Source organism: Paramormyrops kingsleyae, chromosome 4 (assembly GCF_048594095.1).
Source record: "Paramormyrops kingsleyae isolate MSU_618 chromosome 4, PKINGS_0.4, whole genome shotgun sequence".
Taxonomy (NCBI): Eukaryota; Metazoa; Chordata; class Actinopteri; order Osteoglossiformes; family Mormyridae; genus Paramormyrops; species Paramormyrops kingsleyae.
This window is the reverse complement of record NC_132800.1, coordinates 39,226,227-39,298,315: the sequence shown is the minus strand read 5'-3', so window position 1 is coordinate 39,298,315 and position 72,089 is coordinate 39,226,227. Positions and strand designations below refer to the sequence as shown.

General features: G+C 43.7%; 2 long non-coding RNA genes across 3 annotated transcripts; one reads left to right on the top strand and one right to left on the bottom strand.

The window, feature by feature from the left end:
- Positions 1–39,514: 39,514 nt before the first annotated feature.
- On the bottom strand, positions 39,515–53,529 carry LOC111859539 (uncharacterized). Its single transcript, XR_002841844.2, has 4 exons — positions 53,150–53,529; positions 42,388–42,686; positions 39,766–39,880; positions 39,515–39,644 (listed from the first exon to the last, which is right to left on the bottom strand). It is a non-coding gene; the product is annotated as an uncharacterized lncRNA (long non-coding RNA).
- Positions 52,963–57,808, top strand: LOC111859540 (uncharacterized). 2 transcript variants are annotated; one of them, XR_002841845.2, is made up of 4 exons: positions 52,963–53,012; positions 54,845–54,984; positions 55,380–55,561; positions 57,499–57,808. It is a non-coding gene; the product is annotated as an uncharacterized lncRNA (long non-coding RNA). The 2 variants fall into 2 exon arrangements; XR_002841846.2 differs by lacking the exon at positions 52,963–53,012 and adding an exon at positions 53,864–53,964.
- The last annotated feature ends 14,281 nt before the right edge of the window (positions 57,809–72,089 follow it).

The window sequence follows — 72,089 nt, the reverse complement described above, 5'->3', positions numbered from 1 at the left end:
CATTACCATTCTATCGTTACTATGCTATGCCATCATTACTATGCAATGCTACTGTTACTGCCGGCGATGCATTAAGTGGGCCAATTACACGCGATAAGCCAGTAGCCAAATAAAGCGCCAAGCGCCCAGAAAGCGCATCTCAAGCTGAAGACCTCGTATCTCTGCAGCACCTGAACACGCTCCCCTGTACCTCCTCAGGTCTGAAAAATGACTCTCTCCTTTTATCTCATCTCAATCTGCCAAGATACCTGATAGAAAAAATGGCACCTGAAAGACAGAGTAATTTATTGATATTAATATTAGTTTCTGGGGGGTATTTTCATACTACGTGCCAAAGGCCGAAAGGTAATTTGACTTCAGTAATAACCAGAATCGTCTTTGAGCAATTTGTTTGAAAACTTTTTTTCCCTGCCTTTTGAGTAGTACAGGTGTCCGACCTTTATGTATTTCCTTTATTTGGCTCCTTATTCATTATTATTATTATTATCATCATCATCATTATTATTATTGTTGTTGTTATTATTGTTATAATTATTATTCCCCTATTATTGTCCTTTTGGTCTTGTTTCTGTCCGTCTTAGTTGCATTTTGGTGGATCTTTTTTGGTTTAATTGTGCTCTGCAATTAAATGTTGATTTACTCTGTAATGGAATGACTGAAATAATGGCTTCACGCTCCCAGGTTGGGGGTTTGGTTCCTGCCTCCACTCAGCTGTATTTCAGTCCAGGGTGTGCTGTAGTTGTTGGGCAACAAGGCAGGCTGCTTTCCTTACCACCAACCCCCACAGTATCATGCCACGTTTCAAGTTCAGCACCTGGATTCATTTCTGTTGGGCAAATGTCACCTGCTTTCTGACCAACTTTTAATCCCGAGTTGTTCTGAAAGCTTGTAGCTCTGCTCCCATGTGGCCATCTTTCGTTTTTGTGCCGTTTCCCTTTTGCGTTTAGCTGTTTTTACCCTTTTCATTATTTCATGTCGAAAGCGTGACACCAAATTAATTCGATTATCATCGCAGGCATCATCCTGCTAGTGTAGTTAATTAACCCCTTTAATTAATCTGGTTTTGCTTATAACGAACATGTTCACGGCCTCCTCCTCCTAAGCTGTTCTTGTCAGATTGCTGTGCCTCGCAGTTTTGTTAAAGGCCTTTCGCTTTCCAGAAATATCCCATAAATTCCCCGTGAAACATTCCGCACGGCATCCAAGCCAAGCCCAAGTCCTCTCGCAACCCTGAACAGGATAATCGTCCGCAAGCCATATGGATGGAATCCTGCATGACAACATCCTTTTATAGCTGTTCTTCACAGTGCCGTCTTTAATACCTTTTCAGTTATACTGATTGTAATAACTCCTAAATGATGTGTTTAATGCTCTGCTGAATCCTCTCCCTAACTCCGTTCCCCACATTCTGCCAGAGAGAAACTCAAAGAGATGAACAGGCCCTTAAGAAACGCGGTACCATCTACTCAAGATAAATGTATTTAATATTCCTTCACACCGAAGCTCCAAGCCTCCTTCTGTGAGACATCGGGGGGTGGGGGGGGTCATTATATGCATTGTGTCAGCTGATCAGTAAACTGCTGATGCCCCTCATTAAACTGTTCACCAGTTACTGGTGTGAAAACTGGCTGAAATGAAAATACAAATCTTTATATGAGCATTTGTGTTTCTGGAGGAAAAGACTTCACCCTTCATTTCTGTTTCTCTTAGGCGCCCGGTCAGTGGTCAGCTGACGGTGAGTTTCCACGTTCAGAGTCTGCAGAGCTCTGTCTGTCTGATGTTATGCGAAGTCTCATGGTCCATAAAAGATCAGAGAATCGTTTCACTGCTATGCCACTTTGCCCTGTTTCTCAAACATCCAAATAGAACGTAACTATGCAAATATGCTGTACTGAAGTATGAAAAAAGATTCATCATCCATTTCTGGGATGTCACTTTAGATTGAGGTAAGGCAAAACAGTTAATTACGATATTTTTGTGAGGAGACTGATCTTGTGATCTGCAGGACAGCTTCAAACAGCCCCAGCTGGTGCAGACCATTGAACGCAACCGGAACCAGTAATCAGACTGATCTGAATTCTCAGCTATAAAACAAAGACCATAGGAAACATATTGCATATTGCCTTCAATAGATAGTCACTAATTCTGTTAAGATAAACATGCTGGAAAGGATCCTTCTGCTGTCAAGCGGTGTTTAGAGCTGACAATAAATACTGTGAATATGTAAATGTAAATATATCACTTAGAGTTTGCACTAAATATTATAAATATACAGATGTAAATAACATATGCAGAGCTATCAGTCAATACTATGAAAATGTAAACATTGCTTACAGTTTACAGTGGAAATTGTGTAAGTGCAGTACTTAGAAATAACAGTATGAATATCCTGCAGACACCAGTTCATGACCAGGCAAACGCTCACACTCATGCACATGCTAACAGGCACTCGCCCACCCCCCACACACTAAGAAACACACATACACAACACACATGCTAACACACACTCACAAATGCCTACACATACACACACTAATACAGACACACTCTGATGGCCGTATAGAGCTGCCAGTTCAGCTAGCCGCATGTCCCTGGACTGTGGGAGGAAAAGTGTGAGACACTCACAACACTAGAGTGTCATCTGAACCCAAACCTGGAGGAAAGAGCGCCACCAACAGGCCCCTGGAAATAGTACGGATATGCTGACAGCAAATATCATAAAAATGTTAATGAGAATACGTCTGAGTGAAACTACTTTGTTATATTCTTGGCATTAATTTACTGATGAGAAACTGTCCCAGGCTTGCTTCCTATTGTGATAAATATGACGCATCATGCAATAGTGACTTCCTTAGCAACTCTGCCAAATAATAACAACGTATCTGTTGTAAGACATGCGCTGGTTGTAAGGTTAAACTACATAGATATGCTTGACTAGTGAATGGCCTGATACCCAGCTCGGTTCAGAGTATTTTGTCGCGAACTGGGAAGTGACTGTACTTGCTTGATGTCAGATGAAATCAGAGACGATCGGTCGCACTCTCTGCCAAATACGGGCCGCGGGGGGGATGCGAGTTTTGGCCGTTTATGCATTTCGCGTGAATAGGTGTCACACGTGCATTATTTATACCCACTGCGCAGTGTGGGCGTCTGAAGCTGTAAATAGCCTCATTAAAGCCTGTCAGCTCAGACCTGGCTTTTATTGCCAGCGGGGGGTAAACAAATGCCCAGCTAACGCAACTCTGAGCATGTTTAACATCACCAAAGAGTTTTTGAAATGTGAGGGGCTGTTGCAGAGGCCTGTGATCAGGTGCAGAGGCTGAACAGGAGGTGGCAAAATGGAGGCAAGTACATTCCCAAGGGCAACCAGGACAAGTCACATGCTAAAAAACATGCGGTATACTCAGTGGTGTAGATCTGATTATGGTTAATAGGAATATGTCACTACCAATATTGTGGGGCTACTGTGTTTTTTTAGGTGGGGAATGCGGTTGATTTAATTCCTACTAATGCTGAAACCAAACCTACACTCTTGAGTATATTTCATCTACATGTCCATCCAGGGTTTCATGTGTGGTTAAAGAGATCTTCTCAGGGTGGACTGACCTTCAGGGAGTTTCCTGAACACTTCCTCTCCTCCTGGATTTCCTTGAAGTTCCGTTTATGTTGGATTTGAGTGAGTCGTCCCTCAAGTTCATGTCGTGAAATGTGACAGGAGTGATCAAGTCTGCTGGATGGCTTCTTGTGTGTGTGTGAATCCTTAAAGCAGCATATATCCCGCTGCAGGACCTGAACCCCAATCTTTCCAGGGAAAGAGAACTTGTTTGGTTTCTTATAATCTCCCCAGAAATGGAGACCATAACTCTAGAATCAAAAATGCTAAGTAGTTGGGGATCGACAGGGTTTTATGTTTTTAATCTCAATATTTGCTAACAGCATTATAAGGAGATGTTATAATGGAATCTCACATTGAGGGGTCTTACAGAAACAGAAGTACAATGTGTTGTGTTTTATCAAGAGGGGGAAGCTTTGACGCTCCAGCTGGGGGTTCACGTCTTCTCTCTGCCCGTTTGAATGATGCCTTTTCATATTTTGGGTTGAACAGCTATTACAGTGATGGGCGTTGATGGTTTTAAGGTGCTGCGTGAGAATGAGCCCACTTAAATGGGCTGATTTTATCAGGCCAATCGTTTAAATGGATTTTGTCAGACATTCATTTCATTTCAGGGTGTTAAAAATGAGCAGGGCCCTGTTATGGTGTTGAATTAACCTAAATCATCATTAAAATATTATCAAGCATGTTTTTTGTTTTTATTACTAATACTTCAGCGCATGATCGCAATGTTAAAACACACCTGCAGTTCCCCTGCGTCTTAACACACCGACTAACGTGCATTGTATTATTTTTCTTTTTTCTAATTTGTATTCTTAACATGGAGTGGAAGTGACTCCTGAGTCTCTGTTGGCTAGACCCCTGTGGACAGTTGGGGGAGGGGGGGGGGCATCACCTGGTTGCATGGAGCCGGGCCTTAGTGTTAGCATCATCGCAGCTCTGCTCTTAGCCGTCAGAAACATCACAGCTTCACCTGGACTTCAGCCCACCGACAATGTGCAGCTGAGCTGTTCTCTTTAGCCTCAGGCTGGTCCAGAGAGAAAAGGAAAATGAGACAAAGTTAAGGATTTTAATTCAGGATTCAGTTCTTTGCAAATGACAGTACGGTGCCTCCCTGAACTGTGCAAACAGTGAGACAAGACATGTAATACAAGGCGCATTCGGGTTCTAAGGCCTCCTAATTCTTTTCTGATAATGTACATACCTCAAAACATGAAACCACTGTTAATTCTCAACAAAGTCACCCTCTAGATGTATATTTTTTCACATCGCTTACGCCACGATTGCATGGCCACTGCAAATGCTTCTTAAGGGGTCTGTTGTGACCATTGGAAGATCGTTGATGCAAGAGTGGTACGACTGGAAAATTGTACGACCACGGAGTCCTTCGGTGTTTAAGAAAGCCAAAAACCACTAGGTGCAAGGTCAGGTGAGTAGGGAGTATGAGGAACCACTTGCTGTCGAAGAGACACCTCTGAACAAGAGCCACCCAATGAGCAGGAGCGTTGTCTTAACGGAAGACTGCACCTGGAACCCTTTCCATACGTTTTTTCTTGCAATGCTTGAAGAAACTTTTTTTTCAAAAAATCTTCATGGGATGCAGCTGTCACTGCGGTGCCCTTGGGAATGCAATGAGTGAGGACTCTGCCTTCACTATCAAGACAACGCTCCTGCTCACTGGGTGGTCCTTGTTCAGAGGATTCTTCTCGGCTACAACTTTAAAGTGGTTCCTCATGCTGCCTACTCACCTGACTCTCCGTGGTCACACATTTTGCAGTCGTGCTGCTCTTGCATCAGCGATTTTCCAGTGGACAAAACAGACCCCTAAAGAAGCATTTGCAGTGGCCATATTTAACGTTGTGAAGAATGTGTGGGTTTCTAGAGGGCGACTATCTTGAGACATGACAGTGGTTTCAGCTTTCTGGGGTATGTATTGTCTCCAAAAAAAATTAGGAGACCTTAGAATCTGAATGCACCTCGTATTTAACAATATATACAAAATAATGACCATGAGCCACAAAACAGCCCGGTTGATGGTTTATCCTGCCCCAAGCGGAATGTGAGGGCCATCATTGCAGTCTGATTTTTTAAGTACTATTTCACAGTTAGTCATTGAAGTTAACCTTCTGTACTTTGTATAAGGGTTTATAATCACTAAACATCTGTCCTTTTGATGACTCAAACTATTTATAAAATATTCCTTTTTCTGAGGTCTGTATTTTTCATCTTTCAGTTTGTGCAGCCTAATAACCAGCAACAGTCCAAACAAATCACAGCTTTATTCAGTGTTCGGCTTATTACTGAGGAGACGCAAGATTCCAAGGGCAGTGATAATAGCACACACTAAACACAGAAGGCTTATAGCAAATTGATCTTACATAAATAATCAAAAAGTGTTTTCCCAGTGCCAAACATGACAAAAGATTTCATAAACTTTGAAACACATTCGGGTACGAGTATTACCTTGTTTCCCAAAGAGAAAATCTCATCTAATGCTTGACACAGTTTCCCTCCAAGCCTTGGAAATGGTACATTCTAGGTGCAGATGATTTCCTGTTAATTATGCCTTAATTAAATGGACAAATATTGCTGAAATGAAAAGAGCCACACCGGCAACTCTGTCCACACATGCAGCACATTAGCATGTTAGCGCTAAGCCTCCGTGGCTCTTACAAGCGACAGGCATAGTTGTAGACCGGAGGATTGTCACCTGCACACATTTGTACCTGCTGCACATTGCAGGCCAGGCCCAGCTGGACATCAGCTGACTACCCAGCACACCGGGAGGTTCAGGTGTCCACAACCCCCCAACCCGTCTTTAGGGTTGAGTACTATATTTTATTAATGATGTTGGTCCACCAGCAGCAAAACGCAACATATGCTGATATAACCAGCATGCATTATACTGGTCATGCTGGTAACCAGCTATGCTGGTCTGTGTTGGTATTTTTAGTTGGGTTTTCCCATTATTTCATTTCTACAATTCTACACTACTTTGAACACGGGCCAATCTTACCCAGAAAGGGCCGCTGTGTATGCAGGTTTTCGTTGCAACTCCCTAATTAGATTACTAATTAGAGGACTGATTGGCTGAAGAGTCCTCATATCCTGTGGATAAAGAACGATAATGGATTTTGATCACTGGACAGACTGCACCTGCAACCCTTTCCAGACGTGTTTTCTTGCAATGCTGGAAGAAATTTCTTTTTCAAAAAATCTTCATCACTGGACAGACACCGATGTCAGCATATTTTAAGAGGTGGGTGCTTTGCTATGCATGTAAATAAACTGGAAGGCCGGGACAAAACACGCTCTTTATTATAGTCCTGAACAGGACTGTAGCAGGCACCCAACGGGCACCAAACCCCCAAATACTAGCAGAAACACAAGGTGGTCTGACGCCAAACTGTAAGATGTACACACGGTGGGAGAGTTATACAAGCTATATACATGAGCGCTAGCGAGGCATGCTGGGATGCAGAGATCTCACTGGCTTGACACTATTATTATTTGTACATTATTTTGATAGGAATTTTTTTTTATGGATATAATTTATTGCATTTTTTATATATTATTATTATTATTATTATTATTAATAATAATAATAATAATAATAATAATGAAATTATTTTACAATTATGTAAAAAGTTCAAGAAACAGATACCCAGTGTTTTGTTATGTTCCTTTTTGAGTTTCCTGTTCCAGGGTTGCGCTCCTTGTATTCTGTTCTGGTTTTATTTTGTACTTTGTTTCCTTGTTTATTTTCCTAGTCAAATATTTCCCAGCATAGCCTTAGTTCTGTGTTCATTTAGTGTTACTACTTCCACTGTGATGACATTGTGACTGCAATCAAAAAACAATGCCAAAAGTCAAATGAATGTCAAATGAGTGGACAAAGATATGAATGCAAACACGTGTGTCTTATATGTGCTAAAGACCCAAAGTATGTAATAGAGTTTCCTGAAAGTTCCATCTACACAAAGGTTTGGGTGGTAGTGTTCATTTATTGTAGTTGGTTTAGGTTTTATTTATGTAAATTTGTTAAGTGTTTTGTATCTACCTTTTTATATTTAAGGTGTTATTCAATTTTAAGTTTAAAAATACTGGCACCGTTATAAAAGACCCAAACTCACGTTACCACCTATCCAACACACACATTCTTAGCTTGCTGCTAACAGAGCTTCCATGGTGCTAAACCTGCTAAAAGGCTGCCATGCTAATGGAGGCTGCCGGCTCCAGAATGTTCCGTGCAGTGTGGGTGGGACAGCACTACAGCAATTCCTCCATTTCCTCAGAGTGATCTGAGATTATCTCTACAGCTCCCAAGCCCAGAGGCTTTGCCTACCTTTTTCATTAGTGTATTTAATTAACATGCTGGAACAAAACATCAGTACCTACCCCAAAGAAGAAAATGAATAAGATAATTTGGACTGAGATGTTCCCATTAGCTGATAAGTCCTATTTGCATAGAGTTAGGACCTTTTCCTTTACAGAGTGTGGCAGATGGACTCCAGAGCTCTTCAAACTGAGGGCAAAATTGTACTGGACTTTTCTGATGTGCTTCAGATCAAACGACTCAGTCATGATCCTTCACACTATGGTCTTCTACATGAACTACGGTTCATGAGAACCTTTGATTAATGAGCTACCAGCATCCAGCTGAGTCCGGTGATGGTCAACCGTTTTTATTGTCCCTTGTGTTTAATACTCAGCCTGGGAATAATGCAATCAACTAATTAAACAAACAAAAAAAAAGATTAAAAAAATAGCACTAAATGAACACATACCGTGTAAAGGAATGCAAGCTAACATGCTAATGTGCTAACATGATGAAATGACAATATATAGAGACCTTTAAACTGTAAATTATCCCTCATTACAAGCTCATAATCGCTCATCATTATTAATTATTCATTATTTGATAAATGTGTTATAAATAGTAAAATAATTTAATAATTTAGCCATTTAATAATTTAGGCACTCGAAACGTGCATGCTTTTTTAAACTACTTGCAACTGATTTACATGACTTGTTCACAAAAAAAGGAAACAAGATGAAAATATTAGAAAAGTATATAAACTGTAGCTAAAAACATAAAGCGAGAACAAAATGATAGATAGATAGATAGATAGATATATAGATAGATAGATAGATAGATAGATAGATAGCTAGATCATTCACTCATTATGTGACGTTCTGAAAGCAGATTGCATTTCTGAAAGTTTCCCCCTTCAGCCAAGTTCAATGGGGAGTTTGCTTGGGAACGCAGGGTGTCGGGTCTCCATTAGCTTTCACAGTATGTATATGCACTGTCCCTCTGCGTCTCTGAATGAATAATCAGCATCAGGATAAATATCACTCCCTGGCCTCTGTGATCATTATTATACATTAGCGCTGAGCAAACAAGCAGCTCAAGCTCAAAACACTGAATGGTAAAGGATCAGCTCTGCATCCTGCGGCTGAACGGGCAGCCATTTACATGCCGATGCATTCCGTCAAACCCTGTACTTCCACTTCCGCTTTGAAACGGACCAGATTACACACTGGGCGCCTGTGTTGTCCCGGTGTGATTCAAATCCCACATTCTTCATAAAGAGGAGCTGCTCTGGCTTGGTATCCAGTGGTGTAGTCCAGTTTGAAGTAGTGGGTATAGTGTCATGACCCCCCCCCCCCACCCCACCACCACAGGCACACACACATCACAGCACAATGACCCACAACTCCATTTTAAAATACCAGTCAAGGCTGCACTCGCATGTGTACGCACTCTAGTTTCGTTGGTGCTCATTGGTGCGGTGAGTGAGGTGGGGGGGACAAAGTAGGGCTTTCTGATTGGACGATATGATTTTTTTTTCTTTTTCTTTTTTGGAAATTGCACTTGCCGTCTCCAAATCCAGTGTTTGTGAAAACAGTTTCTGTCACGATTCCTGATTGATTCCTTGCACATTTTTAAGATATCCTGAGCTTTCTTAGTGGGTCCCATTGCATATTTTGAGCAGGTGTACAAAAATCCTGGAGTATTTTTTAGCAGTTGTGCAGCCTGGTCCTCCGTATCACACAGACTTCACTGCCATTTGTAACATTTATTCATTGACAAATATTTCTATACATTTTCCTTTGTTGATCTGAAAGCAGGAATAACCTGGAATGAACCCGTGCTGTGTTTTGCTCTGTCTAAATGTCACTTGATAAGCATCTCCGACAAATAACATTTACTTGGTATATAAAAGGAGGCCTAACATAGGAGACCTGCACTGCCCTTATGTCTGTTTAATCTCCACATGTTTTCATGTCACTCTAGATCTTATCAGACCGCAAGAACATAAGAGAAGGTCGGCCGCTTCCACAGAAACCCAAAGTGGGACAGAAATGAGAAAATGGCACTTGTTTCTATTTCTATTGTGTTCATGTTTGGTTTTGAAGCTATTTTCGTGCAGGTCACTGACATCGTGCGAGTGCAGAAGTTGGTAATTAGACTGCTGTCAAGGCATCCCTCCCTGCAGGAAGATCTAAAAACGGAGAGCGCCTTGGAAACATCTGCAGACGTGTTAACGTCTGCACCCCTACAGACCACTATCTCCAAGAAAGTGCTCCCTACAAACACGGCCAAAGTATTATGGCCGAACACCTCGCAGAACATGTCAGTTTCTGCCCCACCTTGCAGTTTTGTTCAGTTAATTTTGCTGGAAGTTAGTTAACTGTAGGGGAAGTGGTTTTCTAGCTTTTTTCGCTTTTATTCCGGTTTTAGTGCAAACACTTAAAAGTTTCAAAGGGCTGTGGGCAGCAACATAGTCTCCAAGGATCCAGCTGTGAGGAGAGGGAAATGGCACTGTGCCTCTCACATCTCTGATACGGTCAGAAAAACAACTCTACTGCTTCTTGCTGACCTCTCCTTTTCCTGAAAGCAATAACCGAACATATATATATGTTTTGATTTATTTTTAAAAATATATATTTCCATTGCCAGAAGCTTCTGGTTCCTCACTGCAACTTTTTTTATGATTTTCAAAGTTGAATGTCAGATGCACAGTGACCCTGTGTTGGAGGAGATGAATGGATGGATCCCAGATTGAAATGACAGAAACATCAATTAAAGACATCATGTATGATGTGGGCAGCAGGGGTCGAGTGGCATTTAGGCTAAGGAGTGAGGATGAGGTGATGCCCAATGTGGATGGGGCCCCTATCTGAGGATGAGGTTATGACCAATGTGGATGGGGCCTCTATCTGAGGATGAGGTGATGCCCAATGTGAATGGGGCCCCTATCTGAGGATGAGGTGATGACCAATGTGGATGGGGCCTCTATCTGAAGATGAGGTGATGACCAATATGGATGGGGCCCCTATCTGAGGATGACGTCATAACCAATGTGGATAGGGCCTCTATCTGAGGATGAGGTGATGACCAATGTGGATGGGGCCCCTATCTGAGGATGAGGTGATGACCAATGTGGATGGGGCCCCTATCTGAGGATGAGGTGATGACCAATGTGGATGGGGCATCTATCTGAGGATGAGGTAATGACCAATGTGGATGGGGCATCTATCTGAGGATGAGGTGATGACCAATGTGGATGGGGCCCCTATCTGAGGATGAGGTAATGACCAATGTGGATGGGGCCCCTATCTGAGGATGAGGTGATGACCAATGTGGATGGGGCATCTATCTGAGGATGAGGTAATGACCAATGTGGATGGGGCCCCTATCTGAGGATGAGATGATGACCAATGCGGATGGGGCATCTGTCTAGCATGAGGTGATAACCAATGTGGATGGGGCATCTATCTGAGGATGGAAGCCCATACAGGTCCCATCAGCTACAGGTATCCTTGCCAGCTGACTGCCTCTGACTCTCCCAGCACCTTCCCAATATAATCTTATCCAAAATACCGTAAAACACCCTGATACACAAACTGACTGAAGCACTTCCATAATAGTGCTGATCTTTGGAGACTCCCTGTCAGACCCTCACTCATCTTCAGGAAAGACCAGAAATACTGCCCAGTCATCTGTTCCAGTGACATGTGGGATGGACGGCCGGGAAAATAGAGGCAGCAGATCCCCTTTGGGGAGGATTCCCCAGCTCCTCGGAATGCAGAGCAAATGCTTGATCAGCCAGATCAAACAGCTACAGCCCCACAGGGCTGCATTCAACAGCTGGCGGCATCTCTGTCTTTCCTCTTTCTGCTTTCCCTGAGAGCTGGTAATACAGTGAGATCAGCGTTATATCTGCCTGAAAGGCTGATGGTTTGGGGTAAAAGGGCATATGCTGCTGAACCACACCTCCCACGATCAGCAAACATGCTCATTTTGCTGAGTTTGTTTACCAAGGCTTATAGTCAAACAGCATCAAAGGCAGGAACATCTACATAAGTTTCTCTTTGAGGAGACACTACATGCATCTCCTAGAACAGATGCCTGCATCTAAACAGCAGCGGGCCGAGCTAGCCAAGATTTCCACCTGCCGATATAGTTATGCTGCAGTTGCTGAGATAAGTGATCAGGTATTTTGTAGGGGATTAATAAACAAACTACTGTGTTTCTCACTGGTGCTCCTGTTTGTCAAACCAGCTGATATAATCTCCAGGTCAATATTCCAATTTTACAAGCTTAGCGTGTCCCCAAAGACTCAGTTACAGTCAATTACAGCAGTGTTTCCCAACCCAGTCCTCAGGTACCCACAGACGGTCCACATTTTTGCTCCCTCCCAGCTCCCGTTAGAGGGAGCAACAACGTGGACCGTCTTTGGGTCCCAGAGGACTGGGTTGGGAAACACTGAGTTACAGTGATTCAGCTCATATAAGAGGCTCAGGCCGATACTGTATACAGTTTGCACCCTGCTTCTGAGGGGACCTTAACTATTATCGTTGGTGTCAGAAAACTGCACAAAACATGACTATTTCTCTTTTTACTATGCGGGAAAACGGACTGGTTCTGCTAAGCCGCTACGTTGCTCCAAAAGGCAGCCAGAATTGTATGATAGCTCATCTGTCATCCCACCTTATCATAATATGATACCAGCGTTTTATCCATTAGACAGTGTGAAATACTGTGTGGATGCCGTCTCTCTTCTGCAGACCTGGTGATATTTACCCAGCTATGAGCTGTTAGCATTTGACTTTAACAATTCATGTCTCCCGGGCTGTTTCTGTACTTCTAAGGGATATCTAGCACTAATATTTATTCTCATTTGATTTCTGTTTATCTGTTTTTAATTTAATGAAACTCTCCACTGTACTGCCTGATGTTTGCCTATTTTAATGAGGTGTGTTTACCTCTCTAGGTCTTTATGCGCTGTTTTTCTTATATATTTGTTTTTGATTTTTCATGGCACCCTGGGGAATATTTTGGCTTCTTATCGCTGACCCACTTTTCTTTTCACATACAGAGACCTGCAGACTCTGGGAGAGGCGAGTGGTTTCAGACGGAGGACAGCACTGCCGCGCAAGCTTTGTTCCCCGATGCAGGAAAGGAGGGAGCTGATTGGCGTTCATTAAAAGTAAGGAAACAGTAAAGCGTGCAAAATAAAGAGGAGCATTACAGCTTTGTTATGCTGCTTTTCTGGAAGTGATATTAATGTGTGTGTGACTCACCCTCAACACATCAAAGCAAAGAAGAAAATCTGCAGTTTTTGGCTAGAATTTTATCTCAAAAACCTAACTGTAGAAATACAAACCAAGTGAAGGCAAACTTTATTTTTTAAAATAGTCATTTTGCAGTTAATAAATGTCATACAATTGTAATTCTTTTAATAATGACATTACAAATAATCGCAAGGACATCCTGAATTAAAGAACACCCCTTTAAATATCATGTGTCCTTCTAGCAAATGCTTAATTGAAAAAATAACTTAATAATTTAATTATTTTCATAATATAGGAATGAATGCTGCCAGTGGAATGGTGGACAAAGTTCCCACAGTTTTCAAATGTAAATCACACCTTACCCTCTTTGGTTCCTTCTGACCAGCTGAAGACCTTACAATGATTAACTGGTGAGAAAAAAAACACAAGATTTCAGGGTGTTCCAGTGGATTTATTCACGCCTGTCCCTGGTTTCCCCGTAAGTAACTATACTCTGCTAAAATCGCCGGGTCTGACTCCTCCACCTCTTGACTGCAGCTTTCTGTCAAAATCGATAATTGCAGAGCTTGCTCGCAAAAGACAATCTATTTTCATCCAGCTCTTTCTATCCACTCTCACTGACTTGCTTCTCCTGGTAGCCGCGATCCCTTCATTTGGCAGGCTGCCATTTTTTTTCCCCTTTTCATCAGACTTTGTGACTTTTTTAAGAGTCAATGCCCCAGAGAATCCCAGCAAAGCGAAAGCACACAGTGCCACTTGACGCAATTACTCTGCCGACTTCTAAATCGTCGGGAGTCGCCGGTGAGAGACACAGGCAGTCACAGTACGGGCTTTCGTCTGAAGGGTAAGTCCAGGCTGAATGGATGCCCAGCTTTGGGCTCCTGGCTCCCATTCAGCTCTCGAAGGCTTCCTGTGCTGATCAAAGCTGCCTCATTCTTCCAGGCTCCAAACAAAACAGTTTTCCAGACACCCAGTTAATTTCTCAGGGTTTCAACGGTTTCCTGTAGCTGAACTCCTGGCTCCCAGTGTTGTGTATTATTATTATTATTATTATTGTTATTATATACTCCCAATAATAATAATGACAATAATAATGATAATTAAAATTATTGTTGTTATTATTATTATTATAGCTTTGAAAGGCTCCCAGAATTAATAAGGCAAAGAATGACACAATTGAATGTAACCTTTTACAGGGTTTGACACTTTGGGTAAACTGCAGATCAGCAGGCTGTTTAACAGATCTGATATCACACGGCATTTCATATAAATATGTCACATTCATGAGAGCATATTGCCTTAGCTGCTGTGTGATGCCCAGCAGGCGTGATGTAACCGCCTGCCACAGACGAAACGTGCCATTTCAGACTGTCACCGGCTCGTGCGGACGCTGAGCCCCAGGAGTGCGCCGCCCGCTGTTGCCGGTGTGTTTGGCAGCGGATGATCGACACTCTGCGCTCGTATATGCCGGCTCAGTGGGAGGACAGTCACATACACGACAGATGCAGCAGCCGCACCCTTTTGATTGGAGGTCTTTTGTCTGTAGTCTTTGCTTTGTGGTCTTCGGACTGTGGTCTTTGGCCTGACTTCACTTGTCTTTGTTTCTTAATGTGAAATCACTGGAACATGCAGTGTCACTGTGTGACACCGGGGATTAAGGCGGTACGAACGCATTCTCGTCAAAGCGCGGCACGCGACGCCACAGCATGCCTCAGGCGTGAATGAGACTTAACAGGCGTGTCCCTGTTAGACTCGTCAGGATTTATACCCGTAAGATGTTTACCAGTGGGTTTACCATTGTCCAAGATCTTCCTTTTTACCTGCACTTCACTGAAATCGCTGATCTAAACCGAACCATAATCAAAGAAGACTAGAAATCGTGAAACAGCTGGGTGTCGGTGCGCGAGCTGGGGGCCGGACCCTCTCTGGGGGTTTTATGCATAGGAGGTTTCTGTAATTATGAGCTTTGCTGATGCACGGGGGCGGAGATTATGCAAAAGATACCCCTGGATTCACCCGGGCAGATTTTTCGCAGCTGGCACAGAGCTTCACACTAGATTTGGCCTCAGAACGCTGGGGGCACGTTAGCTTAGCGAAGAGGCGGCCGTCAACAGGGAGAATGAGCGTGTGGAGATGGATAATCTGCACGGCGGCTGAGGGAGAGGAGGAAGGCGGGCCTGCTTCCGCTACCCGGATGCTTTGGGGTTAGGTGGATGTCGGGCAGGGAGTTTGTCCGCCCTGTTGCTCCCAGAGCCGCCGAACTTCACAGACACTGTGTTTGTAAAGGACACCCCCAAATCTCAGCTCTGCTCCTCTGCAGGTGTGAAACTCCGTCGTCTGCCCATGCGGATGTTACACCATTTGGCTCTCGCCCTTTGCTTTCTGCCATCTTAGAAATGAGACTATTGTTCTCAGGCTGCAAACAAAAGAATAAAAATGCGGCCCACAGCTTCAGAGGGTCTGCCCGCCTGCATGTACCCCACGACCCCTGGCTTCATTAAACGCCTGCTGTAAATAAGTTCTTAGACACAGAGCTTGTTTTGTGTTTCTTTATCTGAAAGTGCAACAGATTCCTTCAAATTTCAATGCATTTGATGTAAAAGTAATTCCAGACACGACGGTAAATGTGTTTCAGCCCCTGTGTCTCTCCTGTTATTTAATCAAAGGAGGCCAATTGTTTATGAGATGTGTTTCCCAGCTGCTGCTGGATGATCAATAAAGCTAAATCACGGTCCCTGGCGTGCCGTACGCGCTCTTTCTTTAGGCTGCGCTTGCCCTTTAAATTGCCTCCGCTGTTGTTTTCCACCTACCTTGAGAATAAATAAGATAAGGGAGGGAAATAAAAGCATTAATCATTCAAAGTGGAAAAGGGTTACTTAGGCTGCCACTGCTGACAGCTTTACAGCATTCCGCCCTATTTTATTTTAATTGCCAATCATAAATTAAGTGAATAAGGAACCTCGAGGATGCTGCTGTCTCAGTGCATCATTTAATTGGGCTGCTTCGACTGCCCCTCGCATGACACCGCGGACTGGCCCCTGAGTGGCAGCTCATCTGTGGCTGTCTAATTAGGCTAAATACCAGGCCGGCCGCTCCTCCCTTCCTCTTTCCTTCCAGTTCATTCTGGACTTGACACTGGCCACTGAGCAGTCAGCTAAGTCCTGTCGCAGAAGCACAACACCAGGCCAGTATCTGACCTCTCTGTAACAACTTGTCGTCAATTTACAGAACCTTCTTGCAAAAAGCGACCCATCGCCAGGTCAAATATATCAAGATGCTGGTGTGTCTATGCGCTGCGGCTTTACATTTTCTCTTTATTCTTAATTTTGTCTTGCTTCATTTGAGCATTTTACCACATATAGGATTTGTACATCCGGTCAAAGGTTTTTGCACACTGAGATGCTACTCACTTAACATTTACTAAAAATACACTCAGTGTTCTTTGCCAACAAATACATTTGCAGTATGTTCACCTTTTGAGTACCTTTATTAACATGAAAATGTCATATCTTTGAGAGTAACCTCCTCTAGCAGTTATAACAGCAGAGAAAATTCAAAGCATTCTTATTCTTTCTACAAGATACATTAAATGCTGCCCTGTTTCATGGAATGAAACAGTTAACTAATGCATTTAAAGTTAATGGACAGCCTAGAATTTGACTACACCATCACACACAACCTGTTCATAGGATGTCAGACATACACTGTTACATACTTCTTTCCATGTTATAAAGGAAATTTGTGTGTTTCATGTACAATAACAATAAAAGCTATCTGTCTATCTTAAAAATTCAGTAGTACTGTGATGAGGAGACTGTTGCTTGGATTTGTGAAATAGCGATTAAGCCATTTTGTTTCTGACATCCAAAATAATTTAAGTTGTAAGGAATCAAGTGGAAGGATCGGCGTGGCTGTAGAATCCGCATTCAGCTGTTAGCGTGTCTGCTGTCTTTCTGTACCAAATCAGGACCCAGACACAAATGAACGTACCTTTGGACAGCAGGAGTAATAAAATGGCTGAAATGATTAGAGCAGTGTTTCCCAACCTGGTCCTCAGGGACCCACAGACGGTCCATGTCTTCGCTCCTTCCCAGTACCCTGCCAGATGGGCCACATTTGGTGGGGAGCTTGGAGGGAGCAAAAACATGGACTGTCTGCTGGCCCCTGAGGACCGGATTGGGAAACAGTGGATAAGAGGTTGACAGCTGGGGGAAGGTGGGGGGGGGCAGTATTTCCATGGTGATTTAGTCCATCAATATCAGCCACATCTCAGGCTCCTTCCAAGTTCCATATGTACTCCTCTAAACCCAACCAAGCATCAGCTTCTACTTTTTACATGATTTTATACAGACTAATCGTAATTTATGAAAGTTTCACAGAGCCAGGTATACTCACAGCTTGGCTAATAATAAATATTATTAGAGAACAGCTATAATGTGTCAAGCATATGGTCTAGCTTACCGAAAGAAACATTTAATTCTACCTTCTGTTCATGTTTTTTTTTGCATTTTCAATTAAAATTCACTTGTGTTGTGTTTTTGAGTATTTGTGTCACTATAGACATTTTCAGTTAATTATTACTGCTAACTCAGTTATAATTGTTCTACTAGTCCACGACACCAACAACAAGAAATCAGTGGATTTATTGACTTTCCAGCTCAATTTGCCACTGTGGTCAAAAGTCATGTGGAAAAATTAATTCAGAAACTACTACAGTAGCCTTATTGCAGACGTCTGCATTTTGGAAAAAATAAAACAATGACCATGAGATGAATTCTGCTGTTTGTCAATCACACACCATGCAAGGATCATTGTAACTTATTAGTACCACTTACAATTATGTCTTAGGCAGCCAAAGAAAATGTTTAAATCTATTTATCTGAATTTGCTCTGGAAAAAAAAAATTAACATTAGAACATATGCAAATGAAGAGTAACATAATAAACATTATTGCCGCAGGTGGCGATTAACGGGGTCCACACATTATGGCCTGAATAGACTCTTTGACCACATTTAACATCAAATTTTTATGTCTGTAAATGAACATGTATTAAGTACGGAAGCCTCTTGTGTTTGTACGGCTTTATAACATCTACAATACTGTATGAGGACCTATGGACTATGGCTGCTATAGCACCAACACAAGCCTGAGTAGCGGAAGGAATATTGCACCATTATATTAAAATTCATGATTATGAGTTATATACAAGGGTGATTATACCCTGCTGTAATTTGATTGGCTGATGTTAGCCATGTTTCATGAATAGATGAGATTTTATTATCAGATTTGTTGGGACATCTGGCCACGGTCGCACACACAAAATTTAATCTTTTTATGTCCAGTGGTTTCCGAGTTATAAGCTGTTTTGAGTTTGCAGGTGTTGCAGTTCTTGTGTGAACTGGATGAACAGTTTAAGACGAGTTCAAAAAAGTAGTTTTTGCAGATTTTGCGAATTAGCTAAAGATCTAAGGGGCAGAGTTTGATGATCTTACTAGAAAATATGACTACCTTAAGCCAAGGAATGTGCAGAAAAGAATATTTACTTATTATTTAGTTCGTATTTAGTTAAAAAAATATAGGGCAAAATGTAAAACACCACTATAGCACCCTAATTAGGCCAACTGGTGTCTCTTTGCAGCCCTGATCATTGGAAGGACTGTTGCACCATGACACCAAATTTCATGATTATAGGTCATACACAAGGGTAATTAAAGCCTGCTGAAATTTGGTTCGCTGTTGTCAGCCATGTTTTATTAGTAGATTAGTGGGGACATCTCGCCATGAATATGGATACAAAATTTCATCTTTCTGTGTCCAGTGGTTTCTGAGTTATAAGCTATTTTGAATTATAGCACCCCCTATTGGGTTATTTTTACAAAATTTGGCGGAGTAGCCTCATAACATCATCCAAACTACACATAGCAAATTTGGTGAAATCTGTAGTTCTCTTGATGAGAAATTGGTCAATAAGTGCAAAAAGGCCACACCCAAGAAATTCCTTTGTAGCATCGGAATAATTTGACTGATAAAAAAATCCTATGAACAACTTTTATCTGTTTATGGTCTCAAGACGCTACAGTTCGTATTTTGTATGAATTGGATGAACCGTCTAGAACGAGTTTGAAAAAGTAGATTTTTCACATTATGCAAATTAGCAAAAAATCTAAGTAGGCGTAGCGTCATATTCCCAATTGCAGTATTTTTTGGCATTAGCCAGGGACTGTTAGTAAAAAGAATCTTGTTCCTATGACTCACGGTTTCGGAAATATAGGCCAAGACGTAAACTATAGCGCCACCATCAGGCTGATGAGTACGATTTTAGAAGTGGGAGGAATTCTGCACCACTACCCCTAATACACCTTACGCTCTCTGATCCCCATATTGTTTTATTCCAGAAGGAGGATAATGACAAAAACAATCTTAGCGAGCACAATAGGGTTCCAGCACTACATGCTTGAACCCCTAACTGACAAGAATTTCTTCTGTTCTCCAAAAGGTTACTGATACGGTGTTGCATGGCTAGATGAACACCACTTCAGTTCCCAAACCTCTCCTCAGGTGCAGCTCAGCCTTTGCATATTTGTTAAATTTCACCACCAGCTTACTTAATTAATTTAATTAGGTAAAAATCTCAATGAGGTATTGATTAGACATATGAGTTGTGCTAGTGGTGAAGTCAAAAAACACATGGGTGCACTGGATGGTTGCTGAAAATACTGGGGTGACTATAGCAGACATTTTGAAATGGTTAAGCTGACACACTTTGACAGGCATAATATCATGGTTCTACACCAACATGAAGATCATTTAAACATCATTTTCTTTGAGTGCCTAAGACTTCTGCACAGTGCTGTATGTTAAAGTGTGAACCGAGCTCCAAGGAATGAATGTGAGGAGCTGGTATGCAGAAAGCACCCATGTGGACAGGCCGCGATTTCCCCAGAACAGTTCACATAATATTCTGGGTAAACGTTTAGCCCAGGGGTGTCAAACTCCAGTCTTGGGGGGCCGGAGCCCTGCACATTTTTGGGTTTCACCTCATTTAACGCACCTGATTCAACTCCTTGTGCTAATTACCACACAGCTCTTGAGCTGAATCATTTGTGGTGGAACAGGGAAAGAACTAAGCTACACAGGGCTCCCCCCCAGAACTGGAATTTGACACCCTTGTTGTAGAAGATTAGCATAAAAGTAGGTACCATCGTCCAGCGTGGATGGCTCACGTCGACAGTGATGAGGCTCTGCCTATGAGTGTAGCATTATACCTCGTAACCTCATGAGCCCAGCTCATATTTGTGGTGTCTTCCTGGGCAGCTGAGACGTGGGCTTCCCCTGGCTCCTGTCAGCCTGAATGGATGGCACTGGCACCACTGTGGTGTGACAGTGTGTATTTTATGTGACTGAGTGGTCCTGTCTTGGTAGAGGAGGCTGGGGGATGATTTATGGGAGTCGGCAGGGAGAGGGACAGTGCAGGTGGAACGTGGTCCTGCTGAAGCCTCACCGCTCCGTCATTGCTGCCGCTCCGTAGCTGGGAAACTTGCCCCCCCCTCCCCCCATCATTATCTATATATCACCGCATCCCTTGCGGACGGAAACAGCCTTGGCCTTGTGCTTTAACCCGAAACCATGCGGGAGACTTTAGAGTTGAAGACATACCCAGAGAGGATGGAGATTACGGAAGGGAGGGTACGGACCACCTTTCCTGGTGACTGAGTACGTCTCAGTGACAGAATCTCCATGTGGAAAACACGAACATACAGCACTTGTAAAGGTAATGTCATCCCAGTATTAAAAAACATGCTTATTTAAGGACAGGCCAGTGCAGAAACTCAAAAATCACAGCATCAAGCCACATACCCACACGGTCTTCAAGGAACTACGAGTTATTCTGTTATCAAAATCCATAGGAAAGCAAGTCGACAGGCCAGAACACCACAGAATATGTTCCTTCCTGCCAGGTGAGTCTCCGGTGCTCCCAGCTAATGAGGGAGGTCAGAACCACCATCAGCTAAAGGGACTCAACAATCCGGTGTTCCTGTAGCTCCGTAACGATGAGGCAGAGTCCGAGACGATACCTGCACTTCTGTAACTACTGCAATGTCAGCCCAAGTGATCACTGTGGTCTTAAGCGTGATGCTTTTTTTTTCACACCGGGACAGCAATCTTCCAGGGAGACGATGCTCGGCACCGTGGGAGAGTGTCTTAATGCAGTCCGAGACATATTCAGACAAAGCGGCCTGTCTTACAGTCCAGCACGTTGCCTGGTTCCTTGGCAGAGAAACAGAAGAGCATTCTTATGCTTGACACTCGTACAGGACACCCGTCTGGTTCCTGGCTCTTGTGTACTTTGTTAGTCTGTCAGCAAGGTCAGTCTAACTTTTGCATTGTTTGTAACATGCCTCCTACACATTTTATTGCATACCGATGTCAGCTATGTCGTTCATAATTGATGACCAGGAATCTTTCACTCGTTCAGTCAGGCGGCTTGTGTATGGTCTCCCTTATTTTTCTTTCAGGTTCAGTTTGCCTCCAAACTCCTCATATCGCGTACTTCTGTTCAACAATGTAACAGCATGGGGTACAAGAAAAAACAGACACAACGGCCCGAGTGTATCCAAATGGAAGAGTGCTCTCTCATGCACTGCTGTCTGTGAGATGTTTCTTACAAATGGATTTTACAGATGGTGCCTTAGCAAACAGCGATGCAAGTTACTGTATGTCTCAAGGAATTTCTTTTTGCACTTTGCAGTCTGATTCAATAAATCGATGTGTCTCTCTAATAAGTCCTGGCTGCTCTGGACATACTCATGAATACAGATTTCACTTCATGCTTGAAGTGATCAATCCTGTAAGGAAAAATTAATATCTCACAAAAAAATAGCATAATTATAAATTGCGGCAAACATCTTTACATGCGTGAGAAAGATTACCTTTGTATCACTTCTTGAATTTCTGGTTTGCTTAGACCCTGAGAGGTACAATAAACCCGATTGTGCATTTTATTTCTTTACAGTACATGAATAATTGTGATATTTCCACACAGACAGATATATGTACTTCTTTTATATATGGGCCTCTTCTTCGACCTTGTGTGTTTTATGATGAGTAAAATTCACTGAAAAGCATTTTAATTAAAAGTGTTTGCGTGTGTGTGCCTGTCTGTGTGAGTGACTCTCTTTGCCTGTGTGTGTTTATAACTCAATGTGTGTGAATGTGTGGTTCTGTGTCTGTAACTCAGTGGGTATATGTGTGGTTCTGTGTCTGTAACTGTGAGTATGTCTGTGCTTCTGTGTGTAACTCTGTGAGTATATGTGTGGTTCTGTGTCTGTAACTCAGTGGGTATATGTGTATCTGTAACTGTGAGTATGTCTGTGCTTCTGTGTGCAACTCTGTGAGTATATGTGTGGTTCTGTGTCTGTAACTCAGTGGGTATATGTGTGGTTCTGAGTCTGTAACTGTGAGTATGTGTGTGGTTCTGTGTCTGTAACTCTGTGAGTCTGTGTGCGGTTCTGTGTCTGCAGCTCTGAAAGTATGTGTGTGTGTGGTTCTGTGCCTGTAACTCCGTGAATGTGAACAGAATTATATAAAAAGGAAATAGGGACACAAAATAAAAATAATAAATATAAAAAAAAGGGTATAGAAATACATTTTAAAGCTTTTTAATACAGGAAAGTGACTCACCTTCTCTCATTGCTACTGGTAACTAGTTTTGAGTTACCTTGCAATAATTTTGCGTTACTAATAATAACTGTATTGTGTCCGTTTAAAGTACAAAACATAGAATTAATGAACTAATAAGTATAAACCTAAACGATACAGACATACCGATGTCGTGTGTGTGCTTTAAGCATTAGATTCTGGGGACAATGCACACCGTATAACTTTCATATATGTGTTTTATACCTGTTAATTGATAATTGCCACTAGTGACTGTAAGCGACACAATTGGGCTATTGAACCTGAACTACACACACAAAGATATTTCAGCTGGAAAACTGAATGTAAGTTAATTTTACCGCAGTGTCATAGTTAGGGTTTAAACCCAAAGCCACTTTCGGGTATACTGTACCTCCCTGGTATCCTCGCTTGATGATGTATGTGGGGATATGCGGGTCTATACTGAATCATTCCAGAAAGCGGGTTCCAGTTTTGACATTAACTCCAACACCATGGTAAAGTTAGCTTTACAGGTATATGCAGTTTTCCGGCTGTAATCTTTCAATGTTTGTCATTTATTTTAGTGTTTGTGTGTGCACTTCATGTTCAATAGCCAGCTGTCTCGCTTAAAGTCACTGGTGGTGACACAGGGTAATTATTAATTAATACATATATGAAAATTACATGGTGTACATTGTCCCCCATAGTTTAATGCTTAAAGCACACTTTACAGGACATGTCTGTATTATTTATGTTCATCTCTGCCATCATGTTGCAGCAAATAACCAGTGGGCAAGTGTAGTGAGATCATACAACTATTGCGAGTGAACACAAAACCATTTCAAAAAAAACATTTCTTAGGGGTTCCGTAGACAGTAAACAACAAAATTAGAATAAATGGTCTAATGCGCTTATAGGCAACAGTGACGCTTTAAAATTCGAATGGGTTAATTATAGTTTAATTTGAATATGAATTTTTCACATCATGTTCAAACCAATGTTCGAAAATTGGTTAATTAGCTTTAGCATGTGTGGTTCTATGTCTGTAACTGTGAGTATGTGTGGTTCACCTGTGTGAACCTTCACCCCAAAACTCACCTTCCATACTATAATTTTGCTTTGTCACTCCCACAACTCTAGGAATGGACTTACTGCACCGTGATCAGTTAGTAGAACAGATGGTAACATGGGTCAAGCCTGCAGGTAATGAGGCAGTATGTACTTTCTTGGTTGTTACTGTAAATGTTCAGCAAAAATGCAGAGCAACATTTTTAAACAGCACAAATAATTGTGATCGAAATCAGACGCAAATGGGGAGGGGGGGGGGGGCAATTTCATGCTGGTGACATCACCATGTAAATAAACCTTTATACACTCACCTAAAGGATTATTAGGAACACCATACTAATACGGTGTTTGACCCCCTTTCGCCTTCAGAACTGCCTTAATTCTACGTGGCATTGATTCAACAGGGTGCTGAAAGCATTCTTTAGAAATGTTGGCCCATATTGATAGGATAGCATCTTGCAGTTGATGGAGATTTGTGGGATGCACATCCAGGGCACGAAGCTCCCGTTCCACCACATCCCAAAGATGCTCTATTGGGTTGAGATCTGGTGACTGTGGGGGCCATTTTAGTACAGTGAACTCATTGTCATGTTCAAGAAACCAATTTGAAATGATTTGAGCTTTATGACATGGTGCATTATCCTGCTGGAAGTAGCCATCAGAGGATGGGTACATGGTGGTCATAAAGGGATGGACATGGTCAGAAACAATGCTCAGGTAGGCCGTGGCATTTAAACGATGCCCAATTGGCACTAAGGGGCCTAAAGTGTGCCAAGAAAACATCCCCCACACCATTACACCACCACCACCAGCCTGCACAGTGGTAACAAGGCATGGTGGATCCATGTTCTCATTCTGTTTACGCCAAATTCTGACTCTACCATTTGAATGTCTCAACAGAAATCGAGACTCATCAGACCAGGCAACATTTTTCCAGTCTTCAACTGTCCAATTTTGGTGAGCTCGTGCAAATTGTAGCCTCTTTTTCCTATTTGTAGTGGAGATGAGTGGTCCCCGGTGGGGTCTTCTGCTGTTGTAGCCCATCCGCCTCAAGGTTGTGCGTGTTGTGGCTTCACAAATGCTTTGCTGCATACCTCGGTTGTAACGAGTGGTTATTTCAGTCAAAGTTGCTCTTCTATCAGCTTGAATCAGTCGGGTCATTCTCCTCTGACCTCTAGCATCAACAAGGCATTTTCGCCCACAGGACTGCCGCATACTGGATGTTTTTCCCTTTGCACACCATTCTTTGTAAATCCTAGAAATGGTTGTGCGTGAAAATCCAAGTAACTGAGCAGATTGTGAAATACTCAGACCGGCCCGTCTGGCACCAACAACCATGCCACGCTCAAAATAGCTTAAATCACTTTTCTTTCCCATTCTGACAATCAGTTTGGAGTTCAGGGGATTGTCTTGACCAGGACCACACCCCTAAATGCATTGAAGCAACTGCCATGTGATTGGTTGATTAGATAATTGCATTAATGAGAAATTGAACGGGTGTTCCTAATAATCCTTTAGGTGAGTGTATATCTCTGAAACAAAAGCAGCACAAAAGAAATTTTTAATGGTACGCACCGGCAGAAACGCAGCACAAAGGATCGCGATGGGTATGGGTAAAATCAGGTGCAGGTGGGGGGCCAACTTCATGCTGGTGTCACATGACCATGTAAACAAACATTTCTATCTCAGAAACTAAATCAGCACAAACAAAAAAATTTAACAGCACAAACCGGCACAAATTCAGTTTCGTCAAAATCAAATTCAGCTTCACACTGATGAAGTCCCCATGTAAACAAACATGTACATCTCGGAGACTAAAACAGTACAAACAAAAATTTCAAAGGCACAAATGATAGAGACCAGTTTGGTTAATAATTGAAACATATGGGGGGCAGCTTCATGCTGGTATTTGGTTCTATGTCTGTAACTCCATGAGTGCGTGTGTGGTTCTGTGTCTGTAACTCCGTGAGTGGTTCTGTGTCTGTAACTCCGTGAGCGGTTCTGTGTCTGTAACTCCGTGAGCGCGTGTGTGGTTCTGTTGCTGTAATTCCATGAGTGTGTGTGTGGTTCTGTGTCTGTACCTCCATGAGCACGTGTGTGGTTTTGTGCCTGTATCTCTGTGAGCGCATGTGTGGTTCTGTGTCTGTAACTCAGTGACTGCGTGTGTGGTTCTGTTTCTGTAACTCCGTGAGTGCGTGTGTGGTTTTGTGTTTGTAACTCAGTGAGTGCATGTGTGGTTCTGTGTCTGTAACTTCATGAGTGTGTGTGTGATTCTGTGTCTGTACCTCCGTGAGTTGGTGTGTATCTGTGTGTGAGTATACAGTAAGTGCCACACTTTGCAGTGTTTATTTCCCTCTCCTGTATACACTCTGGCACCCGGGTCTGTCGCGTCTGATGAAGAGTGATAAATGTGACATCACTCCCTCTGAAGATCATTAAATGTCAGATGCTGCCATGTTGGGTGGCACAGCCAGCTGGCAGGAAGTCAATGGTGTGACGAGAGCACGGGCCTGCCAGAGCCAGGGGCCAAAATGGGCCGCTGAGAGGGGCTCGTCAGTCTTTGCACGGGCCACAGAGCCTGAAACACAGAGGCAAATAAAGCAGCGACGCCAGATCCTGGGACACCTGACATTCCGGATAGTTCTAACGCAGCACCCTGTCGGGATCAATCTGCTTAAAGCCAATGCGTTTCTCACACTGTGGTCCCCAGTGGCAGCTCACCCCCCCCTCTCTTCCATGTGGCACCGAAGAACCCTCCGAATTTTCTGACATTCTGAGTTGCTTTATTGCAGGACCCCGATGGCAAGATGTCGAAGGACAATCCACAAATGGCTTTGATTAATAGCTGCCAGAGCCTTAAGGCTCACAGAGACTCCTGTGTGAGGATTATTTACGGCTCTCAGAGCTCCTGTCATCCATCGATGCGTCTCACTGAGGAGTAATGAACTTTGGCCAGTCTTGGACATGAAATGCCTATAATCTGCTTTGGTGCTCGGAGTATCCCTGACCGTAGGCCTGACAGATAGCAGATTCTGAGGCCGGCCCCTTCCAGCCCTGGGAACGGTATGATTTAATAAAGAGCAGAGGGATGTCGGCAGGGATTCGTCAAGCCCAGCTTCGTCAGTGGCCCCTGTGCTGTTGTTTCCATCTTGGGATGTGACCCGAGCATGTGATGGATGACGAGACGGTCACCCGAGTCACACGCGGAGCGTATGCAGTGTGCAGTGCAGCGCAGTGTCGGTGCTGACTGATTGCCCCGGATATGCAGGTCCCTGATGGCCAGAGGGCCACAGTCCGGGAAACGATGGCATGTCAAAAATGTTACGGAATCTGTCCCTGGGTGGCAGCCCTTACTGGGGACACGCAGCTGGAACGTGGCCTGCGATTGTCTTGATTTCTGAGGTTCAGCCCCCTGGTCTTTTGAACAATCAGAACCTGGCTAACAGGCAGTCAGGTTCCTGCCCAACTCTGTGTAATGTAGATGAATCAGCTTAATAATCTTCATATTGTGGGGACTTTGCAAACATCCCAGCAAGGATGCAAGGTACACACTGTTCAAATTTAACATGCTGTATCTGTGTGTGTGTGTGTGTGTATGGATTATGTTTATATTACGTCGTGGGAACCAAATGTTCCCCATGATGCAATAAAAACCTGTTATTTTGATTTTTCAGCCCCCTACAAAGATTTGTGAATGCAATCAAAAAACTAAAAATGCCGGAAGTCTCGTATTTTGTTTGGTTACTTATGGTTAAGGTTAGGGCTGGGTCGGGGTTAAGGCTGTCATGTTGGGATTAGAGTTTTCCCCATAGAAATGAATGGCGAGTCCCCACAAAGATATAATTACAAACCTGTGTGTGTGTGTGTGTGTGAGAGAGAGAGAGACTGAGAGAGAGGGACAGAGAGAGATAGGGGTTCATTCTTCCTTCCTGAGTGGACTGAAGGCTTACGTGGTGCCTGGGGAAGAGCGGCGGTACACACTGGTCTCGTTGCCGCCGCACGCGGCCCTCGGTCTGCTTCGTCTTTCATCTTCACTAAGAATGACTTTGTATTCCCAGTCTTCTCAGTAAGTACAGATCAGAGGCTATAATCCTCACAATTTCAGGAGTCACTGCAGAATTCGTCTTCGGAAACCTGTAACCCCCAGTGTTGTAATAGAAAGTCAAAACATGAAAACAAATAAGCTAATAATAATAATACGGCCATAAAGGATTCTGGGAGTCTGATAAAGCATCTGAGAGATTACAAGGACATGCAACACTCCACCCGGCGCTGCCAGGGTTTTTGCTGGAAGGATCCTGAGTCTGTAGGGCAGGACATGACTATAGCTGAACAACCAGGAAAACACAAATAAGAGTGGTAAAGGTAGTGGGCCCAGTGAGCGGGTGGGCGCCATGTAAAGGCCACTGTGCAGCATTTAGAAAAGCCAGGAATCAGAGGTCGCAAAGCTGCAAAGACCGTGTAATGAAGAAGATGGCCTCACGGACGCAATAAACGCTGCATGATCAGTACAATCATTTCCCCACTAATCGACGCAAATGAAAAAATCACAGAAGAAGGTTAAGCAAGCCTTTAGCCAAGCAGGGCGATGTTGTGTGTGTTACAGACCCTTACATCATTCTGCTCTCCGTGTGATAATACAGTTTGTGCTTCACGGAGGTGCTCTGGGTGGCGTATTTCACAAACCATTCGTTTTTTCGTAAAAGTTTTCCTGCTTCCTCTACAAAATATTATATCAACCTGTCAACCGATACTTTTGATTTGTTGCAAAATTCAGTACGATTCAGATTAAATTTTAAAAGCCAATTAAATAACAGGACACATTCCTTCTGCTGACCACAGACAGTGGTTAGCGTCAGGAAAAACCGCACCTCCTTATTCTGTTGTATCTGCTCATTAAAAATAATAACCAATTCATTTTTGACTAAAACACATTCCGGTCTCACAAAGCTAGAAAACAGACTAAAAGCTTCATTAGTATAGAGAATTGTGCTCTGTTTAATGAGAATAAAACCTCACTGATGCTTCATAAGGGGGGGCTAATGATAGTCATGTAACTTATATTTGATTATTTGCACTTATTTTGCCCATCGGCACTTTACCCTGGATATGTTATGGATTGGACTTGCCGCCATGCAGATCAGAATGGACTTGGGCAGCAGTGATGTATCTAATTCCGTTCTCAGATATGAAGAAAGATCCTACTGTCGTCACTGATGTCTCCTTGAAGACATCACTCAGCTGAACAAGGCTGTGGCTTTGAGTCTGTCACTGCCTCAAACTGACAGGCTGCTCCTGGGCAGTGATGGGTTTGCAAAAGAATCCTCTAGAAGGTGCTACACGAACCACTCTCCTGTAGCAGTGACTTTTACGGAGATCTAACACTTCGTTTTACTGGGATTTTATAGGGGACTGGCATATCTGTTGAAGTTTAAAAAGAGATCATCATTAAGAATGTTTGCCATCTGCATTCTTACATTCCAAGCGGTACAAGGAGAGGCCCCTGTTTAGCAAAATGAGGAGCATCTCTGTGGAGAAGGTCCACTCATCTGCGCAGCTTGTGGAGATCCCTCCGGAGCAAACATTTGCTGGAGAAAAGGGGTCAGTTGTGTCCGAGGAGTCTGCTGTGTTCCGATATGACGGGGCTGCTCATTGCGTATTCACTCAGCATCAGCGGGAATTTTACACCTGTTTGTTCAAATTAATATATCGAAATAAATAAATAAGCTCGGAGAGAATACTCTGTGTACTGCAAACGTCTGTTCCACAAATCCGAGCTGCTTTGGAACAGAGCAGCATTGACACGACATTATATGAAATAAAAGTTCTTGTTTTTTTTAAATGACAAACAAATGGAACATTCCATGATGCAAACTAAAAAAAAAAAAATCAGCATTGTTTTCAAACGAATGGGACTGATGGTGCTGGTATGGGTATCCCTCCTTCTCCTGTGTTCGGGTTTGACCCTGAACAAACAGATCGGACATGACTGATAGAGACACAGCCACGCACAACAGGAGCCTAAGTGAAATATTCATGGGAGGCGTTCTCCTCCAGCCCAGCATCTCCTGAAGCTTAAGGGGTCAGATGTGGCCCAAACTTCACTCCGCGCTTCTTCCTCTCACAAAAATGAATTAAACTTTAATATAGGAACGACTAAATATTTCATGTCCGTGGAATTGAATTCAGTGCTTTTTATATCGTGGGCTTTGCATTAATTGTAAGGGTAGAACAATGTTTATAATTAATCCCCCCCCCCCGCCCCCCCCCCCCCCCCCCCCACACACACACACACACACACACACACATCTCAACAGTGAGTGGTCATCCCTGGTGGCGAAACAGCCACGAGATTGGCTCTTTTCTGCGGCTACTGCAGAGGACTGAACAAAGCCACGCTGGGAGAGTGGGAGTGTTTCGGGGAAGTTAGGATTTCTGGGGAATTTCAAGTCTTTAACGTAAATGATAATGGGCCATATTCAAGCCTGTAAGCTTGATAATCACCTTTCTGGTCAAACTATTGGTACTCTGTGTGTGAGCGTGTGCGTGTTCCTTGTAAGTGTGTATTTGTGTGTGTTTGCATGCTTATTAATGTGCATTAATTTTGTATGTCTATCTGTGCTTGGTGTGCCTGTGTGTCTGTATGCCTGTATACGTGTTTGTGTGCCTACGTGTGGGCTCTTGTGTGTGCTTGTCTGTGTGCCTGTGTGTGCATTGTCATTCAGCCAGTCTGGAGTTCATATGAGCACGACTAGGAGGGAATCCATGCAGAGCGTCACACCGACAAGGCTGCGAAACACATTCACATGTGAGCTGAGCGTGACTCTGTGCCGCTGCTCCTTTAAGCCTTCCTGACGCTCCACGCTCCCAGCTCTGTCTGTAACTGCAGAAAGGTAAATGTTTTTTTGAAAATCACCATCACTGTATGCCGACCCCAAGCAGCCCACAAGTGGGGAGTGACTGGCGGCCTCGGCAGCAAAGAACCACAGCGATTAATCAGAATCAAAGTGCAGCGTAAAAGCTGCATGAAATAGAGGCTCTGTTAAATAACATGAGCAAGCCCAAGAGGCCTGCAGGATATCCTTAAGAAGACGAAGAGTCTTTACAAGCCAGGGAAGAAAGCACAGCAAGGTCACCACAAAGTTTCCGCAGCCAGAGGCTACAATTAAGCTCGATCTGTCACATTAGGGTAATGCGCTCTCTCTGAATCCCATAATGCCGTTTTTTAAGTTTTATGACCATCATTAACATTCACGTTTAAAAAAACCTTTGAAGATGATGCATAGACAGAGTTGAGATTCCAAATGTAAACCTGCTGCATTTTCATAGACAAAACTCAGGAGGCAAAGCATCCCACTGTCCCCTTGTGAAAGAGATCTGTGACAAGTCCAGCCATGTCTTCCGAAGGATGACAAAAAATGATGTTACCCCCTCCCCTAGGCCCACTAGGCACTGAGGAGCCCCCAACAGCACCCAGTAAAGCCTCTTCCCTGCTTTTCCAGATGGTAGGCATCTTTTTGATAATTCAGGTCATATTAGTGATGGTAATGATTCACTCCACAGCCCTCAGAAAAGCGTGGTCCAACACCTCAGAACGTAGCACATTAGCCTCTACATTTAGCTGGACCACCTCTCAGTTAATGGTGCAAAGGTTACCTTAATAGCAGGAGTGGTTTTACGACAATCTCTGCCCACAGCTACGTATCAGTGCTGGACATGAGTTATTATAATACACATACAACTGAGCGGACTGAGGAGAAATAAATAGCAAGTCTTAATGAGATCATTAAATCCGAGACAATAATGGGGAAATGGCTAATGGCTGATTAGCTTGCTCCCACAAACATCCTATTCAGACACAATTAGCACACATTTATTTGGATAATCAAATGATCCCTTTTGGCACAGAAATAATCAGTCACGTGGCTGGGAGAGATGAAGAGACTCCTAAACAGCCCAATGCTGGTATAGCAGCCTTGAAACATCCTTCTCAAAATCAAATACTTCAAGTTCAAGTTTGTCCCCAGAAGACAAATGCTTACACAGCATTCAGCCTGGAGACTGAATCCTACACTCAGCTAGATCTTAACCTCTTCCTTTTTCTGATGGTCAGCCATCTCACTCATATCTTGAAAAAATTAAGTGCAAAGCAGTAATGGTCCTAGTATTCTGTGTATTTATATTGTGGAAAGGCAGCCAGCAAGGGGGGGACATTATCTTACCAGCTAAACATGGTTTAAGTTGAGCTTGAACTCTGAAACTGACTCAGATGTCATACTCCAAGACAACTAATAGGAGGAAGCATTGTACACTCCGAAAGAGAAGTAGTTTGTCCCCCAGGGGTCATGGGAGAATGCAGCTCAGTGATAAGGTGCCCAACAATGTAGACCCTCTAATCCACATATTTTCAGCAGCCAATTCCATCTTGTTTGTCAGTATATGCACTGAACTCCTCTTTCCCGTAGAGTCCCACCACTGAAAACAGAAATCCCATGCAGCCGTCTCTCTGAATTAGTTCTCTTTTATCGTTTTCCCTTCACAGTCCCTCATGGCCACAAATCTTCCTCATTTTTGCAAGCGGTGTTTGGCAGTGCAGAATTGCGCCTTTGCAGTGAAGTTTAACGCCTCACGTCTTCTCCGATTCCCCATGGATATACCATGGTCTCAAAGCCTTGCCAATTTCTATCTTTCTTGTGTAATTGCAGCCTGCTGCTGGCTTAAACGAGACTGAATGAAACGTTGTGAGTGATGTTGACGTGTCTTATCTTTACAGAAGAACAGAGTCTCCAATTCTGGAAGGCCTCCCCTTATTGGACTGGGCATCGAGAAGCCAGAATCCATTAAATTATACATGTAAGTGTGCCCATTTTTTTTTTTGTAGCAGTCCTCTGCAAATATATGATCAAATGAATTAATGGAAGAAAGATCCCCACAAACTTGACAGAAATGATATAAGTGAAATTAAGAACTAGTTGAACCTTTGATAGCTCATAATAATAATAATTAAGTATTAACTACATATAGTTCAGATGCTGCTCTGGTGTCAAATTGGCGATCCATCCTGTATACACGTCAAGCAGCAAAGATGGTTGTGTCTTTACAGCGTCATCTATTGGTAATAACTGTGACTGGTCAGCTCCCAGAGAAACTGTTCCACCTGGTCTTCCTCTCTTCATCTCCATCCAGCATTTTATGTGACATTCCTCAGTATGCTGCTGGGTACTTGACATGCTCTCCTTGACCATGCTAGAGTCCCACAGCTCTACCAAAGCCAGGCCCATGTCACAAGCACGGTCATCATGGGAGAGTGCTGTGGCAAACGGGAGCAACTGACATGCGAGTTAAGGCGTTTCACGGTCATGACCTTGATGCTCTGCGTCGCCCCCTGCAGGTATCACGATGCTTTGCTGTATGGCCCATGTTCTGCTCTTCCCTTACACTTGGTACTTACAGATTTACGAATATCAGTCCATGCACTGTGTAGCAGACAAGCTGCCTGAGATCTTACAGGCAGTTTGTCCCCATAAATAAATTAACACAGAGCAGCCTAAGTAGTGGAAGGTTGCCCTCGCTTTGCTGATACTGTTGCTGCTGCCTGGTTTCCATTCGGAATGAACCGTTTTAAAAGTTAATGTATAAGGAGCAAGAGCAGCATCTGGCTGTAAACCAAATATTCATTAGGGTGCCTACAAGAAAGCTATACAGGACTTTCCATCCAGAATACATCACGTATTTAGCAAAACAACACTGAAGAATACATAATTCATATCAAACAACATGCTTGAGAATTTGTAGAATTAGACAGAAGCTGGTGTATCTGTAAATGAGTGGATTACTAAGGGAATCAAATTTGTATACCTACATTTAGCATTGAAATTCCACTCGATTTAGCCTGATTTATCATTACAATCCTATTTAACCATAGTTTATAATTAAAATCATATCTAATTAGAGGCTAATTAGATCCTCCAGAGTAGCCCCTTCCTCGATTTCAACAACATTATTACGTTTAATCCTAAGCAGCCAACCAATACCTAACAAGGGCAAAGCCCATTGGCAGCAAGGTAAACATGGTCAGTGGTACCTTCTGCCCCTCGTTTGGTCCTTGTAAGAAATATTGGCAATGCAAGTCCCAGTACGCCGTACATGCAGCTTGAGTACACAAGTCACTGGAATCAAACGTCACTCAGATATCCACAGGTAAGACAGATTAAAGGTTCTGCTGAGAGTAACAAGGTTTAAGGTCCTAAGATCATGTCCTAGTTCAGATAGTATGGCCATAAATATCGCCTCTGGTCAAGAACAGGGAGAAAGGAAAAACATTATGCTTATAATTTCTGGATAAATAGCTGAAATTACTTACTACACCTATTCCTGCCACTAACTTGTGGAATTGATGTTTCATTGTGAACCAGCTGCAGATGCACGAGACACTTCACTCGAAATATGAAACGCATTTTATTAATTTAGGAGAATGACGACAATGGTTATGTGCTTTGGTAAGTGTTCGTGAAACAAGGGCTCTTGGAGTAATTAACACCACCCACGATCCTCAGTGGAGTAGTCACTTGGGCTGTCATTTTCAGCACCTCAGGTTCTACACAAATCATCCCATGTAATAAAAACAACATCCGTTCCCCTGCTAGTCCGTGAAAGCATTTGGTCTCTGATGGCTCCACACTGACTTCAAATGAAGCAGCTGGAGACCAGTGTCTGTAATTAGTAAAAAATGGTATGTCTGGCACTCACTGCAAACACACTCGAATTTAACTTCTCAGCCGCTAGTGTTTCCCATGTCTTAATTAAGGACAAGCCGTTGTTTAGCAGTAAGGTTAAATTCATTCATTTCTGATTAGAGTTACAGAGATTAGTTTCAAACAGAATCTATTAGAAAGAGCTGTTTGCGAGCATGCACGGAAGCACCACCTGACGTGCATCCAAGAGCGCTCGAATCTCTGAGCAAAAGCCGAGGGAAGGTAGACTCATGCATTAATGATTTAATGATGAGAGCGGGGATATTCTACAGCTTATGATCCAAAGGTTCTCCACAGTGTGTGCAGACCCTAAACTATCCTGAGGTGTCAGAGGTTTTACGGTGTTCACAGAAAGTCTTTGGACACTTGCTTAATTCTGTAAAAGTGCTGCAAAATTATTGGTTTCATAACAAAAGTCCATTGACAAGCAATGTTTAACATATTTGCGCATATCTTCTGCAGGGATATTTTCTTTTTATTAAGTATCATATTTTTTTAAACGTGATCTTTCAATTCTGTTCTTGCCATTTTGCTGTTAATTGCAAATGTAGTCATTGGCCCCTAAAGAGATACTAAACACAAATGTTTGGTGTTTTATGTTATTGCTAAGGCATTACTAATTACAAAGCACCCAATGATGCTTGTCAATGAACTTTTAAACTCAGAACAGCTCGTTTACTATTTTTTGGTTTCAGTTTATTACAGTTTATTACTAATGATATATATTTTTGTAAACAAATGAATGAAGTTATGATTTTTGTTATAAAAACCAGTTTGCAATATATGACTGAATTAAGCAAGCATCCTAAGACTTTCTGTGAGCAACGTTATATACTGACATTATGAGAGCTGCGTGTCGATCAAGATCACCACCTTATTGTAATAATAAGACATCTTCCTCTGCACCAGCGCCACCTGTTGTTTAATGTTTAAAAAAAAAAAAAATGCTTCTGTCCTTTTGACTTTAATGTAGAGAAATTGCAATGAGAGTAAAGGCCGCTTCTCATCTTGGCAGAGGTGTGCAAACCTTGAGGCACTGTCTCTCTGAAACCCATCCTCCCCCTGGCTGGTGAAATGGTTTGTGGGAGTGGACACATTCAAACCAGTTCCTTTCCTGAATAATAGCTCGAAAGAAGCAAGCAGGTTTCTCAGGTTGTTGGCAAATTAGAAAGGACAAGAGAAGCACTGGAGCAAAGGGAGGTGCGTTGGGTTGAAACCAGTCGAGAAAGAAGGCATAGCTGAGATGGATAAAGCTCACATTCCATCAAGGCCGTATCCCAGGTCAAGCCGTCTGCTGCCTAGGATGACATGACATGTAGTTCCAAAACATGGGCTTGGAATGGTTTTATTATGTGTCTCTTCTGAAAGCTCATTCTGTCCTTTCATAATGGATAAGTCTGCTTAAGTCACTCATTGGAGTTTTACGTAGAGTAGGTGGGTCCAAGCAACCAGAGGAGGGGGGACCAATCAATCTGATGTCTTGGTCCCACCTCTTCTAGTTGCTTGGACCCATGTGATCTACAATCTAATTGGTTATCTCTCTGAACCAATCATTTTTCGTTCTGCCCTCGGAACATTTTTGTTTAAGTAAAACTCCTACTAGCGCTTAGCCGGCTCTCACTTGTCCGTCCTGGTCAGGTCTTCGGAGGGCCAGCCGGCAAAGGTGAAGGTGTTGAACAGCACGCAGCGTTAAACTTGCTTGTTGAAACAGGGAAGCCTAGATTTGTTCAAGGCTTATCTCACCCACAGTGCAAACTGCAGCCACAAAACTGCTCCTAAGGACTCAGAACAGTAGTAAAACGACTTAAAATGTCAATTACATTTTCTGTAGGACACCTTTTTGTAGACATTTAACTTAAAACTAGCAAAACTTTATTGATTATAAGAAGCAGCACAAAGACAGCTCTGAAACATGGAATCCTGTTATATTTCTGTGAGTAAAGGAAAGAGACCATGCTTCATATAAGAAATGAGAAGACAGGTGCTTAGTGGCTGGAGATGGAAATGTCCCAGTGGGTTTATCTTGTGAGGGCCAGTGCATCTTCCTCAAGGTCGGTGATCATGCTCGCAAAATATACAAATGACTGCCCCAGGTTGCCGTCAATTAATACCAAGGGGGATTCCCCCAACCCTTGATCAACCGCAAAGTATATTAAGGGGGACCACGCGCCCCCCAATTCCCCGCCCACTCAAACAGGGTGACAAAATATCAAATTGGTGCCACTTGGCAGGAAATTTCCGGGCTGCATTTTGTTGTTAGTCCACCCCTGGTGTTCAGGTGGCTCTGATAATATGTAACTTATTGATGAAAGCTGAATTACACCAGATATAACCATGATTATCCCCCCTTGGCTTCCCCTGCATCTGGTACACAGTTATTCATTACCATGGCTGAGCCAGATGTACACAGCCGCTGCACAAACTGAAGGACTCAATGCTACATAAAATGCAGGAAGAGAAGCAAAGACTGAATGTGCATTGGTGAGAGGGAAAACTGCAACAGTGTTTCATTTCTATTCTCTTAATGTCAAGGTATAACCAAAATAGGTAGAGAAATGACAGCACATCTTCCTAAAGGCAGGGCTACAACAGGATTTATAAACTACCATTTCAACCATTTCAACTAAAAGGAACCAGATTTCAGGCACTGAGTTCTTGCTGCCTCCTGATTGGTCAGTCTCCTACAATCAAGAATGTGTTGCTAATGTTAATGTGAAACTCCTGGATTAGTCTTTCAATCAAGGAAACAAACCAGTAAAGGTATAAGACGGACCAAACAATTCAGCCAAGCATTAGTATTAAAGTAGTTTGTAAAATCTGAAGTAGCTCATAGTGTCCTTCTGGCATGGATTAAGTGGTCACCTTAGCATGAGGAACAGGCTGGTCAAGGAATTCAAAACACAGAGACTGACCAGCATCCTCATTCCGCATCTCATCTACATTTGGTAAACGTGTGACATTACTCAAGGTTCTCTTCACTCACATTACTCACGTTCTTTCTGCTTAAGTTTTACTTAAGGGGAGGTTGCCTATAAATATCAAGCACAAATGTAGGCAGATGAAAATAATTTGCTGAAAAGCACAAGCTACCATTTGGCTCTTTGGGGTAACAGCAGGGATGAAGTCTTTTCACTTTAATATGTACAATATTGAAAATAGCACACTTGATCGCCTCTAGGCTGTTTCCTGGTGAAAACCAGGCTGTTAAATTCAACTGTTCCAAGTTCATTGATATTTCCAGACCAAACAATTAGAATCACTCATGAGAAAGGAGATGAAATCTGAGGGGGGTCACATCATTCTTGATTTTATGTGTGTGTGTGTGTGTCTTTTATTATTATTTAGCTGTCTTATCTAAACAATGTATTTCTAAGCAGCTATCGAAACATCTATACTAGATGATGACCTTCACTGCAATGATTCCACTTGCAGTCGAACTTCACTTCAAACAAACATTAATTTGTACCATTTCTCATCTTTCAGGGTGGTCATCAATCTGCCAGTAATGGCGGGGGCTTCTGGATGGGTGGAGGTGTTGCCGGCAGTGCGGTGCTCAGATTGGGGGGGGAGGTGAAGCTTATAGAGCCTCCATTCAAAAGACAATCTTAGATAATCACTGACAAAACACATAACAGTGGAGTGACAAGAACATCAGTGGCGGGTTCGAGTCCTAGGTGATGGAACGAGGAACTAGGCTGGAGATGCAGGTCTCTCACATATGTCCATGGCAAGATAAGATAAAAATGGACTTCTATTCTATAAGGTCATTCTAAAAAAATCTAAATCGGCATACAGTGGTCTACAGTGGATACAGCCTCTTCCTTCCATGGTCGAAATGATGCTCGATGTGTCAGATCTGTGCGCAAAGTGCTCCTTAACATTATGCTATGTTAATTGAAGATTAAAGACAACATACATACTTATTCTGCTCTAATCCTTCCTCCTCCCCCAAAAAAAAGCTTAGGGAATTCTTCAAAGATGATTGTTAGTGCAATTATAAAAAAAAAATACCATAATTCCTCAGGGACAAGGGTATGGTCTTAGTTTGTTACATCTTACAGAGGCCTAACTTCTGAGAGAAGAGGACCATTCCTTAATTGTTGTGCACCCCTAGTTCAGAAAGCTTGGTCCCTTTGCCTGCTAATTAACCTTTAACCAGTAACAGGTAACCTGTCTTTATCCAACCACATCCCTAGTATAACATGTGTATTTCACACACAAACCTTCCTGATGGGAGTGATTACATTGCAGTTTTGGTGCCCTAATGAGGGCTGTTAATCACAACACAGCCATGAATGATTTATAAAGGAATCGCGGCTCACATGAATATTAATACACTCTGATAGCTGAGAAATGCCGGCGCTTATGAAGGGCATTTGTTTCATAAAGACAGTGATTTTCTGGATTCACCTCTATTCCATTATGAAGAACATGGTCGCACCTGGCATTTAAGCTGCCACTGAAAATGCCAGTATATACATAATCAATGAAGCTATATTAAAAACATGAATTATTATTGACCACCATAGAACTGAGGTCAGTTATGTTTATTATTAGTTCAGAGTTTATGTCCCTATTAATTGTAGTGTATCGATATAAATTTGCAAGGCTTTACAATATTAGGGTTCTGGCTATTACTTTTGGCCCCTTTGCTGGTAAGCTGGTCATGGTGCCCTGTTGAGGCCTCTAATGTTATGTCGCTCTGGATCGTGCTCATGTTAATTAACACAGAGGAATGGCTGCAAAATGATTCATGATTTTTTTTACATCTAATTACACATTTTATTTATTTTCCAGACTGTAGAATCCGGAAAAGCTACAGCTATTAGTTTTTGAGTGTTTTTCTGTGTACTTACATGCCCTTAATGATGTCCAAACAAGCTTCCTCTCTGCAGGGGAAAGAGAGAACCTCCCAGATAACCAGGAAAGGCTGAGTGAGAGTCGTCACCCGCGTAGTGCTGGGCGTCTGTTAGAAATTTGCCAAAGTAAAGTGCACCTGCAGCTTCTTTTCCTACTGCTTACGTTCTCTATCTTATCATTCATTACTTAAAGCCGTTTGGAGCTGACAGCGCATCGGAACGTCTCACCTGAAATTAGAGGAGATCTTTTGATCGGAGCTAAGGAGACGGAGAGAATTACAGAAGCTCTTCGGTGCTCATAAAGGGGTGCAGGAGGGTGACTGGTCTCCCCGCTGTTTCCAGGCTAATAACGGAATGCGGGACGGTTATGGGTGGCTCTGCTGTTTTAGGCTATACTGAAAGTCACAGCTTCAGATCTTGCCTTTTCTTAAGCGGTCTTCTCCATGAGATTCCACAGCTGCCTTCAGCAAGCTTTTGAAAAATGAGATGTTAGCCTGAACTTGCACCGCATAAATACATTTACATAAATTATCAGTGTCAAAAGAATATCATTGAGATGTAATTAAGGCACTGAAATCCATTTACATAAACAAATACATAATGTGAAAGACACATTAATCCATCATTCAAGCCTATTGATAAACAGAACCAAGTTGGAGGCAGAGTCAGTGAGAAGGGAACTCTTGGTTTCCTCTCTGTGTTTGAATCACTGATGCAGGGTGTGTGAATCCATAAGGCAGCACAGCTCCTGATCTAAAGCATTAAATAGTTCTCTTTTGTGTCAGGACTAATTGTGTGTTTGCTAATGAATGGCAGCTTTGGTAGAGTAGTTTCCCCTTCAAATGGGGAGCGCCGTCAAAGGGAATCTCTTTGACAAGGCGAAGAACCCTAAGTGGCAGAAATGGAGAAACATCTGTGTACGTTCTGCTATAGCAGGTGCTCCGGAACCCCCAGGCAGGAGTCGGCCGGCCTCAGGAGAGGCGGCCACACTAACCGACTCTCTTTTGCCGTTTCTCCAATCTCTTCAACCCAGCTTCAAGATAAATGGTTGATTTACGAGGACTTTGCTATGAGAGAGCTAAGTAGTTTTGCCAAGCATTCCCCCTGGACTGCGCCGCAGGTTACGGAGCATTCTGCTGGCCTTGTGCAAAGAGCTTTCAAATGGCTGTGTCGTGACACTATCAGCTCTCTCTCATGCTGTCGCATCTAAGGAGAGAGAAAGTTCCACGGCAACGTCAGGCTGAACTCAACTCAGCAGAGGAGCCCTGCCAAGCGGCGGCCGCCCGCAGCTCGCTCTGCATTCATGAGGAGGCCAAGCTTTCAGGCCCAGAAAGCTCGGTCTCCTGGGGTTTTTCAGCTCCACGGACCCGGCATGCAGGGCTGCGGTTAGAAGCCGTCAGGAATGCCTACCACCCACGGCTCTCTGTCTATGAGACAACAGTGATGAAAGCTTGCTATCTGTCCTGGCCTCCAGAAGCCTGTCAACTCAACGATTAGATACATTCATCAGAACAATTGGGGCAGCCGTCGCATAGGTGACTTTTCCTACTGTCGGGGACCAAAAGAAGAGCCTCAGTGAAAGTGAGGGAACAGATCCTGCATCTTCACTGATATGTTCTTGAAGGGTTAGGTGTGCCACCAAGCCATAGGGCACACAGACATCCATTTCCATTTGTTTTTGTTCAGGTTAACAAGGATATTATAGGACAAAGATCTATGCTTTAGCCTTGGTTGCATGGAGTCAGCCTCCCGCAGAGAAAGGTGGGGCTGACGGTGCACTGTGAACACCTTCCTCACCTCAGCCACTCTCCTTCCCTTCCTCTGACTGTGAAACTGAGCCATTTGCCAGAGGATTAATGGCAGAACTTCAAAACCAACATTTGCCTTTAATTAGGCGACTTGAGCAACGCGCTGTCATCTGCTACTGCGTTTTGTTTATCGCCCGCGTGTCACTCCCTCATTAGGCTTTGCTGGCTTGAGCCCCGTTGGCCGCCGCAGCCGCTAAATTAGCCGCATGTTGTTCGAAGGGTCGAATCTGTACGAGGGTGCGCAAATCAGCCACTGCAAAACCCATTAAAAAAGAGCGGGAAATATTAACATAACTCAATATGGCAATTAAGATGGAAAAAAGGCAGCTTGGACTGCGTGGTCCTGATGGAGCCCTGGGGGATGCAGCGTCACGGGGTTGGTGGCTCCCCTGGACAAGCCGTACAGCTCGTCTCCAATTAGCTGTGAAAGCCTCTTGATTAAAACCAGCCCACGTGCCTCCAAACACTCATTACTCTAGGCCCAGTTTTCAGACACTGACTTTTAATTGCAGCACTCACACGGTGCTCTGAGTTGATAAGTTCCAGGACAAACACCAAAAGTGAAGAGCCCAGGAACATTTACCTCCAAATTTCTCTTGGATGTGAAAATGTACTTGGTCGTTAGCCTTGAAAACCCTTGACAACCCACAGTTGACCATCCCCCCCATCCAGCAGAGTGCCTGGAGCCTTTCCCACACAACATAAGGCACAAGGCTGGGACAAACCCTGGCATATCAACTGCATTCTGTGTTTACCATGTCTCAGGGATGTAATCCCAGGGTGTTTTTGGAACAAAAAACCGCAACAAAACCAAATGACATGAAACATATTCCCTTATTATGTATTCTTGGTTCACCAGTAAAGAGGGAACACATTGGCTCTTTCTTGGAAAATCCATGAGAAGTAAGAACTGTGCTCTGCAACCCTCTTAATAAAATATCAGCGTGACTGAAAACTCAATTGAAGTTACAGTTTTGACGACATACATTGAAATCTAATAATAATTTGTTGATTAATGTGGATAGGACCTATCACATCCTACCTGCCATGTCTACCCGACCCTCCTGTCTCCTCCCTAGTGTGAGCCTGATGAGCCACACCTGTTGCTTGTTACTCCTCGTTAGTCTTTGTATATAAGTCTCTATTTGGCTTGTCATCCCCAGTCTGGTCATTGACGCTGAAGGTTCCTGTTGCCTGTGCCCTTCCTGGTCGTCAGTCTGTTTGTGATCCACCGCGGTCCTGTTTGTTTTCAGTCCCTGCCCATTTAGTTCAATAAACACCCTTTTGTTTCTACATCACGCCTGCCCTTGAGTCCTTCGTTCCTCAAGTCAGGACAAGGACCTATGACAGAAAAATATAAAAACTCTAGATGTTTTACATACAATACGAAATCCATTATTGATCCTATTAATAGAATGTCATTTGTTTTATTGTACATGCATACATACATATAGACATATATGTTCTTACACACACACACACACACACACACACACACACACATATATATATATATATATATATATATATATATATATATATATGAGGGCTCTATTGCAGAAACTGTTTTCAAACAGAGATGAACGGTTTTCCCCTTGAGACCAGCATCTATTTCCAGTCGCTCTGTAAATGTCACATCGTGATTAATTTGTCTTTCTGTTTCGCCTAAAATTGGCCTATAGCTCCTGCCTAAATTATGAATGAAGCTATTGATTTCTCGCAGAGGGCTGCGTACCAAAGCATTGCATGTTGCATTCAGCCAGATGTTACGGTCACAAGGTCATCTCTCTCATCTGTGCTTGATGAAGGCCCTGAGTCATCATCTCAGCCAGGGCTGAGCAACAGGAACATAGCAGAAGCCCAGATGTGAGCACAGACCCTCTGTGAGCATTAACAAACAAACTGGGTGCCATTCTGTCGATGCTGCAGTTTTGCTTTTTGAACTTATTTGTGTGCTTTTGCTGCGCCCCTGGGGTACGCGGCAACAGGGAAGGGCTGAACAGTTTAGCTTGCTGCTTGAATAGCCCTATTAAAAGGTAATTAGTTTCATAATGATGAGATTGCAGTGGATGCACAGTGATGAACCATAAGGTGCTGGCCCTCACAGCTCAGGAGCAGGATGGCACAACTCTGACAGGAAGCTGTAGGCCTTACAGAGCAGTGGTGCCATCTGGATAAAGCCTCCATATCAACGAAGGTGATCGAGCTCACTTACCACCCAAGATGAACTTAATTTGATAGAAGAAAACCGTGATGTGAACCACATAGCTGCACACGTAAATGGTATTAACATGACAGTATCAATGAAATTCAATGAAAATCCAAGTATGGTGAAGCTGACCTGGAAAAGCAAGTTGACTGAATCAGGTTCAACAAAAATGCAGTCTTGTGGTTGTGGTTCTAAAGTGCCAAGCACATTTTGTGACATATCCTCATATTTCACATTTATGATTGCCACAATGTTGGACATCCTGGGCATATATGAGGATTCATAAATAAGAACAGGTCAGGTCAGAATGTCATGTGGGTTCCAGAACCTCTACATCACCATTGACAACCTCTAGGTCATCTCCAGCAATTGGCTGAGTTGACTGTACTGGACTCACTGGAAACCAAATGAATATATCTACTGAGCAGAGCTGGACTGAGAGTGCTTCTCCATTGCCTAGAATATGAGCAACGTGACCAGAGAGTGGTCAGCTACCAAGCCTGGTTCAAAAGACAGCATTAATGGGCTTCAGGTATCAATACTAGAGCAAAAATCAGTAAAAAAACACCGTAATAGACAAAAATTAAAGCACATCTACTGTGCAGAAAATCACTGAACATCAATCTCCTCTCTTTGTGAGTGGGCACAAAATGATACCCCTCTAGTGTATGATGAGATCCACAGAGGGCTGCAGTCATCAAGGAGAAGAATAATTGAGATTTGACAACAGCCATTATTGGTATTTATAAGTGCTGTTTGATAATTAGCCATGAAACATGTCACTAGACAGCCCCCACGGCTTTCTCTACTCCTAATAGATATGCAAATGAGCTAAACTGACATGAGTAGTCAAGGAGGAGAGTCTGAACAGGCCGAGATATCCACAACACTAAAACTTCATATTGAACTTTAATGTTATTTACATTTAAGGTATTTGGCCCATGTTTTTGTTATTTGGTGAGACGGAGAAGAGTATGTGTCTGAGAATCAGAATATTAATAACGTGTATACAAGTGTTTTTCAACAAAAGTTACAACATGCTAAGCTATAGTTTGTTAAAGTTCAAGCAAACAACGTGATTTCACAAAATGAAGTCAAAGTGCCAATGGTTTCCGGAAGTTGATGTCGCTCTTGAGCAGCGTGACATGTAGCAATGAACATACCGTTTCATTTTTAAAGTAGACATGTGCACGAATCGTGCAAATGCTGTGCGATGATGCACAGTGGCTGCCGTGCTTTGGATATTGGTGCCCTTTTCTTCACTTGGTACTGCACTGTGATTTGCAGCATTGGGTTATATGGGTTGCAGCGCTAAACCTGGACAAACTGCCGATTTCTGGAAAACCACTTGGACAGGGGCCTAAAAAGAGGACGTGTCCGGGGAAATGTATGGTAACCCCAGCCCATGTCAGGAAACTCACTGCAGTCATCTGGATGACATATCCTTCAAGTCATTTTCCTGATCAAACATCTTGTTAAATGAACCACTTGAGGTTTGTCGTAATCCAGCATGAATGCAGTCCACAAGAAGGAGGAGGAGGGGAGGGGATTTTACCCCAGGGCAGTAGATGACCAGACCAGAAAATACATCTGTCCTTTTGCTGGGGCATGGAGCCAACACCAAGGTCACAGAGTAGCTTGTAAGCCACCCTCTCAGTGCCCATAAGCAGTCACACAATGTCATCAGACCCACAGCTTAGTGCTCCGAGTGGGACCAAAATGGTGAAATTGCGGCGATAAGATGGGAGATGTACATTGGATTAGGGAGCGTCCGGTGACAGACAGGGAGGTAAGGGAAATGTCACTCAGTCACTGTACTCCACATTAATTAAACCTATTCTTCCAGTCCCAGAGGATGGTATTTGAGGTCATCGGCCTTTCCAAACACCGAGGGAGGGCTGTGCTCCAGTGTGAATTTTAGATGACATGCAGCTGACCCTCACTCTCTGATCAGGCTGCATTTCCGGTCCTTATCCAAAACCCCTAACAACTACCTGCCTGTCACTCACTCTTCTCACCACCAGCCCACATACACTCACTTCCAAGCTGTAACAGAATCTGTGGAGCAAATGGCTCTCTGGTGTGTAAAGTGTGTCTCACATCTTACAATATAAAAACACAAGTCATGCTAACAGAACTGAACGGATCAGGCTAGGAAATGGTGTCCTAGCCTGGTTAATGCCCATTTAGGACAAATAAGGTATTAAAACAACCCATTTTTACTTTGGTTATTAGGTGAGATTTATATGCAGGAATAATGAAGGCAATAATAAAGACCCAGGAAGAAACATTTGCTTTTTTGTGTTGCCAATCCAACTCCCCTCTCTGACCAAATTGTCAAGTTTTTTCCATATGTCAAGAAACTTTTAGAGGACAGCTCTGTGATCATCCCTCACCTACCTCTCTGGAGGCCTTTAGCACACATCTCTGTGATCATCCCTCACCTACCTCTCTGGAGGCCTTTAGCACACAGCTCTGTGATCATCCCTCACCTACCTCTCCGGAGGCCTTTAGCACACAGATCTGTGATCATCCCTGACCTACCTCTCTGGAGGCCTTTAGCACACATCTCTGTGATCATCCCTCACCTGACTCTCTGGAGGCCTTTAGCATACAGCTCTGTGATCATCCCTGACCTACCTCTCTGGAGGCCTTTAACACACAGCTCTGTGATCATCCCTCACCTACCTCTCTGGAGGCCTTTAGCACACAGCTCTGTGATCATCCCTCTCCAGAAGCCTTTAGCACACATCTCTGTGATCATCCCTCACCTACCTCTCTGGAGGTCTTTAGCACACAGCTCTGTGATCATCCCTCACCTACCTCTCCAGAAGCCTTTAGCACACATCTCTGTGATCATCCCTCACCTACCTCTCTGGAGGCCTTTAGCACACATCTTTGTGATCATCCCTCACCTACCTCTCTGGAGGCCTTTAGCACACATCTTTGTGATCATCCCTCACCTACCTCTCTGGAGGTCTTTATCACACAGCTCTGTGATCATCCCTCACCGACCTCTCCGGAGGTCTTTAGCACACAGCTCTGTGATCATCCCTCACCTACCTCTCTGGAGGCCTTTAGCACACAGCTCTGTGATCATCCCTCATCCACATCTGTTGTACCCTCATGTCAAGAAATCAGTGGCAGCCTGAGGAAATGCAACTTCCAGGCCCCTGCTTGCCATGCATGCTTTAGCTGAGTACAGGCAAAATAAAAAATCCAATGAAGTATTTCTTACAATGCAGGTGTTTCAATTTGTACAGCTAACAAAAGCTAGGTCAACTAAACATTAAAAATACAAGTAGGTCTTTCAAAATAAACTGCATCAGATGATAAAATCAGCTCCGAATGCTAACTAAGAGACTTTGTATATCTAGTACAGTAGTTAGGAATCCATAAGCAGGTGTCGTCTGCTTGGACACGATAATCCTGCCAGTCTGCAGTGATATTGCTCCTTCGGAGCGCTGCAGGACTGCGGCCCATTACACCGCCGATTTGAGGGCCAGATATTAATCCGTGTAAAACACTCAGAGCGAAAAACTGTCATGCTATCCAGTCATCAACACATGACTTACAGCACAAGGAAGCCATAATATATACATTCTGTTAATTAAAGAGATTGAGTTGCAGCTGTATGGCCACGTAGCCCGTCCATACACCCTCTCTCATCATTAGTGTGCTACTTTAATGTATCCGCTTGTAATCATTTTCCACACAATCCCCTTATTCTCACATCATTTCTTTCCCTTAATTAGTCCAGATGCTAAACACATTTCTCAAATTAAACCTTATTTGTAAGCTGTCAGATACTGGCATATGACTACACCTTAAAAACCTGTACACTGACATACAGATGGTGGTTATGTTTGATATACACTCATGTGATCATGAACTTTATGATTCAGGTTAAAACAGCCCTTTCTTCTTCAGGCTGCACTTAACGTGGGACTGACTGGCATTCTCCAGGATCGGCCAAGTGTGTCTCAGCTAAATGGACCAGATGAATCTAATGGGCAGAAGTGACTGCTAGCCGCAGGCCCCACAATGCATGATTCTGACCTACATGCAGGAAGACTCCACGCGTCAGCTTGGCTTGCAGTCATCATTCTGCGTGTATTTCCAGCTCATTATGATTGTCTAACTGGCTGTTTAATGTAAAATACAAACAAATAGCGATGGGGAACAGATAGTCTTAGTGCAGTGTTTTTGAAGAGTGACAATTTAGGAAACAGGGTGAGCTTTTTATGCAGAGGTATTTTATTTAGCAGAGGCATTAAAGAGCATGATAATTACACTGGGGAAAAAGTCCTCGACTCAGATTTTTACTTTCAGTTCAATGGAAAACAGCAAAGTATAGTAGACCCTAAATGTCTTTATTTAGCAGTACTCTGAAAACTGCTGACAAAAGACTTTGATGCATGAGACTTTTTATCTTCAGGCACTGTAAATAAAGAGGACATATTCTGCAGTGTATAATATGGCTCCATCTCTCGGCAAAGTGGAGTAAGGGTGGGGAATTGAGGAAGTTTGCATGGGTGGAATCCTTACATGTCTAGGGCAGCGCTATGACATTGTAGGTAGGAGGTGTTAAACCAGTGACTGAGACCCATGTGTGCCTGAGCAGTCATGTGACGCTCCCACTACCCATGCTGAAATTAAATCTATAATTAAAAAGTTCAGGCAGTAATGAAGAGCCCCCTGTCTGTGGGAAGCACAGTCTGAGAAAAGGCAAGGCTTTATGGTGTAGAGAGGACCAGAATGGGGAGGGACTGAGACATGTATAAACGCACCCAGGCTGCACTACATCAGGATGGGCTAGGTCTGTGTGAGCGGGACAGGTCCATGTCAGTGGGGCAGATCCATTTCAGTTAGGTAGGTCCATGTCAGTGGGACAGGTCCATGTCAGTGGGGCAGATCCATTTCAGCCAGGTAGGTCCATGTCAGTGGGACAGGTCCATGTGAGCGGGGCAGGTCCATGTTAGTGTGGCAGGTTTGTGTGAGCTGAGTAGGTTTGTGTGAGCCAGGTAGGTCTGTGTCAGTGGGGCAGGTCTGTGTGAGCCAGGTAGGTCTGTGTCAGTGAACGAGGTCTACGTGAGTCAGGCAGGTCCGTGTGAGCGGGGCAGGCCTGTGTGAGCCAGGTAGGTATGTGTCAGTGGGGCAGGTCTGTGTGAGCCAGGTAGGTCTGTGTCAGTGGGGCAGGTCTGTGTGAGCCAGGTAGGTCTGTGTCAGTGGGGCAGGTCTGTGTGAGCCAGGTAGGTCTGTGTCAGTGGGGCAGGTCTGTGTGAGCCAGGTGGGTCTGTGTCAGTGGGGCAGGTCTGTGTGAGCAAGGTAGGTCCATGTCAGTGAAGGAGGTCTGTGTGAGTCAGGCAGGTCCATGTGAGCGGGATAGGTCCATGTCAGCCAGACAGCTCCTGATTTTTCCCAGATACCCCACCTCACTGTCCCTCCCACCCCCCTGAAGCAGAGTGCTGTGTATGCAGCAGCTGCACACATCGGGGGCTCGCTGTTGGGGCGGGGGCATAGGACGCACATGCATGAAGGCACAAATACGCACCTGGATGCAGGAGCGCAGAAGAACAGACGTTTTCAGAGAAAAGTGTGAACGTGGACAGAGATTCACGGCAGGCAAGCTCTATTTCTTCTGAAAATTCACTTCTGTCTAACTTAATTAACAGCCGCTGTGCAGTGAGACAGAGAGCACTGTTATGTGAGAATATGGACAAGCAGATCAGCCAATAATGTGGGTAAACATAGGACCTCTTTAAGCCTATAAAGTCACAACATGCTTCAGCATCACAGGGATACTGTGGGAATATCATTGCAGTGCTGTTTCAGAATAAAAACACAGGGGTGAATCAGATTCAAAAATTACTAAAAGACTTTTCACAGGAACTGCCATACAGCAACCTCACCCTCAAGGTGATTCTTCATGTCTATGCAGGCCGCTGCTACAGATTTTGGGCCCCAAGAAATCAGAACATATTGGGCCCCCAACCCAGACTTTTCCAATTATGTTTCAAATTTTTAGGGCTGCGATACACTCAGGGGCCCTTGGAAGGGTCCTACCATCCCCCTCTTTACACCACACCTGCATTAAAGGTTTGGTCATGTCAGTCAACTGAGGTTGCAGCCTCAAGCACTCAGGGAAGTGGCTCTAGTCCAGAATATAGAAACTGTATCTGACAGGATATCTAATATTTAAGATGATGACATCACAACTGATGAAACTGCTGTAATACTATGTCCACCTTATGACATTAGCATTTCCTCCGGTTCGACAGTAGGCTTGCAATGGATTTACAGAAGTGTCACAGATACCCCAAGGTGGGTGTGCGTTTATCCTGCAGGTATTCTGCTGCTTCATGCGGCTTCATTTTGTCTCCTGAGTGCAGCTTTAACAGAATGGCTGTAATCTCCTGGTGAGGGTCAGTTCTGTCTCCCGGCGACCAGCTTCAGCTGATGTCACCCTGAACACGCTCCCGCTGCCTTTATGAGATTGCCCACAGAGCTGCAGTCAAAGCTGCAGAAAGTAGGAACAGTTCCTCCAGAGGTTTCCAGCATTGGCTCCACCATAATTTACAGGCAACATGTTACGCCCCCAGCTTATCCTTACCTGACCGAAACGCATAATGGCAAGTGCCCGATTGGAGGCCAAGTTCATTTATTTTGTCCAGAATGCTTATTAAAGCATAAAGGCTGTTTCTATAGCCATGGCTCCTTCATTAATTTTGTTGCAGGCTTGGAATGGGGGCTTTTATGAGGTGGGTGACTGTAGGGTAGTGATCCTGAACCTGGAGATAGGAACTACAACTGATGGCAAATCACACACTAGTCCTTGACTATGGGGAGAAAGGAAAAAGAGGGGGAACCATATTCTTTGGCTGGGTGAACCTGTATATTTATAAATAAATATAAAAACAACTTCAGAAAGGAAGTAGGCACTGAAGAGCTGGTCTGGGCTGAGAATTCATCTATACCAAGACTGTATTTCTATGCTACAGGGGCATGCAGACCTCACCGCATGCCTTTGGCCACTTGCCCACTTTGAACAGGTAGCTGGTGAACAAAAGCTCCACCAAACAGCATCTCCTGACCACTCCCAGAGCGTCTCTCTTACACTACAGTTCTGGTGATTCCTCCCGAAAGCTGCACATCTCAGTGGAATAGCTAGTGACATCAAGTGGCAAGATAAATGATAATTATGGATCATTAGCTATAGTTTCCATGAAAATCTTAATTCAGAGTAGACAAATTATTCCTGTCACCAAGCAAATGTTATTTGATGTTAATGATAAAGACTATAGTTTGGAAATAGCTATTAGGGCCAATATCCATTTCGCCCATTGCCTTGCTATGAATCACACACTATCACAGGCACCTCTGCGATTCACATACAGTCACTGACAGCTAACTTAAAAGTGATCAGAGAGTTAATCTTTACAGCGAACTATACTCACATGACCTCCTGTATAATGCAGATAGGCAAAATAACGTTTTAAATCTGCTTCACAGATTAATGTCATTGATGCCTGTTCAAAATGTACTGCTTCATTTCCCTGTGTAAACTCTATCAGGTGCTGTTCTCTGTGACCGTATGGGCAGGGTTATGACTCTTAAATGTGTTTGGCCTGTCCTTCATTTCTATTGACCAATCAGAACCAATTATGCTCTATCCATCCATCTTCTAACCACTTAACTGCTGGTCAGGGTCATGGTGCAGTTTGTCCCAGACAGCATATGGCACAAAGCAGAAACTACAAGAAACTCTACTTTAGAAACAACATCACCTTTAAAACTTTAGAGAATTTCAAACATGAAAATTAACTAAAACATCTGCAATGAGCAAAACTGATGACAGCTGCCAGAAAAACTCTGGGTTATAAAAAAACAAGTAAATCATTAGATATATTATTTTTAATATATTTTTCTGCTTCCAGCAAGGCTTGTTCTGGGAAGTAAATTCCATACTGTTGGTTTTGTGGGTGATTTTGTTGTTAATCAACACAAACACAAATAACTTATGGGGAGTGTGATAACATGACTGATGGCAAAAAGCAGCACACTGAAGAGGATCATGAAAGGCCAGCACACGGACTGATCGAGAGGACAGATATGCATCTCTGAATACAACAAACAGCTTAATATTGCAGGTCATTATTGTGATTTTCATCTGGGACCTTCCACGAGTATTTCTCATGAAAGTACAGTGGTTCTGTGAATAAACTGATAAACTGATGTGAAGCAGAGACAGCGGCAAGCCAGAACATTTTCAGTGGGGTGGCCAGGGTGGAACTAGGTGTAATTTTTATATTTTTTTTGGGGGGGGGGGGGCACATAAATCTAAATATGAATATAAGGCATCTAGATAACAAGGTAATATTTAAGGTACCTAAATGCTATAACTGTCACGCTTGCGGAGCAGGCGAGCCGAAAAGCAGGCGAATGGAGCCGTGAAGACGGACAAATGGGGTTTTAATGGTCAAAGAACAGACAGGTAGGGACATCCACGGACACTACAATGACGGATCTGACGAGACGTACTCAGACGCGGACTAAATACACAAGACTAGCCAGAAATAACGGGACACAGGTGATCACAACCAGGAATTGACACGAGGTAATGAGGGGGCGTGGCACACACAAGGATCGTACGGAGCTGGGCGTGACAATAACTCTGCATTGTATACAATTCGGGCAGTGGTGGAATTACCAAATACACATTTAATATATCAATTTCTTGCAGTTAAGGTAACAAGCTTACACAACTTCAAAACTTCTGCATTACTATTGTTCTGAGAGCACATGTTTAGCTCAGCAGCATCGAGTTCACGCATTATCAGTATATCATCAGGGACACAGAGAAACAGTTACGGAGTACAAGGAGATTTTTAAAATCAAAATATGATTTAACCAAAATGCAAATACGACGGGGGCGGCTAAGGGGGTGGCCAGGTTCCAGTCTAGGGTGGCCAAGGCAATGTGCAGAGACTCCTAACACGGCTAAGTGAAAAGGGCGTTCTGGGTTCTCTTTCTATCGCCCATAGCCACGTGGTAGCCATGGTAATATGGTTTGTAACACATTACTCGCGTGTTTACGGTGAGGCTGATGTAAACAAACCTAGTGCGCTGCCAGTGCTATACAAGCATAGAGAATACAATTATGTACAGTACATAATAATTTATAATTATGTTAAACTATGTTATTGGTTTATGCATTTACTATACTGTACTTTTTTTCAGAATGCATCGTTAAGCTACACATGACTATAAATTCATATTTTTTGAGTTCATATAGTTCACAGAAACAGTGTTGGAGCTGCCAACTGCATCTGGCGTGACACGCACGCGTTCAGACACTCACGCTCCCGCAAGAAATCTTAACGGCAAATCTATTATTTAAAAATTAGCTACGTTAAAAGCGTTGTGGTGGTTTGCAAACTATATAGACTATTTACAAGGTAATAAAACTCTTACATGCATGTGCAGACTTGTCACAAATTGAAAATGTCACGCCAGCCATCTGACCAAAGTTGGCAACCCTGCAATATACTAAAATATTTTTAATTGAAATTTTTGCTACTGTAAAGTACAGCACCTGCGGTCCGGACACAGAGGCTCTCTCTTTCTCGGTGGGGCTCCTCCTAGCTGCTCCTTCGGGAATAAACCCCCGCCCTCCGCGGACCTTTCGGCGATATAGCCCTGGGTAACTGAGCAGATTCCGTAGAGCCGCAGTATAGCTCACTTGCAGCTATATGCATCGCTCCCGACAACGTCGTGACCTTGTGGGAACTAAGCAAAGTTAATTTATCCCGCCTGGGTTAATAATATTCGTTACTTCCTCTTCGTCACCTACGTGTAAAATATATATTTATGTGTATTGTACAGCTTGTATGTATTGCCGTAAGCTACTCTGGAGTGGCTTTCCCAAAAGCTTCGTAACGCCACGTATAGTTTGTTATCTAGTACGTTGTTGTTTAAACCCTTCGTGACGAAAGTAGTCTGTTATCTCGTTCGTACTCCGACCCTCTCGTTATTTTCTACGTCGTTGTTTATTTGAATTCTTGCCTGCTGACATGTCATAGAAACACGGGAATCGGCCAAAATAGATGACAAAAAGACATTGACGGTGCATTTTGGACAGCGTAATAATGCTGATGATATAGCCTAATAAGAGGTCGATGTTGCAATATTATAACTATAATAATGTCGACTATAAATTAGCGCAAATGGGGCTCGTTGTTGTAACACCTGTATGCCATTTGAGTACATAACAGGGTTGTGCACCCTTCTGAACTGACTTGAGAATGACCTTGAAAATCAAATTCAATTAATAGAATTAGTGGAAAACACGGTGCAGAATCGCAATTCGACTTTGAATATGAAGAAGTAGAATTAAAATGGATACATAGTGTAAGTACAGCTTTAACATTACAGCTTAATATTTAAATTTGAATTATCCAGCATGTCAACATAAACAGCATACACTGAAACCCGCCCATGCCCCCCACCACGCGATCATGAATATTTACCGCTGCAAAAAGTACACGTCGGCCATGCCCCCCTGTTCAAATGCCTGAAAAGTCTGTGCATGTCACTGGTATTAATAATGAATACCACATTTTGAAGTGTCGCTTATAGAATAAAAAATGTAACTGATTTTGTGTACCATGGTGAAAGATCCTCAACTGTCCATCTGACAAACCACGGACACTCACGGGAAAAGCTACCACATACAGACTCCTGGTAACATACATAAACAGTTAAATATGCAAAAATTGCACATGGAAAAAGGACTGACGTAAACCAAATGCATATGTTGTTAGAATAGGCTAAAACATTACACATTTTTTATCTTACAATCATACATACAGTTAACTCATTAGTACATATATAAGGTCAATATATACATCTACAAGGCTGGAATTAAATCTGTTATGTAATTTTGAGAAGCATTACTTCCTTTTCCTATTGCTGTACACCATTTCATTTTGTTTACAAGGAAGCAACAACACATTTTGAGCCCATTTTTATATTTCCAAATATAAATAGGTTCATTTATGTTTGCCTTAATTTTGGTTTTCTAGTTAGTTTATAATTTTATTTACAGTTGCATATGTCTGGTGTGACAACCATATGACATATTTCACTTTTGAAATACATGGGATCGATGTTCCTGAAAATATTATTTTCTTTTTGCTTTATAAAACACCAGTAGTAATGTGATTACACACCATAAAAATAGAACTGTTTCTCCATAGGGTTTCAAATGAAACCATTTATTGTTTGGCAGGCATGTGATGAAGACTGCAGTCCTTGGGAATCATTTCATGAGGGAAAAGGCAGGAGTTGGATGTACCCCTGCCCCAAAGCTTTCAAATATGTGAGCAAACAAGAGAATGATGAGGCAATGAAGGAGAGGGCCCCCAGCAGGTAAGGCACATCTTTTAACAGCTTGTAATCACTATAAAAGGTGTTGATGGTACATGCTTACAGCTGCCCTGCTAGAAGGAGGCTACATTAAAATGAAGTGAAGTGAATCTGCAATGTGTGGCATTGTGGTTAGTCCTGCTGTCTAACACCTCTGGGACCCGGGTTTGAGTGTCAACCAGGGTTCCATGTGAATGGAGTTTTCATATTCTTGCCCTGTTTTCGTCGCGGTTTTCCTCCGGACACTCTGGTTTCCCCGCGCAGTCCAGAACAATGCTGAGGTTAATTGGAGTTACCAAATTGCCCATAGGTATCCCTGTGTGAGTGAATGGTGTGTGAGTGTGCCCTGCAATGGGTTGGCGCCCCAATCTAGGTTGTTCCGTGCCTTGTGCCCATAGCCTCCAGGATAGGCTCTGGACCCCCTCCTGTGAGGCTGAATTGGACTAGCAGGTTCAGAAAATGGATGGATGGATGTATGTATTTACGACGTCTGGATTAGCACAGAGTTACAGATTCACACAGAAAGACCAGGACTGCAGCTGGGGCCAGAAGCCAAGACCTCAAGGTATCTTGGACAGAGGTGTGTTTCTGGAGCCAGGATGCTGTAGAGTGTGTCGCTGTAGTCCTGTTCTCCAAAGCAACAGCAATATTTCACATCACTGTCTGTTGATGTGGGGAAGACAAATCAATCTGGATCACTGAATTAGAAAGTGGTATTTTAGGAGGCTTCACAGTTGTATTAAAGGGTGGGGTTTGGCAATAAATGTCCTGCTGATGGAACGTGAAGCATGTTAATAACTGCAGGAAGACGCTGAAGGAGCCGTTACAGAACAATGTTTTTGATTAAACATATGATGAGCAGCTATCTTCTGTGACAGCTCTCCTGAAAACTCACAGTTTGTTAAAATCAAAAGACAAATTCCTCCAACTAACATAAATGCTTCAGATTTAAGTGAAATGGGGGGTGATATGATAGTAGACACTGAAAGCTTGTTTTACATGAATGTGATTTCAATTCCAATGTTAATTATGTTTGAATCTAAAGAGTACTAAAACTAAAAACTAGTGTCTGAAAGCACAAATTGCATATACAGCTCTGGAATTTTTTTTAAAAACCACTCCATTTTTTAAGAGTCTGCATTGTTAAATCCTGGTTTAACCCTGATTCTGCTGGAGAACGCTACACTAAGCAACAGGTTATTTCCAAGCTCAAAATTTCTACGACTGCAGTATACTAGACTAATGCGAAATAGGAGACACTGGCAATGACCAAAAACTAGTCAGGTAGAGAGCAGAAGCAACTTTTGAATGCCAGAGACGACCGTCAACTTATCCAATAGTGCCCCATGAATCGGAGGATAACATCAAGTGACCTTCCAAAGGAATGGGAAACATTAAGTTCAGATGTGAAGTGCACTGCTCCGAAAGTTTGTATCAGGCTCCTAGAAGCAGGAATAAAGTCCCGTAAAGGAAGGAAGAAGCCTTTCATTAATGTTAAGCAGGGAAGACCCAGGCTGGAGATTGCAAAAAAAATTGTATATTTTACGCAGGCACATACCCATATTTTGAGAAATGAGGGCAACTGAAAATTTTGCTGTGGTCTCTTAATTTTTTCCAGAGCTGAATGTGTGGCTGCTGAGCCTGTGAAATATAACAAATCACTCACAGAAGATGACCTGAGCTCAGCACTATCGGTATAAAGTGGACAAACACAATCCTATTCAGCGTCCAGCTTCAATCCTGACAATTCTGTTTCAGTTCTGAGCACAAGATCAGAACACTTTTACAGTTATGATTTCCTTTTAAAGATTTTTAAACCCTCTTTAAAGTCCTTCAGCACTAGGAATATTTATCTTATGTTAATATGGGTTCTGTGCTCCTGGACAACGTGATCTGAACAGAGTGTCGTTACATGGATTTACAGAGTGTAGAGGGTGGTTTACATCTTGGATGGTGTCCTAGATTTAGACAGCGTGGCACACTTAAAGCCCATCTCATAGCCTTCTGGTCAACACCGTAAAAGGAAGATAGGAACAGAGAGTTAGAGACACTCAGCGAATCAGAGCTGCAGTGAATGATGTTTATCAAACGCGCTCTGAGGATGGATACACTCTAAAATGTGGACAGGTGCAATGGCTCTCATTATTGGCCCTCTCCTTCTCCCTCTCTCTCTCATTATCCTCTCTCGACATCCACCCCCGCCTCTTCTCCCAGGCTGCACCCTCTGCTCCTCCTTTTGCTGGCCCTTTCATCCCCTCCCGTCCCACTCCTGCCCCCATAGGGAATTCTCGATTCATCGTTGACACTCCTTCTCTCTGATTTCTCTCCTCTTGTTTTTCTATCATCCTCCTCAGGTCCTCCTACACTTCAGTCTAAGTTTGTTCCATGAGAATGTCTCTAACCACTTTAATTATCTGCCAAGTCACATTGGCAACAGGCAACTAATAGTTGTATGATAATGTTATAAGCTTTCTTTCATTAATTTGATGCTCTTTTTAGGACTAATTAATTGGACAGTCTGTCATTTCAGGCAGTCATGCAGTACTACTCTGTAAAAATACTTTCGAAGTCTTCAAGGAAGAAGAACAAGAGTAACCCTATTCATCTCTATGGCTAGCTGATGTGTCCCTCATTCCAGCATCATTTCACATGGTCCTCTTCTCCCTCCTCAGAAGAAGGTGGGGCAAGTCCCTCTCCACAAAGCTGGCCTTTGATGTTGTTGTTTTTGCATGTCGTACCACCCCATCATTTGAATATCACAGGCTGGGCTCTCGCACCCGGCCGTTCGCTGGGTCTTTGTTGGCTGATTAAAGCAGGTGTCACAGAAGGAATGTGTTTGCCGATGACTTTTCACATTTAAATAGCTGTCACTTCGCAGTCGCTAGCAGCCGTTGGCTTAAAAAGCTCTTATTTTTTACATAACGCTTAACCCATCAATGCAAACGGTAAGGAGGCCGCTTGCTGTAGCTGTTAACTGGAGGGCTCTTGATTTTCTTCTTGACTTGAGAGGAATATACTTTAAAAACAAGACCGTGTGCTCATATTTAAATGGGTCAAAGTCATTCTCTGAAGTCAGCTCCCATTCTGCACTTGCGTCAAGTATGAAATTTTGCTTTCCAGCATCTCCTGGATTCTTAAGTACTGATGAATCCTGGACTTCACCGTTGTGAATCCGCCCGGATTGGGGGGAGGGGGAGATGTCAGATTTCACAAACAGTGCATTTCCAGATCTTCATACCAAACCTCAGGAAGGCTTCCTCTGGCCACAGCAGTTAGAGACAAAGGTGAGGAACAGCCCAATGCTGGAGGACAAGAGCTGACAACCGCAGAAGGGCTTCGTCTACTAGAGCACGGTGGGAATGGGAATAAGTCGGAATTGCTGACAGTGGATAATTAACCACAATCAAGCTGTTTCATGGTCATCAGAGGCACGCGGCCCTAATTACCGTCCTCTTAATAAGACCCTAGTCGTGCGAAGAATGACCTGTGCTAATTATCATTTGGAGCCACTTTCCCCTATTTAATTTTTTTACATTTTTTTTGAAAGTTGGCACGCCGAGCGTTTTGAAGCTAGCAGAGAGGGGTGCTCATGGGCCACCTTCACTCAGAGAGCCACGTTCACCTTCAGGAGCCATAGCTAATTGTCAGGAGGCTCCTTTCTCCCGGTTATTTTGCCGTGGCTGTGTGCGGCAGCCTGTCCGCGACCTCCAGCACCAGGCTGAGTCCTTAATTGCAGTAATGACAGAGGGCCTTTTGGGCGATCTGAGGCCAGATAACATCCCCACCATGGTCCTGCTGCTCCCTCATTAAGAGAGCCCTGCCTCACCAGTGTCTCTGTGCCAGGGAGGGCGTGAGTCTGCTCAGCGAGGCCTTTCTTCAGGCCTCGCTCGTCCACACTAAAATTACAGTCCCAAAGTCCTTCTTCACAGCTCTGGCAGTCAGCAGATGGTTTTCTGCTTCCTGGCCAATGATGTCAGCATCTTAACGACTGGATGTGGAAACTCTCAGGCATTAACGACAAAGCGGAGAGGACTGCTGTCTAAGCCGCACCCGTGATATCAGAGAATGATGGCTTAGCATTAGCAGTCAAGGAACCTCTGATGCTGTTGTGCTGTAATTGTGATTTTTTTTTTGCTTTCTGGTCTGGTTGGGGTCTATATATATATATATATATATATGTCTGAAATATTATAACTTAGGTGTGTATGTGTGAGTGAATGGTGTGTGAGTGTGCCCTGCGATGGGCTGGCCCCCCATCCAGGGTTGTTCCCTGCCTCGTGCCCGTTGCTTCCGGGATAGGCTCCAGACCCCCCGCGACCCAGTAGGATAAGAGGGTTGGACGATGGATGGATGGATGGATATTATAACTTATGGCAACTATATATAATCATCATCCCAAGGATGATCCATAACCCCAAGATCTCACCTGTATTTTTATGTTACTGCCTCCTGTGAATGTTACTTGATGTTTCCATGACTCCAAAAATAAATGGTTAATGGTTCTCCTGCCCAGGACATCCTCTCACAAAAACCTTACTGCTTTATTCACTAAATGGGAGCCAAATGTTACTGTGGGCTTTTCATCCATTATTATGATCAAAAATGCTGAAATAATGACTCTGCGTTGCATCTGACCCTAAATGTGCCTCACTGTGGCCAAGACTGTTCAGTTCCCTTGGAAAACAATCTGTTTCATTGGTGTGTAGCTGTAGGTGCTGGTCAAATGTCTCAGTAAAGCACATCTGGTCGCCATGCAGGATCCATGTGTGTGGGGTTAGGCCTCCTAAAGGATTGTGTCTCTTTGAAGTCAACTGTTTGGGTATAAGGAGAGGTGACAAGGACCTTGTCAATGCAGTAACCAATCAGGTTTGTCAATACTCCCTCCAATAGGACACTTTTTGTTACAGTTTGTTTGGCTGTGCTTATTTATGTTTTATTGGGACAAGGCAGGTAATAAGCTTGTCCTTTCCCAATAAAATACGATTTGTTTTATAATAATTTGTTTTGTCACTGCAGCGACCATTTCAAGTGTTTCTCAACTCAGTCCTTGGGGACCCCCAGACAGTTCAAGTTTTTGCTCCCTGCCAGATACTCCATGTTTTTGCTCTGGTAGGGGGGATCCCCAAGGACCGGATTCAGAAACACTGATTTAAGCTGAACCACAATTATTCCTCGACAGTGAAAGCTCACTGCTTGCTGCAATGATGTTCTTGGTCTGCTGATGTTCCTGTTAATTGGCTGAAGGCCTTTAGTGTGTGAAAGAGTGCAGACACCTACACAGTAACAGGATGGACCCGAGTCAGCCCTTCGCTCCACATGCCTCCAGATGGCTGGAGTTTCACCAAAGCACAGGGAACTTCAAATATACGAAGACACAGAAGAAATACTTTCACTTTCATCCGACAGATTTTTGTTACGGGTCCTTAATTAATAATCTGCCTACTGGAGTGTTTATGTGGTTTCCTGGATGTCGGCATAAGCCAAGAAATCCAGTACAAGCCAAATCACTGACATGTGAGGAACATTTTATTCTCTAAGCCTCACATCCGGAGCCTTGAGGAAAATAACTGAGTAAATTCCACTAAATGAGTTCTGGTGCCTTTTGTGGACCCACTGTCATCCACCATTCCTTATTTCCTCAGCGATGTCATCATTTCCCAGATGTCCTTCAAGCCCCGCCTCCTTTTCTTCACCGTCCATGAGTACCGGTCCGGGTTTCCGGTCAGTCTATTGCTGGTCCTCCATTTCACAGCTGGATGAGAAGCTGCCTTAAGGACCTGCTCTCCTTCGAAATGACAAACAGAACATCTGGTCATTTCGCATTGTGGATGGAGAAGCTGCTGGTGCTCCCCCAACTCTTCATCACGTCCACGGGGGTTTTGCTAACGAGACCACAGCCTCCAAACTGGGGGCAAAGGTGCAGGTCTCTTTTTTTCTAAATGACAGCCCCGCACCATCCAAACGTCCCTCGTTAATGCCACTAAACTCGCTCACTAGCAGAGCGTGGTGCTTCACCGCGGCCTTCCGTGCCGAGACTTTATGGGAGAGAATAAAACCATCCAAAAAATGCTGCTGTCTGGGCCACCACATGTGTGACTCATCAAACCTGCTAATTAGAATCGGTTTCCAAGCAACGACACCAGGGGGCTTTGGTGAAATTACAGCTTTGGAGAACCCCCCCCCCCCCCCCCGACTCCATTGGATTGGATCACGGCCCTTTTCGCGACCCCCTACTCGGTGTGACACCTGCGGGCTCCTACAGCTGTGCGTGCAAATGTGTTCCAAGCCTGTCTCGTGGTTTGTGTGTGTGTGTGTGTGTGTGTGTTTGTGCGTGTGATTCTATGGGGTGAAAGCGCCACTCTGAGCGTGTCTGTGTTGCCCGTGTGGCATTGTGTTTGTGCGTGGGCATTGTTAGCCCTCTTCGTGATGTCAGTGTGTGACACCGTGTGAATTCCAGGGTGTGAGAGGATAACAACACATGGGATAACAACTCACCAAATTGGGATGAGGTCACCTTGCTCTGCCTGAAATGGGGGGGCAGTCAGACCCCATGTGACACCCTGTGACATCCACACGCAAGCCTGACTGACCCTCTCCCCCTGGAGTACATGTCATTCCAAAGACCCCCACGGCAGTAACTGTGCCTGGGGCATTATGCTTGTTTCAGCTACACCTCAGGCTCTTCTTAACAGAAATGATAAAGAAAGCTGCTCTTGAACAAAAAGTCCTAACGTGTGGCTTTATACTGTATGCTAATCCTTGGCTCCAGTCAGACGGAGCTCTCAGCTGTCACCCGGAGTCACTGATCTCGGCGCTGAAAAGCTCACGCCTTGGCACCACGTCACAATGCGCCGTTTGTGTTCCCCGAAGTCAAAGGCTCTTCTGTGACCATGTCAGCGTGGAATCTCACTTGCGTCTGGTGACCTTGAGAGGCTCTATTTCCACAGAATTCCATCGTCATGGAAACTGGGCTACACTGAGGTACATGTGCTCACACTGTGCTGGGCCCCCGATTTGTTCTCAGACTCCTCCGCTTGTTACAGATCACCCCTCTTGGCTTGATCCCGTGCCCATGTTGCTTTAGGAACTTTTCTTTCACAGTACAGTTTGTGTTTCTGCTCGCGAGCACTAAGTGCTCTCTGTTTTTCCCCGAGCTTTGACAGGTTTCGGATGTGCAGTGTGTATTTCCAGCGAACAGACATCAGCACTGTCAGCCAGCGGAAAGATGAACATTCACAGAGGCTCCGGATGAAGGGGTCAGTCCAGGCAGAGCAGAAGGCCACCTCGGATATGACCGATATGCGTTTTGTACACATTAAAGACTATGACAGCAACACCCCCAGCAGCTCCGCCTTCAAGGCTGAGTGGATCCAAAAGCGTGCTCATCCTCCCAAAGTGCAGCGCTGCCTCTGAGCTGCAGGTTGATGCTATTCGCAATAAAAGTAACGGCAAAACAAGGAGAGAGAAGCATCAAAAACAGTGGGTCTGCGCAGACAGATGGGCCGCCTCGCTCCTCTGCTCAGCGGGCAACACTGGCGTCTCATTGTTCTTGTACAAACCAGGAAACTGCCCAATTGGAGAACAGAAGATGAGAAATTAAACCTGGCATGCCTAATAAACACTAAGATTAATTTATTACCAGAATTATCAGCTCACGCATATAACATTCTTGGTGACATTATTTCTATACCAATTACACTGGGTCACTGAAAGTGTCAGCTTAATGAAACAACAATTACTAAAACTAAAATTAACCGCAACCTATTACAGAATACTGAGGAAAAACAATATAATTTCCTATGAATATATTGATTTTAACTGTAATATTTACTGGGTCTGACATCTAATAAATCTTTCAAATTTTTTATGGCACCTTTAAAAGAAATGAATTAATTTTGTTTATATGCAAATCTCTCTGTTCCAGATTGGATACAGATATACTAAAATAATGAGGAGACAGAATCCCAGCTCTTATTCCCACCCATCCATCCATCCATAATTACTGAACCAATGCAGGATGGCAGCAGACACTGGACCAGGACACAGAAGTAGAAAGTACTCTTTCTCAGATAAATGAATAAAAGTCACACTCGTTTTTCTAACATGGACACGTGGTTCTATCACACTTGTCCACTGAACACGGCTCCCCACAGGGTTTAACCGGGTTACGCAAACAGCTTGGGCCGAGTTACACTCAAGCTTCACTCAAGTGCCGTTTCTCAGCTTGACAGTCAAACCGGAGCAGCCTGTTGTATCTCAATATGTCTGCCACGCAGCGCAGTGTGAACTGGATAACAGTCCACTGTTAATGGGAAATGTCATTTTGTGAAGATGCTTTAGGGCACCCAGCAGCAGCTCTGCTGGGCGTGACCCGTATCGCTGAATACGGGTTGGCACAGATCACAGGCCTATCTGCGGGCCGTCATCGATCATCCACCAGAGACCCCAAACACCCTTCTCACCTTGGTCCCAGCCACGCAGCCCCCCAGGGATGCCCCACCTTGATGTGTCCATAAGCAGAACTGTGTGCTAATTAGCATTCTGCTAAGTCTTGTTTTTTTCATTGGTTCCAGGAGTAGGTCTGGTTCTGCCCGCCACAGGACGTGGTCCAAGCTTCAGGTTCCTGAAGTCCAATCTCAGACCATCCATCCATCCATTTCCTGTAACTGCTTTTCCTTTTCGGTGTCATGGGGGGGTATGGAGCCTATCCTGGAGTCTACGGGCACAAACAGAATATCACACCACTTACCCATATTCATTCCTTAATCCAATAATTCAGTTTTTCAGAATGATTAAATGAATCAGGACTTTTGCCTGACTCCTTCCTGTCAGTTCCTATCACATTTTTCCTGCCACATGATTGCCTCTTCCAAGGGTTATGGCCTGCTTGTCACATCCACCCCCCCCCCACGCCGGCCCCCCGCCTGCCCTCCCTCATGCCTTCCTCCACACGGCCAGAGCCTCCAGACCTTGATGAAGATCAGCAAATGCCATCTTGGAGAGCCAGGGGCCAGCACGCCATTTCACATCAGACTCACCAGCCAGGCAAGAAATGCCAGGTTCCTCTTTAAGGTGAACTGTGAGTCCCGGTGCTTATGCAGCCTGAGGAAGCCTTTCATATTCTGCTTGCTATCAGTGCCTTACAGTGAAGTGTCACGTTTGCTGGCAAATAATTTTAATCAGATTAAAACACTTCGAAATTTCAATTACATTTATGTTAAAGTATCTAGTCAGGGGTTTATATGTCCTGAAGGATTACCAGGTGTCATTGGCCCACTTTGAAAGGTTCCTCCCAGGGTTACACAGATTTGGTCCAGATACTCAGGGTTCTGCCTACAGCCCGTGGATCTGAGGTCCAAGTGAACAGTTGACTTCAAAGGGTGTATGTATGTGTGTGTGTGTGTGAGAGAGAGAGAGAGAGAGAGAGAGAGAGAGAAAGAGAAAGACAGATAGAGAGAACATTAGTCAAGGCCCTATGATCCACTGATGAACCACGGGCAGTTTCGGTGCCGCTTTTAAACCCTGTGTAATACGTATATCCGGGTACAGCATGGCATGCTCTCAGATTCTTAGGCTAGTCATGGCTGGCTGGGTTTGGCCTGATAACAGCACAGGGCAGGCTGTTGGTGACAGACTGCTACTTTGATCCGACTCATGAGGAGACATCCTAACTACAGACCCCAGCTTCGATCTGCCAGACTGTGTGCAGGTGTGTGTGCTGGCAGGAAGCCCTCCGCTCTCCCCCCCTCCACACACACACAAACACATACACACACACCTTTTTACAGTCTGTTACCCGGCACATCTGCAGCCGCTGCACCAAGTTAATGTGTCTATCCGGTAAATGAGGCTTCAGGACAGAGCAGAGGACAGCCGCTTTGCCCCGAGTCATTCAATGGCATGCGGTACGCTTCCCTTTCAAGGGACTGCAGTTCATGAAATTAAAAGTGTCCTGAAGGAGAGCAGAGCAGCATGATGATGATGATGATGGTGATGATGAGGGCCTGCGAGGTGTGTTTGAACACGGCTCATCTCCTGCCTCAGAGACTCACCGCGGCGCTGAGCGGAGCGATTAGCCACAGAACTGTATCAAAACAACGAGGACACGGGAAACAGACTGTGAAACGAAAGGCCTTAATGTGCGTCATTAAGTCTAGTGCCTGTATCGGGTCACCTGAGCCACCTGGATGGACGCTGCTGTAGAGAATGTGCTTGGTAAGTCAGACATTGTCTATAGCAACCCCCTGGGGGGCTTGGAGAAATGCTAAAAGCACCCACCACCCTCCCCCCACCCCAGAAGGCACAGCTACTAATGCTGAGCTGCCCAGTTTGCAGTTCTGCAAGTGGGTGCCCATGTCACGACCGGGCCAAGCTAATCGCTGTGCTCAGCAAAGGACTGGATCAGTCACCTGCCCACTCAAGCCCTAAGTTTCTGAGAAAGGCCCACATTGTGATGCTGGCCTCTGAGCATTAATCAATGTAGGCTTGGCAAATTATTATTTCTTAATGGAGTAATTAAATACAGTGCTTATAAACATTGCAACTATAATATGCAATCCAGCATATATTTACAACTTTGAAATGTACAGTACAAAAGTCTTAGGTAGTAAAAGAAAATGTTTAAAGCCGTTTATCTGGGTAGTAAGTGTATATTTGCTCAGAAAAAAACAATTTACAATTTAAGATTTGAACATTCAAATTAAAAGCCAAACTATAAAAACTAACAATAATTTCTTCTGCTCTCCAAAAAGTTACTGATATCTCGTAAATTTCTCCATTTGCTCAGTTAAATAATTATCTTAGTGACTAATTAGTTGAATAACCCAATGAGATGTTGATTAGTCATGCGAGATGTGCTAGTGGTTGAGTCAAATGATGCATAGGTGTATGGATGGATGCTGCCTACATTGGCATGATTTTAGGTTTTGAAATTGTATAAACATCCTTTTGAAGATCTGAAGATTCTATGAACATCCTTTTGAAGATCTGAAGATTCTATGAACATCATTTTGAAGATCTGAAGATTCCATAACCATCATTTTGAAGATCTGAAGATTCCATAAGCATCATTTTGAAGATCTGAAGATTCTATGAACATTATTTTGAAGATCTGAAGATTCTATGAACATCATTTTGAAGATCTGAAGATTCCATAAGCATCATTTTGAATATCTGAAGATTCTATGAACATCATTTTGAAGATCTGAAGATTCTATGAACATCATTTTGAAGATCTGAAGATTCTATGAACATCATTTTCTTTGCCTGCCTAAGACTTTTGCACAGCGTTGTATTAAGGTGTCCATGTTTACTTGACAATGACAAATCAGCTGTGACAGAAACACAACTTGACAGCTTTCATGGCCAATCTGCTTTTCTTTCTTTCTTTTATTTCAGAAATGATGGCCTGGTTCTGTTCCTCTGGTGGTCAAAGAAGCTGTGTAGTGTGAGCAAGATGACTTTGTTCTTTCATGAGTACTGACCATCTCGCTCTATGGCCTTTGAGGCTGGACAATGGCAGGGGTCGCGCTCGCGAGGCCAGGGGTCATGTGAGGGGTAATGGAAGCCAGTGAGGTTGGTAATGAGCCGGGTGGGAGATCATCGGCGCTGGAGGAGCCTATGCATCATTGTGAGCTGGCTGCGTTAATTAAATCCTGCCTGAAAGGAGGCAAAAAGAGACAGTGAGGCAGAGATTCGTTTGGTTGATAATGTTGGATGTGCAAGACAAACAGCGAACCTTGAATCAAATCAGATGGATGACCCTGGTTGTAAATGTCTGCCTGCTTTCAAGGTGGATTGAGAGAAGCTGCTCCACAGATGCAGATAAATACGTGGGATTTCCTGAACTCTGGCTACTGGCCTGGCTGTAGAATGGTGCCACCGATGGGTCATAGCCATGTGTTCAGGTATGCCAGCCAAATTAGTGTGCCAGGTAATTCCGCAGGTTTTTTGGTGATGTGACGCTTTTAGCAGAATTTCAGAGAAACATATGGATGCAGCAGAGAGCTTTAGACGGTCTGTCTGCCAGCACTTCCATCTGTTTTTAAGGGCTGGTTAGGTGGTCGGTTATGTGTTACACACGAAGTAATGACAAGATGATTAAATATTGACAGATGCTGAAGACACCCTCACTGCAATCAACTGAATGTTCAGTGTATAACCAATGTGAGTCTGTGCTTCTCTTTCAGACCTCTAAGGTGCCTGTAACACAGGCTGGATTCACTTTGATGTGTATTTATGTTACGTTAGATGGGGGAAGGGGTGCCATGTATGTGAAGTTTGCATGTTCTCCCCATGTTGTTGTGGGGTTTCCTCCAGGTACTCCGGTTTTTCTCTCCCCCTCCCCCCAGTCTGATTGCTGAAATTAACTGGAGTTACCAAATTGCCCGTAAGTGTGCATGTGTGGTTGAATGGTGTGTGAATGTGCCATGCATTTGGTTGGCGCCCCATCCTGGGTTATTCCATACCTTGTGCCCCCATGACCCTGAAAAGAACATGCGGCTTCAGAAAATGGATGGATTCAGTGCCTTCTCGTATCTGAATAATGACATATCAGTGAAAAGGAAGGATCTGATTAAACCACCCAAAACAAAATACAAGGATACCATGCATTTTAAAACGTCAGCTTTTACTCATTTCCACCAGAAATGCAAGAAATGTTCACATCTGATGTCTCTGTCCTGGGGGGTTTCTATAGTCAGGCCCCAATTCTGAGTCACAAAATCAGAAGAGATCCTACAGAATTCTGAAGCGTTGCGTATTTCTATAATAAAGTTTGATAAATATCCAATAAATGTCCAAAAAGAAAGAGATATGTGGATGTTCTCAGTGGGGTCTCCACTGCTTTGCTCAGTGAGGTCAGCTGAGGGCGCTGTCCTGGTGACATTACCTGCCACCCCTCTGCATTAAGCCGTCTACTCTCCCGCTCTCTGTCCGCTTGCTGCCATAATTCACAGCCGGTTCGAAACCCCACTGTGGTGTAAATGTGCTCTTCTCTTTTGTTCTCCACAACAGAAAGTGTGGACCGCATGTTATGTTTGCATCATGAAACCAATACCGAATTTCAGCATGATGGGAATTGCTATATTTAAAGAGAGGGAGTAAAAACGACTTTGATTAAATCTCTGGAGGCCAAATCAGGACCCATTTCTCAGCCAAAAAAGGCCGGCACCTGCTGTATGACTAGGGGTGGGCAGCATTCCCGCACTTTACATTCTGCGACAGGAACAGACCCATTAAATGGAAAAAAAGGCTAAACGTGTAGGTGCGAGAAATCAAGCTCCCAAAGAAAATAAAACGAATGGTCGAGGCTTTTGTCTTGCCGTCCTGCGTATAGGAATAAGGTCTCCATTAGATGTGCCATCTAAAAGCCTGCTAAGAAACAATACTTTGTCACCCAGCTTGTCCTGCTCTGCTTATGGCATGCTGGCTCACAAGTCAACACCTGTGGTCTTCATGGGCCCATCCAAGGAGAGACTAGCAGACCCAGAAAGAGCGGCCATGCTCGTCTCTCCTGCATCTGTTATCATTCCTGGCCTTGTCCATCTGTGCCGTACCGTGAGAGGCTTCCCAGTGCCCTTTGCCTACTCGTGCCTCATTCCGCATATGAAGGATTTGCTCTCGCTTTACACGCTCGACAGGGCTCTGTGAATCCCGTTGCAGCACGGTCATTATGAGCCAGTCAAAAGTGTCCTTGCACACCGATTAGCATAAATCATTTATTAAACTTTGATTACCATAAAGCTTGGACAACATTTTTTTTCCTGGAATTCAGCTGATTACAGGCAAGGAATCTTACTGAACTATAAAATCTGTGCCTAGCAATCAGTCCCCCACCTAAAAACTCACAGGGTAGTTTTGAACATGGCTGGCACCCCATCCAGGTTGCACCCCTGCCCGATTCCACCTGGCATGGTCACCAGGCCCTACACCATCCTGACCAGAACAGGAAGACTGTGCCTTTTCTTATCCCTATCTATTGTAAAGAAGGACTACTTCATTACATTGATCAGTGCTTCTCAAACCAGTTCTCAGGGACCCGCAGACGGTCCTCATTTTTCCTCCCTCGCAACTACCAGGGAATTGGGAGAGAGGAAATATATGGACCGTCTGGGGGCCCCGAAGGACTGCTATTGAGGATCCCCTGTTGACCTGAAATGAGGTCAGCGCGATGCTGTCAGGATCTGTGGTGTGTCCCGTCGTGATGAGACCTTTCGCCTAAGATGCTGCCATCGCAACATGATTTGCAAACCTTCCGCATGATCAACTAAAATGAGAAAGATGGAAGATAACATGATATGTTTCAAATTGAGTGAGTTCTTTCGAAGGAAAGATGTTAAAGAACAGAATTCTAGGAAAGAACCCGGGGTTTGTAGAAAATGATGAATATGGAACCAGCCCATATCAAACAATGTAAATGGTCTTCATTGAATCAGCAGCTGTCAGCTCCTCTGATGAAGCACCGATTCTGAATGAGCAGTCAGCAATTAGACTGGTCTCATGAACACCCCAGTCGCATACACAAATCTCTCCTCTGCCGCCTTCCTCGGCTTTTCTGACAACTGGGGGCAATTTTTCTTTTCACAGATAAAACATGGATTTCCTTATCAGCGGGATTTGGTCCTGTTACCCAGTTTTAAAGGTTTTCTGGTACAACTTCTCTACTAATTCTGAGTTTCTTCAAAGGATTACTTATTGATTAACTAGATATTGACCGTGAGAGAGCGTTTCTTACTAATTAATTAGCAGAATTTCTATTTGCTTGGAATGGCCTGACCTTTAGCAGCTTACACACAGAGTAACACTTTCTTGGAAGGTAGACCATGGATGTGTCTGGAACTCCATCCAACAACATGTGCTGGGCTGGTACACCCAGGACAGGAGGACCATCCATCACAGACAGCAGAGTTCAGGCAGTGCAGAGACTCCAGACAGATGGCACATCTTTGAACATGCACACACAATAATGTAAAAGCCTACTAACCAAGCTACAAAGCACTGGGAAATCTGAGGATGTGGGTTGTCTTCAGCCTTCTGATATCCCATACACACTGACGGCTTCCTGAAATAGAACTGGCAAGGCTCAAAGTCACTTGGAATCCAGACCAGCCCTAAATCATCTCAGCAGGTCATCGGGGTGAGGTGACAATGAGGGCACATGAGAGTCTGGCAGACAGAGCGGCAGAGAAAGAGATGGATTTCTTAAATTACTGAGTGGATTATCCGCTAAAAGGCAAGTCCCAAAAAGAGCCAGTGGAGCGTACACAGAAGAAAATACACACTGACGCGGTTCTGAGTCGATGCGATTTCAGTGCCGTGATTATTTTCAAAAAAACTGCTGCCAAATGGAGATTAAGGCCAAAAATTGGAAGAAATTGCCTCCTACTTGCTGACCAAGTCCAAGAAGCTTCTGGGAGCAATTACACACATTGGTCTCATCCATGCTGATCGGCCAGAAAGTTAGGAGAGATATGAATGACTTCATCTTTGTAGGACCTTGCAGCCGGTCTTCCTAGGGGACACCCAGGGACACCAGCAGCATCTTTGGTATCAATAGTGACAGTAACCCATCATCTAAGATATTGACACCTGAAGCTACACTTAACGTCCATGGAGAAGACAGTAAGAGTGGGACCTTGCCGTCGTGCTGACTAGGAGCTTGCATCACTCTCGAATGCGGAGTCTTTTGCCGCGGTTTCTATAGTGGGGTTATTTCTGAAGACGTTTCTTCGATCCATGTTGGTGGTAGTTTGCCCTGTTTCTGTTAATGTGCAGCTTTTTAAATACTAATAGAAGTGTACTGGATATGTAATGACACAGTGGGTCCTGGGAAACACCATCCTTCATTTACTGATAGAACTGAGCATACCGCATTACTAACCACACAATGGACCCTCCTTACCACTCTTCTGGACATGGTGCTCCAGGAGCAGGGGGCGTCCTCCTCCATCCGGCCGAGTTTCCATTAGGACGGACTCTCTTTATCACTGGGGTCTTCTGGGCAGCTGTACTCCGGCATGGCATGGACCATACTAAAGCCTGTATCCAACATTCTCATTTCACTGGCAGGCAGCTCAGTCTAAGCACCAGCACAATAACATGATATTAAAGATGTGTTATTTACTTCTGATTTTACCCACTGAAAGTCTGCACCTTGCAGGAGACCCAGCTGGAAAAGAGTGACGCAGGCATGTGGATGGATAATTCTGGAAGAGGAGTACCACGACCCCAAATGGTATATAATGTTTTTGATGTTAAGATGAGACCCTTGACTTTGTGTCACTTGCCGTACTCCTCGAATTGGCCCTACAAAGGGGATCTCTCACGGGCCAGAGTGCGCTAGATGATGTCCGTCTCATCGAGAGAAAACTCTTTTCCCTCCAGAAAATGATCAACGTGGAGGTGTTCTTTGGTCATCCCTAACGCAGCTAAACACACTCAAGGGAACACTCACAAACTGCTGTTAATGGACAGACCGCCGTCCGTAATGAAGGAAGGGCGGCCTTTGCTGTTAATTATGCAGAGTCTGAGGTAAAAGGCTGCTTATTTTAATATGTCTATTGACAAAAGCCTTGAGACTGAGAATTGCTGAATTACTGAAAATGGAGAAGAAAATGCGGTGAAACAAAGCAGCAGAGGAAATACAAAGCCGTTCAAGGATTAGTCTGTGGATCAGAGTCTGGAGACGGCTGTGCGCTGTGACCTCCCTTTGGCAATCCTCTCCATGACTTAAAAAACCCGCAGTCAAGGCTTTGTCTTTTTTTGGCCCTTGATGCCCTTATTAAAGTCAGAGGTGAGATTAGCATTTTACCACCAGGTTGCTTTTAAAAATCAATCAAGGGTCTGTTTTGTGTTTTTAAGAACCTGCATATTGTCCTCGGGAGTTCTGGAATGTTCACATCAAGCACAGAGTGCTATGCAGGACACCCAACACAAAGACTCTGGCTGTTTCTCGATATGCGTACCTGACCATACTTGTGTTCTCACTTGACATCATCTTCCATTGCCGTAGACCAGTTCCAACAAAAGTACAGAGGGCGGTAAATTCTTGATATTGAGAAACACTCCCTCTTCTAGCTCTCGATTGCTGGTTGGCAGTTCAGTGATGG